The sequence below is a fragment of the Lactuca serriola genome, chromosome 2 (assembly GCF_051521515.1).
Source record: "Lactuca serriola cultivar US96UC23 chromosome 2, Lser_US96UC23_V15, whole genome shotgun sequence".
NCBI lineage: Eukaryota > Viridiplantae > Streptophyta > Magnoliopsida > Asterales > Asteraceae > Lactuca > Lactuca serriola.
In genome coordinates, this window is record NC_136409.1 from 36,867,112 (window position 1) to 36,939,200 (window position 72,089).

Here is a 72,089-nt window from a genome sequence, read left to right on the forward strand (position 1 = left end):
AGAGTTGTGAGAGAATTGTGTGTGTGTGTGTGTTTGAAATCGGCCGAGAATGGGAGAGAGAGGAAGAAGTAGACCTTGAGGTGATATATGCATGGGTATCTGAGATATGTTGCATGGATAACCAAGAGGTAATAGTGAGGTGGCACTTGAAAGTCAACCCTCTTCCATGTTGGGTTGTTTGGGCCGAGAAGTGAAGAAGGAAAGGGAGAATATTGGGATTCTTTTGTTCAAGCCCATATTATGACTTAATTATGTAATTTTTCGGCCCAATTACATCAAGGTATAATTATTATGATCCATTAGGGCTAAATGAGTTTGTTGTGACCCAATAAGGTCCATTAGGGTGTTATATTTCATTCTAGGCCCATTATGGCCCAAAATATTGGATTAAATGGAATTGGGTCCAATTAGAGCCCATTTAAAGGTTCTAATCCCATGATAGTCAAATTGGGAGCTTATTGGCCCATTGAGTCCAATAAGGAAGTCCTAGTCCAAAATGGACCTAAACAAGAACTTCTAGAGTTTCCAATTGCTTATTGACTATTAGTAGTATTTGTATGGTGTATTGGATTGAAATTTTGTTGTCATAGAGTAAGTATCATACATGCTCTTAAGTTTTTGATTCTACATTTTTGCTTGAGTGTAGTGATTACAAGGCACAAAATTCCTAGTTGTGACATCATCCCCCCGTTAGAGGGAATTTCGTCCCGAAATTCTGTTTGAAAGCTAGATTTGAGAATGCTAGAATAAGTGAGGGTACTTTTGCTTCATTTGGTCCTCGCGTTCCCATGTGAATTCTGGCCCATGCTTCGCGTTCCACCGTACTTTCACGATCGGGATGCGACTTTGCTTAGTACGCTTCACCTCCCTGTCCATGATTTTGACTGGTTCTTCAACGAACAGGAGATTCTCGTTGATTTCGATCTCGTCAAGGGGAATGACGAGTGTTTCATCCGATAGGCACTTCTTTAGATTAGAGACATGGAACACGGGGTGTACACTGTTTAGCTCTGCGGGTAACTGCAGTTTATACGCCACTGGACCTATTCGGGCGACGATCTCGAAAGGTCCAATGTATCGTGGGTTCAGTTTTCCCCGTTTTCCGAAACGAATAACTCCCTTCCAGGGTGAGACTTTCAACAGTACTCGATCCCCGACCTGAAATTCTAAGGGCTTTCGTCGTTTATCGGCGTAGTTCTTTTGTCGGTCGCGCGGTGCTTGTAATCGAGCTCTGATTTGAATAATGTTTTCCGTGGTTTCACGAATGATCTCCGGTCCTGTTAGTGCCTTGTCCGATGTATGCGTTTTTGCTAGTTGGGTATCACCCACCTCGGCCCAACACTACGGTGATCTACACTTACGCCCGTATAGTGCTTCGAAGGGAGCGACCTTGATGCTCGAATGGTAACTGTTGTTATATGAGAATTCTACTAAGGGTAAGTGGGTATCCCAAGACTTCCCAAAGTCTTTCACACATGTGCGGAGCATGTCTTCGAGCGTTTGAATGGTTCGTTCACTTTGACCATCCGTCTGTGGATGATAAGCGGTGCTCATGTCGAGATGAGTTCCTAGTGCCTTCTGGAGAGATTGCCAAAAACGTGAAGTGAACCTATTGTCCCTATCCGAGATAATAGACACCGGTACTCCGTGGAGTCTCACGATTTATCGAATGTATAAACGTGTCAATCTTTTCATCTTGTAGGATTCCTTTATGGGCAGGAAATGGGCAGATTTCATCAGTCGGTCGACTATTACCCATATGGTGTCCAGTCCATCCGACGTCTTGGGTAGCTTGGTCACGAAATCCATAGAAATCGCCTCCCATTTCCACTCAGGGATTACCGGTTGCTGTAATAATCCTGAGGGCTTCTGGTATTCCACCTTTACCTTGGCACACGTAAGACACTTACTAACATAGGTGGCAATTTCCACCTTCATGTTGGGCCACCAATAGTGTTGTTTAATATCCAAATACATCTTGTCTGAGCCAAGATGAACGGAGTATCGCGTCTTATGGGCTTCCTTCATAACTACCTCCCTAAATCCTCCGAGCTTAGGGACCCAAATACGGTTCATGAAATAGTATACTCCATTCTCCTTTGCCTCTAGGTTCTTCTCCATTCCGTGCAATGCTTCGCTTGCTCTATTTTCCATCTTCATGGCCTCTGACTGGGCTACTACAATTTGAGTGGCTAGGTGAGATTGAATGGTTATTGAGAGAGTTTTCGTACGACGATTAGAGTACTCCTTCCGACTTAATGCGTCAACTACCACGTTGGCCTTGCCTGGGTGGTACTTGATCTCACACTCGTAATCATTTAGTAATTCAACCCATCTTCGTTGCCTCATGTTCAACTCCTTCTGGTTCAAGATGTGCTGGAGACTCTTGTGGTCCGTGAAGATGGTGCACTTTGTACCATAAAGGTAATGCCTCCAAATTTTTAGGGCAAAGACCACGGCTCCTAATTCTAGGTCATGGGTCGTATAATTCGCTTCGTGCGTCTTTAGTTGGCAGGATGCGTAAGCTATCACCCTTCCACGCTGCATGAGAACACAACCTAAGCCCTGATTTGACGCGTCACAGTAGACCACGAAATCTTTTGTTCCCTCCGGTAGTGATAGTACCGGGGCACTACAGAGAGCTTGTTTCAGGGTTCGGAATGCCACTTCTTGTTTGTTCGTCCATTTGAATGGTACACCCTTTTGTGTAAGCGAGGTAAGTGGTTTGGCGATCTTAGAGAAGTTTTGAATGAATCTCCTATAGTAGCCTGCTAGACCCAAGAATTGACGGATTTCCATGGGTGTTGTCGGGATCGCCCATCCTTCAACAGCTTTGACCTTAGAGGGATCCACATGAATTCCATCTTGGCTAACTACATGACCTAGGAAGTTCACACTCCGGAGCCAGAACTCACACTTGGAGAGTTTTGCGTATAGCTTTTCCGATCGTAGAGTTTCTAGAATTTGTCGGAGATGTTGGCCATGCTCTTCTTCGCTTCGGGAATAGACGAGAATGTCGTCAATGAAGACGATGACAAAGTTGTCGAGGAAGGGTTGACAGATTCGGTTCATCAGATCCATAAATGCAGCAGGGGCATTTGTTAGACCGAAGGGCATTACGACAAATTCGTAATGTCCGTAGCGAGTTCGGAAAGCGGTTTTTGGAATATCCTCTTCCCGGACTTTGAGTTGATGGTATCCGGACCGTAGATCTATTTTAGAAAAATAACTAGCTCCTTGGAGCTGGTCAAATAGATCATCGATTCGTGGGAGTGGGTAGCGATTTTTAACAGTGAGTTTATTTTAACTCTCTGTAATCGATGCACATTCTAAAAGATCCGTCCTTCTTTTTGACAAAGAGGACTGGAGCTCCCCATGGCGAGTAACTAGGGCGGATGAATCCCTTGTCCAAGAGTTCACTGAGTTGGCTGGACAATTCCTGCATTTCAGCAGGAGCTAGCCGACAGGGTGATTTAGCGAGAGGAGTTGCTCCTGGAACGAGGTCAATTCGAAACTCCACTTGTCTCTCTGGGGGCACTCTTGGAAGATCTTCAGGAAACACGTCTGGGAACTCACATGCTACGGGAATGTCTTGAACGTTAACCTCTTCCTTGGTTTTATCAACTATGTGAGCCAGGAACGCCAAGTTGTTCTTTCGTAGATGTTTTTGTGCCTTGATGCACGAGATGAGGCGAAGGTTCATGCTAGGTTTGTCTTCGTAAATTACTAGGGTTTCGTGATTGGGAAGGTGAAGGCGAAAGGCCTTCTCGTGACACATGATTTCAGCATGGTGGGGGCTTAACCAGTCCATGCCGATAATCACATCGAAACTCCTAATTGATACAGGCATCAAGTCTATTCGAAAGACGTGTTGATTGAGGGTTAGGGTACATCCGATGTAGATTTCCCCGGTAGATTCGGTTTTCCCATTGGCCATTTCCACCGTAAAGGTTTCATTTAGCTTCTGGGGCTGTTGTTTTAATAAATGTTTAAACTTATTGCTTACGAAACTTCGCTCTGCTCCGGTGTCAAATAGGATGCATGCATAAGTGTGGTTTAGGGGAAACGTACCGGTAACAACAGCGGGGTCCTGAATCGCCTCTCCCTGACCCATGGTCAGCATCCTTCCTGTTCCTCCGTTTCCTAGATTGTTGTTGTTAGGGCAGTCTCGGCAGAAATGCCCAGTCCTTCCACACCCATAGCAGGTGTGGCTAGGCCCTGCATTGTTGCCGCCGGTGGTGACGTTGTTGTTGTTGCGATTGTTGTTGTTGTTGTTGTTTCCCTGTTGTTGGTTCTGAGGAGGGTAGGTCCTGCAGTACTTCGCCGTGTGTCCCCTTCAGTTGCAACTGGTGCACTTTAACTCCTTGCATTCTCCATTGTGATGGAAACCGCACTTGTTGCACTTGGGAAGATTACCAGAATAAGGTCTTGAAGCATTTGAAGCAGTTGAGGCTGGAGCATGTGATGTGGCTGGAACCGGTGCGGTGACAGCGTTAACTGCCACTGTCTGCTGCTTTTTAGAGGTCTCGGGGCCCTGACGCCCCTTCCTCTTATTGTTCTTCCCCTTCTTGCCATCACCTTCCTTCTTTCCTTCAGCCTCCGCTGGCTTCTCACCCTTCTTGTTGTTATGGTCATACAGCTTCTTTGCCAATCTTTTTGCACTGTCAAATGTCTCGGGGTTTGCAGCTATCACATTTCCTTGAATTGGTGATGTTAGTCCCCAGATGAATCGCTTAATCTTCTTTCCTTCCGAGGTGATCATACCCGGGCACAACAAAGACAGTTCACTAAATCTCGATATGTAGGCATCGATATTCGCATTCTGCACAGTGAGGTTCCACAGCTCTTGCTCCATTTTTTGAATCTCACCTCGTGGGCAGTATTCAGCCATCAACATTTCTTTCATCTCCGCCCACGGCATAGAGTTGGCTACAAGAAGTGTCATGGCTTCCACATGTCCGTTCCACCAGGTGAGCGCTTGGTCGATAAAAGTGCAGGCCGCAAACTTCACTTTCATCTGCTTTGGACAGTCGCATATCTCGAATACCGATTCCACCTTCTCGATCCATCGCTTCAGAGTGATCACTCCTCCAGTGCCGTTGAAAGTTCGTGGTTTGGCGTTTGTAAAGTCCTTGTAGGTACATGTTTTGGTGGGTCCTTGATTCATCCCGTTGTTCGAACTCCCGGCCCCTTGCCCGTTGCCTCCTCCGTTATTCCCTTGGTGGAGTTGTGCCATAGCTGCGGTGACCGCAGCAGACACGGCCGCCTGGAATGCAGTGGAGTCAACTTCGGGTGGGGTTGGTCCAGGGTTTCCGCGAGTAGGTCGGCGAGGCATCTTTCTGTCATTAAACGGAAAGATGTTGAGTGTTAGGGGTTTCTGGAAGGTTGTGACCCTACTGACTAGGTGCAATGTACGTACTAAAACACTCCTACTATTCAACATACAATCATAGATTCTCAACACATAGCAATTTGTAATATCATAGCAAAGCACGTAAAAGTTTACTAATATTATCCGCATTTGATATATGAAAAATTTGCTCGTAAGAGCATACATGGGTGACACTAGTTCGACATCATAACGGCTCTATGAGTAGTGTAGTCACTTAAACATAGAGTCGGGGTACATAGCATAGTTCCTAACGACCTACTAAGATAAGTCTATCCCTAACCGCGACGATCTGCGTCCTACGTAGTGGCGGGGTCATATGCCGAAATGTTGTGCCAGTAACTGTGCCATCTCCGTCATGTCTCCAATAACCTCATCCCTCTCATGCTCAGCTCGCACTGCCCGAGCCTCCATAGCATACAACTGTTGTCGCAGTGCGGCGATCTCAGCTTCGGGGGAAAGGTTCTCCCTTGGGGGGTTCACTGGTGGAGCGGGGTGGTCTGGTTGCGCCTCGTTCTCACACGACGGATGTGGTCCTTGTCCTCGTCTTGACCTTGCTCGACGTCGTCGTCGGTCTCTCCAAATTCGTAGTCGGTATCTATGTATTCGTCAGGACGGACGTCGTGTGCTCCTTCTGGATTCCCTTCTGGTTCATCTTCAAGCATCCCGTGAGCCACTAGGACTTGATGGAACTGGATACCTGGCTGATCTCCCTCCATGACGACTGGGGGAAAGTATAAACTATCGTCACTCCCATGACTATGGTATATACTAAACAGACGTTCTCTTTTTGGTGATAAAGGGGTATAGTTTTAGGTTCCCTAGCTATCACGATCTCATCAGAACGTGTGTTAGTTATACTTTGGAGAGAATGTATTTGATCAGGCTACATCCACTCCTTGGTACCACTAAGAACAGTCCTGAATTAACCGAGATACTAGCATTATTTTGTTTGGTTCGGCGTTATGTTCCTTGTTCCTAATGCAAGCAAAGGTGTTTTATTGTTGTATTTTTACTTGTTTTGTTCAGAGTTAAGTTAGTCCCTCTTTTGGTTTATAGTTGCATATCAATGTATGGTTCGATATGCTAGTTCACTATAAACAGAGCTCTGATACCAACCTGTCACACCCCCGAACCAGACGGCGGAAACGTCCGAGGGTTGTTGTGACTTAATTGAATACCATCACAATGAATATACATGAAACATAACATCATACAATACCAAGCATTGGAATATTACAACTGGTAGCATTTACATTCGGTACATAGTTTCAAAACATTACATTCTCAAAAGTAGATTGTTCAATACTAGTTAAACAAACAACAAGTCATCACTGAGTACATGTTTCCCTTCAATTTACCTGTTACCTGAGAATACAAGTATTTTGAAAAACGTCAACATATGAAATGTTGGTGAGTTCATAAGTAATGTATGAAATATAGTGGTTTGTATTGTTTTGAAAATCACCAGAAAATTCGATATTTTCTGAAAAGAACTTAGTATAAAAAGTGTGAAGATCCGTAAGTATGCTTGTTTGTTTCTATAAATGTAAAAGAACGATTTGTAAAACTTGGTATGCAACTTGTAGATGCATTAATTGAAAACCCTAGGAAAACCCGATGTTTTCCTAATACTTTGCATCAAATAATTTATATCTTGTTATATAGTTACGATAGGTGTATTCGTTGAGTCCCGGTGACGTTGGATTAATTGTGGATTGTGAATTGTTATAAACACACATTAATGAAAATGACTAGTTTACAACCATACAAACGAGCCCTTAGGCGTCGCTCGCACTATTCACTTAATCCAAACACCCGGAATTCATGTACTCCCACGACCAAGGAGGAAAAGAGGGTGCGAAGCCCCGATATTTTCCGTAAGTCGTTGCGAGACTATCGTGAATGCGAAGGGCCCTTAGCCCGGCTCGCATTTGGTGAGTTCTCGACTTTACTAGCAGCACCAGGAGGCCCTTGGGGTCCAACAGCACAAAGCCTGTAAAAGTCCTTTTACACGAAATTAGGTCATATAAGACCCAACTACATGTAAGCGAGTTTCCTTCGGGCCTAAAGATCATGCCATTGGGCTAGCTAGGCCCAACAAACATGATTTGAAACTTTTGGGCCCAAAGACGGTGTATCGACGTCTGGTGTATTCTCGCGTGTGTATTGACTTCCCGAATTTTCCGCGTGTGTATTGAAGTTTCGTCGTGTTAGTAATTTCGGATTCATTATTGATTCGAGACTGAATCAATTCGTTTGATAACGATTGTTGGTGTTGAAGGTGTATTATGATTTGCCGATAGTCGAGATGCTAGAATTTCATCATGACGGATTTATTATTTAAAACTTTAGGATATTTCATTATTGCAGCCCCTTTTCTCTTGGATAGTTTACACATTTAACCCTTTATATAAAATAATTTCTATTTTAGTCCTCAAACTATTTTTCTTGACACTTTAGTATCAAAACTTGTAGAAAAGTTATTTTTCAGCCCAAAGTTATTTGAAAAACAGTTTTAGTCCATCACATGAAATTATTCTCGGCTAGAACCCTCAATTTCGCAGTTTTTACACTTTTGGCCCAAAATAGAAAATTTTTGCATTTTTGGTCCCTTTTAAATATGAAAAGCATTTTTAACCCTTGAAATGGACTTGGAGCACTAGTAGTCCCCTGTTTTACAGAAAATCACAGTTTCAGCCCCTCTAATTTGAAAATCTCGCATATTGGGCTTTATTGGGCCGAAAATTTCATTTTTGGCCCATTATGCTTAAAAATTTCACATTTAATCCTCCAAAGAGAATATTTCCAGAAAAATACCTTAATGAAACTGTTTTGACTCATTTCATCCATCAGAATTTGTATTTTTACATTTTGGCCCCTTTAACTTCATATTTTTAGCATTTTGAGCCCAAAAATGGGTTTTTTAGCCCAAAGAGTTCAATTTAACCAACTTGGTTATTTCTCTAGAAATGATTTGTGTATAATAATATGTTTGACACTTGTTTCATACATCCTAATGCAAATCTCGATTTTAAGGACTTTTTGACTAGTTTCAACACCATAATCACATATAAACATGTAAATAAGCATAAAAATCATACAAAGCATACATATACTCATAGATCTACACATTTGCTTGTATTCCCCCCCCCCCACAAAACTTATAAAAACCGAAAAATAGGGGGTATGAAGCTCACCTTTGGGTGTGGTTTTGGTTTTGGAGAAAAGATGGAAGAAAATGATGTGATTTTCGGCCCGAGCACACTTTGATGAAGATCTCGGCCTTGAGGTGATTCTAGGATGCAAGATCATGATTTTTGCATGGATTAGGAAGAGATTTTTGGTAAAACAAAGAATCTAGATCATAGATCCAAGCATAATCTTACCTTAGATGAAGAATTTGTGGAAATATCTTCTTGAAAAATCTTCTAAGATTCGAGATCTTGATGAAGAGTGGATGGAGTTTTCTTGAGAGAGTTGTGAGAGAATTGTGTGTGTGTGTGTTTGAAATCGGCCGAGAATGGGAGAGAGAGGAAGAAGTAGACCTTGAGGTGATATATGCATGGGTATATGAGATATGTTGCATGGATAACCAAGAGGTAATAGTGAGGTGGCACTTGAAAGTCAACCCTCTTCCATGTTGGGTTGTTTGGGCCGAGAAGTGAAGAAGGAAAGGGAGAATATTGGGCTTCTTTTGTTCAAGCCCATATTATGACTTAATTATGTAATTTTTCGGCCCAATTACATCAAGGTATAATTATTATGATCCATTAGGGCTAAATGAGTTTGTTGTGACCCAATAAGGTCCATTAGGGTGTTATATTTCATTCTAGGCCCATTATGGCCCAAAATATTGGATTAAATGGAATTGGGTCCAATTAGAGCCCATTTAAAGGTTCTAATCCCATGATAGTCAAATTGGGAGCTTATTGGCCCATTGAGTCCAATAAGGAAGTCCTAGTCCAAAATGGACCTAAACAAGAACTTCTAGAGTTTCCAATTGCTTATTGACTATTAGTAGTATTTGTATGGTGTATTGGATTGAAATTTTGTTGTCATAGAGTAAGTATCATACATGCTCTTAAGTTTTTGATTCTACATTTTTGCTTGAGTGTAGTGATTACAAGGCACAAAATTCCTAGTTGTGACATCATCCCCCCGTTAGAGGGAATTTCGTCCCGAAATTCTGTTTGAAAGCTAGATTTGAGAATGCTAGAATAAGTGAGGGTACTTTTGCTTAATTTGAGAACTCATAGTTTCCCGAGAACCCGAGAACTAAAAGTGGAACGTTAGATCATAATTTTTAATGGTTTAGATCAAATATGGCACATTTGTAAATATCAACCATTTAAATGGTAACTATGACTTTTTTAAACAAATAACGAGGGTATTTACGGTATAAAAAGTTAAGATGCCTATTAATTACTAATTAATCAAAATAAATTTATAAACACAGATTTCTATTTCTCCCCACATCAATGTTCTATATTTCTCTCTCTAACAACTTGATCCAGATCTAGATTTTCAATCGCCGGATCTCACATCTTGCAATCGTCGGAATGGAATCGATCCTCTAAGTAGAAGCCACCCTTAATCTCTTTCTGTTGTCACCATTAAAGTTTAACTCGTAATCAAATTGAAGACTGCAAAATTGCCTTGTTTATCTTCCATAAGACTATAGATCTTCGAATGCATATATCGTTCGTTGGTGGATCCTCGATAGACTAAGTATTCACCTCCTAAAGAACCAGATCGCGATTGAAGATTTCATGAGACTATCATTCAAACGATCGATATATTAGGCATAATTGAGATTAATTCATATTGAGAAAGGTCAATAGAGTGGATAGATCGACAAATCCTAGTGTTCAATCTCCATCTCGACTCGGGGTTTCATCTTATTGTGAAAGGTACCGTAAACCTCTGATTTATCTTTTTTTAGTCAATGATAATCCTACCTGGTTGGAAATTTTAGAGAAAATGCTCAGTGCTCTTATGATGGTTTTTTTTTTTTTTTTTTTTTTTTTGTATTTCATTAACAATTGTTTTTTTTTCATTCAGTATGATTCATTTCATTCATGTAATACATTTGTTTGACTGAATTTGCGTAAGAGTTTTTTTAATGTACATATTATTACAAATCAATGTTTATAACTTATGATATCTGGTATGTATTAACTGTATCATTTCACACTTGTTTATTATCCGAAAATCCATTTGTGTGTGCTGTGCAAATTAAGGCATCTTGAAAAATTCATGCTTCTAAATGTAGTTAATGTTGTACTTTATATGATTTAAAGCATCCTGAAAAATCCTCATTTTGAAAACATAGTTAATGGATTTCCCTGTTCAGGTACTGCTTTTCTATATTAATTAATAAAGTATTACCCACGACAAACAGGGAGTTGAAACTTGAAAGTAAAGTTAACATTATCATTTTTGATTCTATTTGCAGAGTGCAATATGCTCCTGAATATGAATAACTCAAAATAACAAGTGTTTTTATCTGATGTGTTTGCAAGTGCAATGGCTGAAGATTCACCTGTAATGAGTGTATTACCACAAGATGGAATGAATTTGAGCATGAACATTGCAAATCATGAACCTAAAAACTGGATACAGCAAATCATGTCTGTAGAGTAAGCTTTTCCCTAATTTCAATATAAATTCACAAAATTATCTAGTTTCAATCATGCGATTCATATGAATTACATGTAATTCACATGTAAATCACATATGAATTACATGTGATTCACATATAAATTACATGTGCTTCACATGTAAATCACATATGAATTACATGTGCTTCACATGTAAAAAACATGTAATTCACATATGAATTACATGTGCTTCACATGTAAATCGCATGTATTCACATATGAATTACATTTAATTCACATGTAAATCGCATGTAATTCACATGTAAATCGCATGTAATTCACATATGCATCACATGTAATTCATATGTGAATCGTCTATGATTCAAATGTTAATCACATGTAAATCAAATATGTATTTTTGTAAGTGTTTTTGCATCAATCAAATTTTTTTTTTTTTAATTTTCTTGTAGAGTTGGATGAAATTGTGATCAATATTGAAGAGGCGAAGATGATAAATTGAAGAAAATATGAAAATATTGACACAAATACATGAAAACGCTTTGGAATTTTATAGCATTTTTTTGTTTTTTATATTTTATTTTGTATCGAATAAAATACTTATTCTATTGTAGATGAGGACTATACACGTTACCTTGGGATGAATTTGCATCAAAAAATCTTCAAGACCTAAATAAAAATGAGTTTTTATTTTTTATGATTTACTTATGAATATTATACTACAAAGAATATGAATATATGCATTTGAAAAAAATATAAATATATGCACCTATAATATATATATATATATATATATATATATATATATATATATATATATATATATATATATACAATGCAGATTTTTTTTGAAAAAAATTTGACTTTCTTTAAAAAACTTGCAGTTTTCTTTAAAAAAAATTATAGTATTTTGAAAAAAAAAATGCAGTTTTTTTTTTTTTTTTTTTTTTTTTTTTTTTTTTTTTTTAAATTCTGCTTTTTAAAAGAATTTTTTTTTTCAAAAATACATGTTTTCTATAAAAAATTAAAAAATCTGCATTAAAAAAACGAAAAATACTATTTTTTTTAAAAATCTGAAAATTTGATTTATTATTTAAATTTTTAGACATTTATATTAATATGTTAAATAACGCAAAAAAATTAAACATTAAATGAGATTGGTAAGATGACAATCATGTCCTTAATGATTTACTTTTGTTCCAACGCTCATTTTTAGTTCTCGGCTTCTCGGAAAACTATGAGTTCTTAGCCGATCTCAACCATATATATATATCCCCTTTTCTTTACCAGTGGTACCATACCTCAATACATAAATTCATAGGCAAAGAATTGATTGCTGAGGAAGAAATCACATCAAGTAAAAAGTTTATCACACCGTTCAGCCTTATAGAAAAACTAGACGAATGCCCGCGCGTTGCGCAGAAACACCTATATAGTTGGTACTTTTTCTTTTTCACACAAACAATTAATGGCTTTAAATTTAATAATTTCTTTAGTATTCATGGGGAAAAGGACAATAGGTTTTTGTAATTTATATCACAACCTTAAAATTGATTTTATTTTAAAAAAATTCAAACACAAAGCTCATATATAATATCTAAGGTGTCGTTTGATAGTTGTTGTTTAGAAAAATGTTGTCTGGGTGACAAAGAAATAAAGTTGTTTGATTGTAGATGTGATTGATTGTGTTTAAAGATTAAAAATGACTATATTACCCTGGTGTTGTTCTATACTGTGATGAATGAAGTTGTTGAACAATTATAAAAAAAATATAAATTGCCATATAAAATCAAAATACACAATAATCATTTAGAAGTCCAATTACAAATTGTCATACAAAAAAATTAAATATAAAAAAAATTAAAATAAAAATACAATATCGATTATGATATTTTTAGCTTAGTGTTTTTCAATTAATGTTACCTTGTTATTATTTCTTAGCCATTTTAGTTTTTTTATAACCAATATGTGATTATTGATCTGGTTTATGTCCAATAATAGTGGGATGGATGAGACTTTTTAAAATAAATTTGGATTGTGGTGGTGTTGTAAAAAAAATTAATCAAATAAAAATGAATTTTAAAAAATTAACTAAAATAAATTATTAATCCAATAAAGTAAGATTTATTAATATATAAACATTATATATTATAGATAATATTTATTAATATATAATAATCCAGTAAAAAAGTAATAATCCAATAAAAAATATTTAAAAAAAAAAACTAATACTCCAAGAAAGAAATAGACGAAGTTCCAGACATATTGTCTTTGAGGTCTATTCAACCAGAAATATATAGTTTTGTAGCTTTCTAGGAAATACATATCTTATTGGGAAAAACCTATTTTTTTTTTATGCAAATCAAACAGTTTTTCCTGTCCATTCAGGCAGAAATATTTGTTTGGATCTGAAAAGACGTCTATCAAACGGGTCTAACTCTTACATATATATATATATATATATATATATATATATATATATATATATATATATATATATATATATATATATATATATATATATATATATTGGAATTCCTTTCTTTTTCCTTCTCGTGAGAGTCTAAAATGTCCAAGTTTGGTGATTGCTTTGAAAGTGCTCTAAACAACGAAAGAGATGAATATTTAAAGTGGATTAGTTCGATCAAAGTTTTGGTTGTTGACCACAAAGTAGACTTCCTTGCCTATGTTGCAGATATGCTACATTCTTGTTCATTTGAAGGTAACATTCTTCACAAACATTTTCTTTATCAACTTGAGTTAAAAAAATTAAAAAAAAAAACTTTCAACAATAGATTTCGAGCTCTTTTTTATATATGTTCATCGTTTCCTTGGTTGAAATAATGGCTTTCTGCATTTATTTATTTACAAACTTCATTTTATAATATTAGTTTTTGGTGTTTTTACACGTTAAATATTTTATGTTCATGTAACTAATAATAATGTGTCTTTATTTGTTTGTTGTAAGTTATGAACAATAAGTCGACCCTAAAATAACTATGTTGCGAATATAAGAAACATTACATATATGATATATATAGGAACTGTAACATAGTTTCTCATTCCTAATAAGGCCATGAATATAGTACGGGAATGGTTGTAGTATAGTTAAGGGGGAGGGGGAGGGGGAGGGGGGGGGGGGGGGGGGGGGGGGGGGACCTTTCTATGATGAAGTGAATGATGTATCGTTGCTTCTTTATAATCTTTGTTGATTAAGATCATTGATTCAAGGTTTCTATCTAGCAAACAATAAGTATATTCTACAATTATGAGAATCATGCATAAAAATATGAATACTCAAATAGAAAGCACTATGTATTACTTTATGAAACTAAAGATTAATCCGTTGTAAACGCATAGCTTGAGGCTTGAGCATTCTGTGAAAACTAGAGCATAAGCTTCACACTATGTAAAAGAATAGCAAAAAGAAAAAATATATATATGTTAAAAAAATAATAAAAGTAAATAAAAACTGAAAGTTTTATAGAAATATAACATATTAAAACTATACCTATTTTGTTAAATATTTTTTAAACTACATCTGTTTTATAAATATTTTTAAAAGTACACGTATTTAATAAATAGAATTTTAAAAAACACCGTCAAAAACTCCATCAACAACACAATATATTGCATCAAATACGTGGGCCCTCAATTATGTGGCATTGGTTTGGCTTTATTAGCTCGGTGTACTCATTTCACAAAAAAAAAAATAATAATAAAAATAAAAAAAAAATAAAAAAATAAAAAATAAAATAAAAAAACAGTGGTAAGATCCATTTATTAGCTCGGTGGTTCTTTGCAAGCGGTAAGATCCATTTATTCCTTATTTATAAAAAATGATCAATTTAATGAATACAATTTATTATTTTTATTATGGAACACTTTAACATTTCGTCAGTTCATATTACATCAAACACAAAATATATAGTAAAAATGTTTATCAATTACATATTCTCTAAGAATATGTTCATATTTTTAACAGTTGTATGCCATTTTAGATTGAGAATTAACCGTTATTAATAATTAATTTTGAGCTCATGAAAGGTCTTTATTTGGAAAGTATAGATTTTTGTATGGAATGTTTATAATTTCTTTGACATATATGTTTAAATAGAAATTAAATACTCTCATATTTTTCTTCCTACTTTATCTTGGTATCAATTTGAAATGATAACAAATGTTTTCAAATATTATTAATTTTATCAAAATATAACATTTATTATCATTTGATATGGAAGAAAAGTGTTGGAATATATTTAATTTCTCATGTTCAAATATTACAATTCAACCCAAAAATATGTCTCCCACAATCTTCTCATTTTATTCCCAAAGACCCTCTTATGACCCTCCTATTTACTTATCCCGTTTATTATTCTTATTCTCCCTACTCTCTCCCTTTCATATTCATATACACAGGGCCGGTCCAAAGATATTATGAGCCTAGGGCGAAAAGAAAAAATGGACCCCTAAAACTTATAAATTTAATAAAAATAATTCAAAATAGACAAATTGTTATAGAATTCACAAAATTCATTATTAATATTAAAAAAAACACAAATATGTCCACAACATTACAAAAACAAATAATTTAAAGAAAAATACTTCTTCTAGCTTTTTTAGATGCAAAATCACTAATAATACTATCAAGATCAATTGTATCTAGCATATCTTTCTCTATACATAATATTGTCAAACCTTTTAACCTTTCTTGCGACATCATCGATCTTAAATAATTGTTCAATAAAATCAACTTTGAAAAACTTCTCTCTGTAGATGCAACAGTGACAGATATGGTTAACAAAATACTATATGCAATAAATATATTTGGGTAACAATCAACAACTTTAACAAAATCCAAAATTTCAATAGCAAAAACTACATTATTAGGTAAAGTCATTTTCAACATTTTTAATTCTACAAAAAGTTCATTTGAATCCAAAATTGTGGAAACCTTATTGGTTATCATACTCAAATCAAATTGTAAAAAACAATTAACAAAAATTATAAATATAATAACTAAAAAAATCGCAAATTTAATAACCAATAAATCAGATACAATGTTACTTTCGAAATAGTGGAAGCCTTATCAGTTATTAAGCTCAAAACAAAATGTAAAAACAAGTAACAAAAATTATAAATATAATAACTAAAAAAATCGCAAATCTAATAACCAATAAATCAGATACAATGTTACTTTGTAGTGAGATATCTAATACTCTAGTAATACTTTGAAGGTTTGAACTTTGAAGCTAAAATTTTGTTATTCTAAAAGAAATAAGTCAGAACTCAGAATCAAAACATTATAAATCTAATATACATTCAAAGAAAAGAAACAAAAATCTGACATACAAAGCAATTTCTTACACAGAATTAGAATATACAAAATACCTAATTGAGTGAATTTTCTTTTTTCTGCAACAAAGAGCATTGATTTTCACTAACTCAAAACATACAACTTCAGAAATATGATATACAAAGAAAAGAAACAAAAATCAGAAACTAAAAATCTAATATAACCTAGAAGTCTAGAAATTAGAACGAGAAATAAAAATCAGAAACTAAAAATTGTATGCCTGATGTTGATTTATGTGTGCCTATGTCACAACATGCAAGTACCAGTGGCTGGCCCAATCTGTTTGCTTGACAATCGCCCATATGTGTCTACACTCCAGACTCAGAGACTCTCCACGTGGAAATTGTCCATCGTTCGAGACTAGAAACGAGACAACTCAGTGATATAGAGATTTGGATTTTGGAATCGTCAAATCGAGAAAGAAGCAGTCAAGCAGAAGAGGAACTTGTAATTACTAATTAGCTGTTAGCGATTAGGTAAAGTGTTGATTGTGAGACGAGAAAGAAGGACTAATAGAGATGATTATGTCGATGCAATTCTCAAGGCGTCAATTGATTATCTGGCGCCCTAATAGGATATTTCCCACATTCCCGCTTCCTTTCCTTAGACTTTTGTACTACACGTTCAACAATAGCAAACAAAGCATCCCATTATGTTAGTTTTTTGGGCTAATATGAGTTTATAACTTGGACTAATTTTGGGTCTTACACAGATATGCAGATAAATAAAAATTATATGTATATATATACTACATATTCTAAAAAATTTGGGCCCCCTAGAGTTGTAGGTCCTGGGCGGTCGCCCGGGTTGCCCACCGTCAGGACCGGCCCTGCATATACATCCCCATCTATTTCTCTCTAAGTCTAACACCATCTATATCTTTTTTATTAGAATCAAAACTTAAGAGTGATTCTAACAACATTTTTAAAGGTGGTTATTATCATATAAGGGAAGATAATATTGACTTGGATAAATAAAAACACTTCAAAATTTAGAAAACTAGTAAGATTTCTCGTTTTTATAAAATTTTGAGTATTTGGCCTCAACCTTCGGTCATGGCTCTCCACGGGGTTATATATGAATACTTTCATATCTTCGTTTCTAAGTCTTCCAAGGATTATGGGCACATTCCTTTAAAATTCCTCAACTCTTGGGTCAAGGATTATAATATTTCAAAGTTAATTCAACAATATACTAGAAAAATATTATGATCTTTCATTTTTTAACCCTATCATGGCCCTTAAAACTACTATTAATGAATAGAGATCCAATGGAAAATCTTATGAATCAGTCTTTAACAATTCCTTTTATAAATTTATCTCCATGAGAAACCCGATAGAGATTCCTCTTGTATGAATGATATCAATGATAGGTTTGCAACCTTAAAATTATATATCTATTTGGAAAGAGAAACTCGTATGGACCTAGACAAAAAGAAAAGATCAAATAGGCAGTAAAATTGGAGGAATGCATCTAAATTATTTCATGAAGTTCTTATGGGCAAGTAACATCGTTATAATTTCATGGTGTATCCTCAAACAAGAATTGAGTTCTTGATTATGTTTTAGTTAAAAATCACCCATTTCCTAAAAAAAATAAGGAATCCTTGATCATGAGACATACTCAACATAACCCCTTATGTAAGAAAGGATTAGTGATTCATTTTTTTCTCCTAGGTAGATTGTTTATAGTTTATAATATTAAACATGTGATTTGGCACTATAGGGTGAAAACCATATGTGGATCTATGGGTTTACATTTAAATTCCTTAAATACTATTGTGACATCATTGGACAAGATATCATTAGTTTTATTAAATCTTTTTAAGATTTATCTTTGTTTCCCAACACCCCGCTCCCGAGTTGTAACAAAGAAAAGAAGAGAAGAGAAAAGAAAGTAAGGAGAGAAAAGAAGAGAAAATAAAGGAAAACAAATTTGTCTTTTGTGTTCCCGAGTTGGAGAGAAATAGAAGGAAAGTTAAACATTTTGTTCTTTCTTTTCAATTCCTCCCAAATCGGAAGGAAAGTTACGAGGGAAAGTGATCCTTCCATTTCCTTCCACTTCTTTCCTTTAATGAAACTCGGAGCACTAAGCTCTCTTACTTTCCTCTCATTTCCACATATTTCATTTCTTTTCTCTCCTTAAGTTGAACTTGAGAGCGGAGTGCAAATGTATAACTAGTCTTTTATAGTTCTTACTTGTTAGGAAAATGATCCTATATATTCGTCATACTTAAAACCCATCAACATAATTAGATATCAATATAAAATCATTACAAATTTTATTTAGAATATGCATAGGTTTTTATAAGTATGTTGTTAGTAAAGGAAAACAAGCTTACCTTGTAATTAAAACTCTAGAAATGGCTTATACAACGAGACCATCTATCTATTTTTTTCATTATTATTGTGACAATAAGATACAACATTTCTCTTATAGAGGCTAAATATTAAAATACTTTCAAGGGATTCATGGGGGTTTGCGACCAAACCATTTATCTATTTTTCTCATTACTATTGTGACAATAAAACACAACATTTCTCTTATAGAGGCTAAATCTAAAAAAAATCAAGGGATTCATGGGGGTTGTGACAAGATTCATGTGTCTCATCCCCAATTCATGTATGATGCTCTAACTCTTGGTGATTGAGCTACTATGAATGTTTAAAATCACATCTACATTTTCATGTTCTTCTACAATAAAAGGAACGTCTCTCGAGAAAATAACTTTTTAATGTGAGTGTTGATTCTTTTAAGATTTGACGAGATGGCTTCCACCCTTTGTTATGAACGTGCCAAGCTTCCTTGTTTGTATATTCACAACTTGACATCCTCATCAGTTTGGTTTCCTGTTATTTTTTGATAAATTCCGTAATAAAGTATATTCTTAGAAAGACGAGTCAATGACAATGTATAAATATAAATAATAATATATTACAATAAAGAATAAGTAGATAAGGAATAAAACTCCCAAACACACGATCTTTCTGTATTATGATTACGTGATGGAGGCACTCACATACAAATGACCTAAACTCACTTACTATTTATAGAAGTAAATGAAATATGGTTTACATAAAAGGAATATTCTAACATAATATCACCCAACCACTTGGGTTGTGGTGACTTGGTAAGGCATGTGGAAAATCTATTGACCCATGTTCAAATCCTGACACCACTCAGCCCTTATGGTCATGGGTCAATATGATGGATAACCTATTGACCCATGTTCAAATCCTGACACCACTCAGTTCTTGTGGCCATGGAGGTTCGTTAGAGAAATTCCCTGTCCAAAAAAACATAATATCACCCGTTATTATATAACATTTCCTTAAACATTTGGAAAGACAATCCTCTGTCTTATAAGGGGCGACTCACTTTTATAAATTTAATTCTCGATGGTCTTAATATATGTTTTTCCTAATTAATCAAAGCTCGTCTTTTATTATAAACTAGGTTATAACCCGTTGAAACCACTTTTATAAATTTAATTCTCGATGGTCTTAATATATGTTTTTCCTAATTAATCAAAGCTCGTCTTTTATTATAAACTAGGTTATAACCCGTGGAAACCACGAGTTATATTAAAATTATTATATAGATAAAAAAAAGTTAATTGTTAAAAAAATATAGCATATTATAGATTGTAAGTAATCATGAATTAATGTGTTAAGTAAAATAAACATAATAAGTTATATTGTGAAATACTTTTTTTGTTTACAACATTTGAAGTTTTATTGATCAAATTATCATCTTTATCTAAATGGATATATACATAAAATTTCAACCAATTATTTATGTATATGTAGAAAAACTCTTATATTGTTTTTATATTCAGAAAAACCCTTATATTAGTAATTATCATCCAAAAAAAGACCAAAATACGGCTTTTTATGAGAAATTAATGACTAAAAATATTATGTTGTTTGAATTTTGTTTTTAATACGATATTAATGTTAATTTGGATAAAAACGATTATTTAAGGATAATAAAATCCACCGTGTAGTTCCATATAGAGAACACAATCGAGTAAAAATAATCGAAATAGATGTAGGTTTCGATATGTTTTCGCATACAATCGAGGAAATATAAAGGATATGTATGTCATATCATATTTTTAGCCGGTCATTCCTTTTAAAAATTTACAATTTAGTTTTATTTGAAACATAAAAAATAATATAAAAGTTTTTCTGAACATAAAAATAATATAATGACTTTTCTGTGTATACATAAATAATTGATTGTTTTTTTTTTTTTTTTTTTTTTTTTTTTTTTTTTTTTTTAATTTTCTAAAATTCATAACTTCAGACCTTTTATGTTATTATGTAAGTTTATGTAATAAAAAATGAAATGTAATAAAAAAAAATTATTGATGTGCTTATGTAAGTTTATGTAGTATTTTCTTTTCAATAAGATTATTTGCTTTCTATTTCTCTTGATAGCAAGTTAGTATTGATCATGTCCTCTAATTTCAATTCTTAATTTAATGTTTTAGCTAATGTCATATGACATTTGTTAAATTTTATATTTTGATGTCTGCATCCATTGATTCTAACTTCTAATTAAATATCAAGGAAATTGTGTTTTGTTGTGCACTTATTTACATAAATACCCATGTTAATTATTATATTGGTTTCTTTTCATAATTTGATATGTTCGTATAAGGTTCTGTCAAATTGATTGACTAAAATAGCATTTTGAGGGAATACAGTTTTATGCAATTTACATCTGTGTTAATGTTTTTCTAGAATTGGTTCTTTTCATAAGATTGATATAAAAAATTGTGCTATCATCACAATTGATGAAATTGCAAAATGTTAAAAAGTTATAGAAATTAAAAAATCGGATTGAATATTTAATAATCCCGATTTATATTGGTAAATTTTATATTTGGCAAACATATATGAAAATTTTAAATTAATAATTTTAATAATTAGTAATATATAAAAAAATTCTTTCCTAATGTTAGAAAAATATGGAAATAATATAATCTTTAAATGTTTTTCTTCAAATTGTAACCAATAATTCCGACCTAATTTTAGGATATAATATTTTATTACTATATATATAATGCAAAACCGTAATTATGGCTATATATACCGAATGAAATAAAAATGAAAAAATTTAAAATTGAAAAATACTAATAAAATGACATGTGGCAACTTGGTGTTTAAAATAATGACAAGTGTTATTTTTAGGTTTTGTTTATGAGAAGAGGTAGATAACTTAAAGAGTTTTAGAACACACATTTTAGGAAGACATGATTGATTACAATACTTATCTTAAATATTGTGGTATATGTGTACTTTCTCCCTTGTGTAGGGCATTTAAAGCTTGTTGGATCTTAATCAAATCCTCTTACCGAAATGGTGGTGCATATTTCATATAGGAAATTGAATTGTTTCTAGGTTTAGGTAATCAAAATTTTTCATCATCCTTATGCTTTTATAAGTTCTATCTCAAAAGATCATTTTGTTTTAATCATTTATTAAAATATGGTTAAGACCCACATTTCTTTTAAACTGATTCATAACATTATCTTATGCTTATGGTAGAGAAAAATGGAAACATCTCTCTTACATATATTTGAAGGGATTTATAGTTTTTTGCTGAGTAATTTGGTACTCATTTCTCTTGTCTTTTTTCACTTGATATCAACCAAAACTATAATTTTATGATGGATATAAATTGATGGAGACGGTTCAATACTTAAAAGATGTCTAACTTTCTATAGCTAATGACTCTTAATTGTAGTAATACCATGTATACATCTAGTTATTTTATGGATAAATATATTATGCTATGTATCAACTTAAATTCTCTTGGCATAATAAAAAGTAAGTTGTGGTAGCTAGAGTTATCTTGTTAGCATTACAAACAATATTTTATTTTTGAGAACCACCAATAATTGGCTATCCACCAGAATAAATATTGATGTTCGTGAAAATGAATTTTCTTCAACTAGGATAGTGAGATTGAATCAAACAATAGTTACACATCATGTATCTCACATATATCTCCTTCTAGGATAATAATCCTTCATACATTAATTATCTTTGAAGTTTGGTTAAATTACAAGAATCACTTCCTCTTATTATTCATCAATATGGTTATGCAAGTTTCATTAAGAAACATTTAGAGTTACCAAAAAACATAATGTTTCAAGCTAAAAGACCTCGGAACGACAACTTAAATGATGACGTAAAATAGTTCTTATTTTTATGTAGATATATTAGAAAGTACTAAAAGTCATACTTAAATTGCTTTGTTTGATCATTGATGCCTTTTATGGTGTCTTCCTCCACCCATTAGCTTTTTATCATGTTTTGCTTTCTAGCTTCTTTCTAGTTGTATAATATTTCCATACACACATACACACACATATATATATATATATATATATATATATATATATATATATATATATGTGTGTGTGTGTTTGTAGAAAAATGAATATAAGACTGTTATATACCAAGCTTGGGTGGAGAACATCTAAAACAACGTTGTTTTGTATCAAAATATATCTACCATCCTCTAATTTGATTAACGTTTTGCCAAACATTTGATTCTGTGGATTGTTTCTTTACTCATTTAATTCCCTTCTTTGATAAATCATCTTTATCAATATGTGTTTTCAATTTATTTTCAGAGAGGTTAGTATTCATTAATTTTTAAGTAGATATTATATTTATTCTAATAAGGAAATTATAACAACCTATTTACAATGCCTTTTTAGTGATATGGTATTAAGATCATTTCCCGACGTTAAGTCATGTTTTATTAAAAACTAGGTGTGAGACTCATGTATTACATGAATTTATTTAAAAAAAAGAATAAATATAAAATTTTAACAATTTGAAAATTTTGAATTTATAAGAAAAATGAGAATTTTTTTGAATTATTAAAATTAATGAGGCTTTAATGTATTGAATACATTACATATATAAACTCTTTCTAATAAATACCTTACATATATATTACCATATATATTAAATGTGGAATTTTAATTTAATAAAATGAAAAATACAATAAAATGACAAGTGAAAAATAGAAAAATTAAAAATTCTAGAAAATAACATGTGTCTAAATGAATGAGAAGATGACATGTGGCAAAAAAACATTCATTTATTATAGTAGATTAGACCAAGAAAAACCATTTTTAAAATGTTTACATGGTGACTATTGTCAAATTCATATCACAAAAAAACTATAAAAATTACCAAAGTTCATAAGTAGAAGTCTATACGAGCTTCATCCCATCTATCTTTCAAAAACATTTCTCACAAATCCATTATTCTAAGTCCTTACTTTCGAAGATGAGATACATGACATTTTAAAACATATAATATGTAAATCAAAGTGTTTTGTGAGCTATATGGGTTTCTAGACACAACAAGACAATAAAAAAAACTTGATAATTCTTTGACATATTTTTAAATACCTATATTGAAATATAAGTACAAAATCTTCTTCAAAACTTATGAATTGTTCTGCAAACTAACTTTATGCAAAGGTAAACAAAGTTCCATACAAAATCGAAACTTCCAATATAACTTTACTCAAATAAAACTTGATGCAAAGACAACAAAATATGATGCATAATCACAAAACCAAAACAACTACAATTTTATGGGTTTTCCCGTAACTATCTCCATATAAATATGCAATCTATAAGTCAAAGACCTAATCTAATGAACTTATGGATTTTTCCGTATTCAGCTTAACAAAGTTAATAGAACAAATTAAGTCACTATGGTATCAATAGTCAAGGCATCTACTTTGCGACGTGATGTACTATCCTAGTAAAACCTTATTGATTATTCTGCTATAGGGATATTTATTATATAATTTTAAACAATGAATGCATTCATGTAACACAACTTTATCATACTTTATCAAGATACCAATTCATGAAACTTGATGCAAATAAACTAGCATGATATGTACTTGAAATAATAGTTCATAGTAACGCTTATGAATATAATACCAAACCAACATGTTTCAAAGTTGCAAATAATCATTTATCACGATTCCAAGAATCATCCATAATAATAAATACACTCACACTATAGTTCACATTAATATCAAAACTTTGATCTATAAAGGTAAGTCTTGTTTTAAATATCAACTAACATGTTATGCCTCTTATATCTTTATACTTATAACAAGCTTTTGTTTATACTTATAATATGATATGTCAATATCCATTTGAACACTTAGTAATTTTCATCAAGTCTTTTGTCGTTCTTTTCTTTAAAATTTAAATATACATAAATCTTTCATATAAACTTAGTTTTTAGTGATACTTTTTATCTACATAAATCTTGTCACAAGCACTACAAATTTCATGGATTGAGACTTCGGTAAATCTTTCTAGATTTTGAGTTATATAGTTGTCAACATAGCGGTTCACTCCATTTCATCATTTTATATGTGTTGAACATGATGGATTTGTCTATCCAACTGAGCTAAAAAAAATTACTATATACAATTTTTTTTGTATAAACTACAACTTTTATTAATGAATTTATCTTTTATTCATGAAATATTTTCCCATCAGCTTGGCACAACTTTTCTTCCAACTTTGAAGGTCATAACTTAGCCATCTTTGTTTAGAATTGATTGATTTTTTCATTTTTTTGTCACATATGTCTTCTAGACATTCTAATTCTCTCTTTTAACATAACGGATGTATATATCTTTTTTATCACCTCAAAGATGGTACTTCCATCATTTTAAGTTAATTTCAAATTTTCCTATCTTTTTTTTCCTTATAAATGGTACACTTGTAACATATACGCTTAAAATTAATTATAGTTTATATATATGGTATTTTTATTATTAACTTTTTTATTGGTTATATAAAATGACTAGTTTACCTTTTTGATCGTTTTATGTTTTTTCTATGCCTTAAAGTTTCTCATGGACTTTTCTCTCTCTCTCTCTCTCTCTCTCTCTCTCTCTATATATATATATATATATATATATATATATATATATATATATATATATATATATATATATATATATATATATACTAGCTGTTTACCCGCGCAAAGCGGCAGACGACAAATAGTTTGTTTCGACAATTAATTTCTTTTTTATGGAGAATGATTATTTTCAATTCAGTCATTAGTTTGTTTTAGGAAACATGTCATATTAAAAATAAAGAAAATTCATAAAATGACTAAATTATAGGGTGTTAAGTATTTATTTGGATGAAAAAAAATCTGGTCAAAACCTTGGAAGAGAAGATTTATAGGAGTTTGTTTAAATTTTAATATTATTTTATTAGTGATTAGTTGTACAATTAGCTTAATGATTTGGACGTCTTAAAAAAATATTATTATTTTATTCAATCTATTTTTAAAAATAGTGGGATTTGTTTTATAAGATAGTAAATATATATATATATATATATATATATATATATATATATATATATATATATATATATATATATATATATACTAGTTTATAACCCGTGAGAACTATGGTTATAAAATTAATTAAACTTTCATATTAAAAAAATCAAAATAAATAATAAATTATTGTTTAACATATATTTTTTAGTTATATAAAATTATAATCGTTGATTTAAATAAACATGTGACGTTATATCACCTTATCATCTGTATTAATTTTATTTTAGTTTTTTAATCTAATGTTATTAATTTAATATAATTAAAATAAAAAATTTTAAAATTTGAAACTTAAAATGGAAAATCAATTATTAATTTAAGGAAATTAGAATGGGAAATTTAAATTTTAAAAAATTAAAATGAATAATTGATAGGTTGACAAGTGACATAATAGGTGAAATATAATATTAATGAGAAGTTCTAATATTATGACATTTGTCAATAGAAAAATAGATCTATTTATTTATTAAAATAGGAAGATATAAGGAAAATATTCAGAAAATCCCAATCTTTTGGTCAAGTTTATGAAAAAGTTCTAAATTTTATTTTGTGAACAAAAAGGTCCTCATTACCAGATAAAAAAATTCAGATTAGTGTTTTTTTACCGGTAAAATATTTTTTTACCTGGTTATCTCCATAAAAGTCTCATTATTTAGCATACTTTATAAAAATGTCTCATTTTCTACTTCAACTATTTTACCTTTTCACTAAAAATCTAGGAATTTCTTGTTTGAAATTATGAATAGAAATAAACGTCATTAAGATCCATAAAACTAAGTATCAAAGTCCTTTATAACCAATTATTTACGAGAAAACAATGATGTTAGCATTATTTTGAACTCATCATCGTCCGTATAATCCATTACCCACACAAATTTATGTTACAAGTATTATAAGATATTCAAATTATATGTTGAACACCTTATTGATTGCAATACACCTGAAAATAGGTTAAAGGAAAACCAACTCTTATGTTCATATAAAAAACCATTGACTAATGACAAACCAATTAATATAATAGTAGGTTAGGTGAGCTTGTATAGATTCTAACGAGTAATAAGCCTTAAATCTTAAGCACAACTTTATTTTAAGCATTTATGTATCAAACTAAAAGTGATCATAGAAGTGAATCTTTAGAAGATCCAACACCACATTTTATTACGGTCTTGGTGTTTTGGAGCTCTATAATTTAAATTTATTAACATGTGAAGTACTTGATCCATGGATGAATTGTTCATATATCCTTAAGATTTAAAAATAAACTTATATTGTTCTTTAGAATCATTACAACTTCATCTAACCTTCTATGATTGGTTTGTCATCAGTTATTAGTTTCTTATATGAACATAACAATTGGTTTTCTTTAACATACTTTTAAATGGATTGTAATAAAGTGTTTAACGTATAATTTGAATATCTTATAATACTTGTAAAATAAATTTGTGTGAGAAATAGATTATATGGATGATGATGAGTTCAAAATGATGCTAACATAATTGTTTTGTGGCAAATAATTAATTATAAAAGACTTTGATCTTTAGTTTTATAGAGGTTAATGATGTTAATTTATTCTTATTCATAATTTCAACCAAGGAATTTCTAAACTTTTAGTAAAATACAAAAAGTGTTGAAGTAAAAGAAAATTGAGATTTTTTCAAATATTAGGCCAAATAATAAGACTTTTTTTTGGAGGTAAACGGATAAAAAATAATATACCGAAAAAAATGGTTAATTTTTTTTTTATCTTGTAATCGACATTTTTTGTTAACAAAATAACATTTATGACTTCTTAATAAACTTGACCAAAATATTAAAACTTTCATGAATATTTTTCTATATATAATGCTAATTTAAACAAATTAAGATACTATAATTTATATTTCTAACTATTTAATTCCTAAAAAATGGATGCACATAAACAACTTATTATTGATTATTTTAATTGAATAAAGGGTAAATTATACAAATCGTCCCTTGTGCAGGTGCCAAAAAGCGTCTTTAGTCCTTATTTCAAAAAATTAACTTGGACCGTCCCTAATTTGCTTAAAACTTGCACACTTCGTCCTTGATATGTGTTTTTGTTGCAAATGTAGTCCACACCATATTTGAAATGACCATTATACCCTTGGATATTTATTTTTAATTAATCTAATATTATTTACTAATAAAAAATAAAATAAAAACAAATCTCTCAAATCTCTATCTCTCTCATACGCCAGAAAATACCACAACCACTGATCTCTCTCTCTCCCTCTCTCTCTCTCTCTCTCTCTCTCCTACACTCATCCTCCTCCATAATTTCACTCTCTTCTCCATTTTCACACGAAGGTAGTGATGGGTATTTCATTCTGGAATCTCGACCTTCTCTTCCATGATGAACAACCTCCCGTCGTCTGTGTAATATCGTTTCATCACCATCGACGTTTGAACTGGTGACGATAGACGAAGTTCCTTTGTTTATTTCCGGTCACTGATGATCTAGTACTTACCCCCAATCGTTTTTGATTCTCTGATTGGTGATCACCGCCTGATGACAGTGCCGCAGTCTTCGTCTCCAAATCAACACAACTCTCCACGACTAGGTTTTTGACATATCCCATCAACGGCGGCTAGGGTTTCGACATATGTGTCGAGCTCCATAACTGCCACCGACGGCGGCTAGGGTTTCAATCTTTTTCTGCATCATTGCAAATTGGCAGAGATATGGAGATCATCAAGCTCCACAATTGCAATCGAATCTAGCGTGAAGGTGACCGGTGGATCGATCGCAGATGTATGTTTTTCTATCACCCACCTTTCGCCCATGTATCTCTCAATCAGAGATTCTTATTCACCATTCTTCTTTCTTTTGAGTTACAAGTTTGATCATGTAAAGATCAACAGATAAAGTAAGGTAGGTGATGGTCCCGATGGTAGTTTTTATGGAGATTAGTGGCTGTGATTGGTGATAATGGTGGTTTTCTGTGAAATCGATGGTCGTTTTTGTAAGATTAGGGTTATGGATAAGGCGCTAAACAGGGGAATAGCTAGCGATGATAGGTGGTGGTGTCGGAAGAGCTGGTGGTGATAGGTGGTGGTGGGTCCGGAGAATCTTGTTGTAGGAAATGAAAAGGAGAGGGGCGGGGATATTTGCAGTGTTCTAAAAGGCGCGCCATGGCGTGAGGCGCGGCGTCGCCGTTACGAAAAGCTTCATAACGTTGCTGTTAGGCGTGGCGCGTGGCAAGGCGCGATATGGCGTGACATGGCGCGTTATGGCGTGTTATGGCGCGTGTTTTTTCGTTTGAGACACGTTTTTTTGCTCTTTTTTATACCTTTTCTAATCGGACATACAAGTATTGTGTTTTTTATTAACTTTCTGTTATTAGTTGTTGATATAACACTTCTAAAAACTAGATATATTTGATATAAATTTATATTTATGCGGTAATATAATTATAAATTAATACAAAATCGCCGCCTTACATCACGCCTTGAAAAACGCCATGGCTCGCCATAACTCGTTAAGCTTGAGGCTTGGCCTTGCCGCCACGCCACGCCTCACGTCTTTTAAAACCTTGGATATTTGTTTTCTTATTTTTTATATTTAAAACTAATAAATAAATAAAACAAAATAAAAAAAGAAATTATTAAGGGTAAAATAGTCATTTTATGGTAATAGGGACTAAACATGCAAGTTTTAAACAAACGAGGGACTATTCGAGTTAATTATTTAAAATAGGGACTAAACACGCTTTTTGGCACCTCCACGAGGGACGACTGGTGTAATTTACCCTTGAATAAATTATGAAGTACGCAAATGTTTACAATGGGGACATGATTAACTCAATCATATATCTTGGGTAATATATTGAAAAGACAAAACTGCACAAATGGTCCCTGTGGTTAGCTGAAAATTATCACTTTGGTTCAAAAAAGTTTGGAGTAGCACCAGAGGTCCAAACTTTTTATTTTGTTGCGAGTTTGGTCCAGTTTTCTATAAACTTTTTCATAATGACTATTTTTCCCTTATTTTTTTCTTTTTCATTTTTTTTATTATTTAAATACTTTTTTTTGATCAAAACAAAAAATAAAATTTGCATTTTCTATTTTCTATTTATATTTTTTATAACAAAATAAAAAAATAAAAATGAAATATCTCTCCCCCCCTCTCTCTCTCTCTCTCTCTCTCTCTCTCTTATTTCCAACACTACACAACCCTCCAACCTGCTGCCTTACCTCTTCCCTCTTGCCCTCCGATGACCGCTGCCGACATAAGCAAAAAAGAATCAGCCACTAGGCTGTCAGGCAGCCTCCTGCCACCGTAGAGTTGCTCTTGGTCACCATCATCGACCATCTATGTTATGTTGTTGCTGCTACTACGTAAGTCCTCATTGCCATTTTTTTGTGTGAATCGCAAAGGGCCATACCGAGGAATCAAATGACCCGTCTTTTTTTTTTTCTTTCATCATCTTCACCGAAGAGGATGTTCAGTGGCGATGATAGCGAAGAAGGGCAGGTTGCAGGTACGCTATCATTGTTGCTCCAATTGAGGGTTTTTGAGCCCTAATCACACCTAAATCAAAGTTTTCGGGGGCAAGCTTCAATATCTGGTAAAATCACACCACAAAGAGAGAGTAATTCGAACCCTAGAATGTAGAATGCTTTAATGGAGAAACTCGGAGGGCACGTTGCTTCTATATGTTTGTTGAATATAGTCCTAAACCCTGAAGATTCTTGCGGTAGGAGTGGAATTAGAGAAAATCAAAAGAATAGAAGCTGGAGATGGTGGTTGTGACTGGTGATGGCGGAGTTGAATTGGAGAAAATCAAAAGAACAGAAGCTGGAAAATCAAACCCTGAAGATTCTATATGTCCGACCGTTTACGACGAGTGGGAAGGTAGCATATCAATACAAGCTTCATTTGATAGAAGAAGAGAGAGAGAACGAGGGTGGTGATGGAGTTGTGGTGGCCACACAGTCGACGGTTTTTAGTGGAGTGTGATGGCAGGTGAATGTTGGAATGGAGGCAACAGGTGGAAGGCAGCAACAATGTTGGGGTGTTTGATAGCAATGGGTCACGATATATATATATATATATATATATATATATATATATATATATATATATATATATATATATATATATATATATATATATTCTTTGTTATTTTTCTTTTAATCATAAAAAACATTTAAATAAATAAAAAGAAAAAAAAATACCAAGGATAATTCCATCATTTAAAAATATTTCTAAATCAAATTGGACCAAAGTCGCAACAAAATGAAAACTTTGACCGGTGGTGCTAGTCAAAACTTTTTTTGACCAAAGTGACATTTTTGAGCAAACCACAGAGACCATTTGTAAAGTTTAGTTTATTGAAAATTATTCATCCTCCCGCCCTTTTGTTTCTCCTTTATTACAATTTACAATCAATGCGATTTTTATTTCTTAGTTGGTTTTTTGCTTTTTTGACCCGAGCATTTAATAGCTTTAAATTTAATAATCTGTTTAGAATTTAGTGAAAAAACGATAACTGACTTTTGTAATTTATCTCGGTACCTTAAAGCAGATTTTTTTATTTTGGATATAAGACTTGGAGCTTCTAACTCTTATTTATATCGCGCTCGTAGCTTATATTAGATTTTCTTTCTTTTATTAATCTCTCCTCCATCTGTATGTTCAAAATGTTGAAGCTTGGTGATTGTTTCCAAAATGCTTTAAACACCGAAATGAATGAACATTTAAATTTGGTTACTTCAATCAAAGTTTTGGTTGTTGATCGTAAGATGGACTTCCTTGGTTATGTTGCGGACATGCTACATTCATGTTCATTTGAAGGTAACATTCCTCATAAAAAAATTTAGTTATCAACTTGAGTTTTATTAAAAATCATTCAACTTGAAATTGCGATATTATAATGTTTATTTCAGTTGCTTAATTGAAATTAATTATATTTTATAATAAAATAAGTTTGTTTTGGTTGAATTTATTTGTTGTCAATTTATTTACGAGACTGAATTAATTAACACTACATTCTTTGTTAGTGTGTTCATGATATAAATATTTTCTTACTAAGATACTAGTCATATTTTGCTTTTATTTGTTTATTGTATCTCATGTCCAATAAATCAATGCCTTGTATAATAAAGCTGATCTGACTATACCATACTAAATCGGTTTAAATGTTCATGTCAAAATATAAGAAATATTGAGATTATAACGTAGTTAATGACTTAATGGCTCCTGAGTATGGGACATTGGTTTAGCTTTGTTAGTTTGGACTGCTACTTTTGCGAGTAACGGTTAGTGGTACGTGGTGATATCTATATATTTGTTGTTATAAAAAATTATTATGAAGTACGTAAAAAGAAGATATTACTTTTATTGTGAACCATTCATAATTTACAATTTTTAATCTTCTATTTATTTATATTTGAAAAGATTTCACTGTATAACAATAATTTAATTTGTTTTCATTTACAAATTACATATCGTGCTTAGATATTAAAGTAACTAGGTGTGAAACCCATGTGATTCATGAGTTTGGTTTTGAAAAAATAAAAATAAATATAAAGGTCTAAATATTTGAAAAAGTTTGAATTTATAAAAAATTTGAAAAAAAATATTAAATTAAAGTGTTTTTTTTTCTATTTTAAATTTAAACAAATAATTTAGATAAATAAACAAAACAAATAATGAGGTTTTAATTTAAGAATTTTGAAACTACAAGGTAAGTTCTTTAATGAAATATATATTCATTAATTTAATGATATATATATATATATATATATATATATATATATATATATATATATATATATATATATATATATATTGCACTTATTAGTTTTAAATATTATATGAAATTCAATAAAATAAAAAAAACCATAAAATTACATGTAGAAAAAATAATAATTTAAAATAACCACAAAATTACATGGAGCAAATTAAATAAAATTATGACATGTGACAAAAAGATCTTTATTTATTAAAGTAGATTAATTTTATATATTTTTTATTTATTTAGTAATTCTAGTAAGGTAGTTTTAAAAATTTATAAAAAATGACATAATAAAGACAAATAATATTAAACAATTAGTTTTTGTATTAAATAAATCTATTTCCATACAAATAATAGACATTATATATATATATATATATATATATATATATATATATATATATATATATATATATATATATATATATATATATATATATATCATAGTTTCAAAAACTGCTAATCGTTAGCTAGTCGGTGGACAGAGGATTATCAATTAATCGGTTAGGCGTGGATTCATCGGCTGATTAATTCGGAACCATTAATTATTAAGAAAATTAGTTAAAATTTTATAAATCTAACTTTAATCCCAAGTAAACAAACATAAAAGTTTAATAATAACTTAATAAGTTTAACAAACACACAACATCATCATCCAACAAGTCTACTATAAGATTAAATATCTCAATAATAAACGCACGGACTTAAAATGTTTTGAATGTTCTTTGACCAAGTTTGACCGATTAGGATCGATTAGCTCCGATTAGGCCTGTCTTTGACCTGCGTTGATCAAACCCGATTATTGTGACCAAATAGCAAAAAAATCTCATCAGGTTTATCATGTAACATCATTTATCGAATACCATCATAAAGGTGATGAAGTCATGCTAGCAGCAATTGGTATGTTTTGAAATATGTATTTGTGTTTAAGAGTTATGAGTGGTATGGTCTTTGTGAAAGTGGTGACAACAATTGTGGTGTTGCGGTGGTGGTGACTAGTGATGATAATGGTGGTTGGAGATGGTGGTGTTTGGTGATGCTGGTGTAGTTGATGGTAATTGATTGTGGTGGGGCTAATGGTGGTAGGTGGGTGGTGGTGGTAGTGGAAGAAATGGTAGAATGACTTTTTTGTATTTTTAAAATGTTTAAGAGTCCATACATGAGGCCGGGTAGAAGGGAAGGTCTCTGGTGTTATCAAAACCCTCCATAGGTCATTACTCATATATATATATATATATATATATATATATATATATATAGAGAGAGAGAGAGAGAGAGAGAGAGAGAGAGAGAGAGAGAGAGAGAGAGAGAGAGAGAGAGAGAGAGAGAGAGAGAGAGAGAGAGAGAGAGAGAGAGAGAGAGAGAGAGAGAGAGAGAGAGAGACTTGTATTCGTTTTGGATTTGATTATTTTCAATTCAAATCTCGATTGTTTGATTTGTGAATTGAATAAAATATCAAACAAAGGAACCTTAACAAAAGCCCTTCAACAGAATTGATGAATCATGTTTTAAATTGTATAAAATATTTTGCATTCCCACATTTCTTGTTATTACTACTCTATTCTTTTATAATTAAATATTTTGTGTTTCTCTTATATAGTTACATGTGTTGATCATTCTGGTGCGGCTTTGAAATTGCTCGCCAAAAAGAAGATCAAATTTGATCTCCTTCTGATAGACAGCGAGATGACTGATGTTGACGTCCATACATTTCTTAGTTTAACAAAGAACATGGACGTACTACCCATTGGTGAGTTCTAAATCCCACTACGTTGCCTTAATATTCTCTTACAACATAATTGATTACCATTGTAATCTTTTTTCATCTTTAATATTCATTCATCCCTAATTTGTTATACTCAAGTGATGTCTGAGCAAGAGGATGATGCATTCCTATTTGAAGCTTTAAAGAATGGTGCTTTTCTTGTCCTCAAGAGGCCACTTACTATCGATGCAGTTAGGCATATGCGTCAAGACATTATCAGAGAGAGAATTCATAAGCATGAAAAATGTAAAAAAAAGAATATGGTTGTTAAGGCGACAACACAAGCAACACCGATACAGGAAAATATAAGATCTGGTCGTAAAAGGAAGGAAACATGTGGCCCAATGAAGCAAGTGATCAACAAAACTAATATCGACAATAATCTACTCTACCAATCATCCGAAGAAGAAGAAGAAGAAGAAGAAGAAGATGATGATGATGATGATGATGATGATAGCACGCAGAAAAGGGTATGCTTGGAGTGGACCCCAGAGCTTCACAAGAAATTCCTTGATGCTATCAGTGAGCTTGGTGAAGGAAGTATAAATTCATCTTTCACCTTTTTTATTTTGTATTGATTTATTTTTTTTTTCTATTTGTGTAAGATAAAAGAAAGTTTGGGTATTTCCATATCAGGATGTTTTCCAAAGGAGATACTTAATCTTATGGATGTCCCTGGTCTTACGAGAATGCAGGTTGCTAGTCATCTCCAGGTTAGTTTTTCACACTTAATATTGCATCGATTTAATATATATATTTTTTATATGTCTTCTTGTAAGAAGTACAAGAGTCCATCTTCTTATTATTAAGTGAGATGATGCATTGCATTTGCAGACTTTCCTTTTATATTATGTTTTTATTTAACTTGCGACAGATTCAAACACCCCTACTAGGATGTCAAAAAGTCCCGTGGGACCCCGTTCCCGTGGGGGCCCCGTCCCGTTTGGGGGATTTTTTTTAAAAAAGTCGGGGGCGGGGGCAAGGTTAACCCCCGTTTTAATTTCGGGGGCGGGGGCGGGGGTAGGCAATCCCGTCCCGAAATTCCCATGGGGACCCCGTTAAAAAATTACACATATATTTTCATATATTAATTATATAAATATAATAAACAATAACATGATTTTGAGTTTCCAAAATTCATCAAAAAATATGTTTTTAAGTTGTTAGTATAATTTTTTTAAATGACATAACTTTTTTTATTTTTAACATATAAAATTCTACTATAAATAATTATTTATTACCTAAAAAATAGCTTTTTTTAGTATAAATAACAACTTCTTATAGCCCAAAAAAAAAGTAGCCCAAAGTCAATCGGGGGCGGGGGCAGGGGTAATAAAGGGGATTCGGGGGCAGGGGTGGGGGTAGGAAGGTTGAACATTCCGGGGGCGGGGGCAGGGGTGGGGGAACGGGAAAACTTCGGGGGCGGGGGCGGGAGATGCACTCCCCGTCCCGTTTACCCCCGTTGACATCCCTAACCCCTACCTCTCTTGGGATAACTTTGGATAGACGTCATGTTGTAATAACAGAACAACCAAAATACAATTTTTAACTTTGAATGATTTAATTAATATGGAATGAAAATCATCATCATTATCCTCCTTAATAAATGAAAGTTTTTTTTTTCTATATGTGAATCTCTCATGAGTTTTGACACTTGTCATTTTATGGTATTTTGAAATAAATATTATCTACTTGTCAATTTTTGGTTTATTTCAATTTTTAAAATTAAAGTCATATAATTATATGTAAAGTATTAAATATCATATATATGATATTAAGTTGTAATAAATATGTTTCTTTTTTTTTTTCTTATTTTAAAGTTGTATATTAAAAAATATTTTTTGTTTACACTTTAATGTTTAATATTTTTTTAAATCAATCCCTGTAATACACGGGTTTCACACCTAGTTGCTAATAAATAAAGAACTTTTTGCCAAATGTCATTTTCTCTTTCATTTAGACACATAACATTTTCTAGAATTTTTGAATTTTTTATTTTCACTTGTCATTTTATTGTATTTTTATTTTATTAAATTAAAATTTCACATTTAATATGTATGGTAATATATATGTAAGGTATTTATTAGAAAATGTTTATATATGTGATGTATACAATACATTAAAGTCTCATTAGTTTTAATAATTCAATTTTTTTTATTTTTCTTATAAATTCAAAATTTTCATATATATATATATATATATATATATATATATATATATATATATATATATATTAAATAAAGTCATGTAATACATGAGTTTCACACCTAATATTCAAACATAGGAACACCGATATACAACTAAAATAATTAAAAAGAAGTAAAAAGATAAATATAGACACACTAACACCATAATTTAAAAGCAAAATATGATTTGGAAAAGAAGCCATGGACTAATGAGACCACTGAAGATATGCACTAGTCAATAGTGTAGTTAATAGTTGTTTACAACGAATTAATAGGAGATTGATGATGTAAGTATTGCTAAGTTATGTTTATCGTTACTTCTTAACCTCATTTATGCTACAAAGGGTATTGGAGTCCATCCCCCACCCGTACAGACCTTTTTTCCATATCAACTTTTCTTTCTCCATATATCCTACACCCCTACCGACCTTTTTTCCATATCAACTTTTCTTTCTCCACATATCCCACAGTATATGGAAACACATCCCTCCCAAACCACATAATTTTTAATTTTAATATAAATACTAACTAATTAAATCATACAAAATTAATATAAGTACTAACTAATAAAAGACATACAAAATTAACTCAAAAAATATAAAATTAATTCAAAGTGAAACAAAAGACTAATTAGGTTGATAGTAATTTATTACTTTTTTTGTTTTTTGTTTTTTGTTTTTTTTTTTAATTCAAACGGTTTTCAATACCACAATATTTTAATGAAACAAAAGACTAATTAGGTTGATAGTAATTTAATGATATAGATAAGACAATCCACCACATCATGTCGATTCTCACATATTGATCCAATACAATGATCTTATGAGAATTATGATGGATCACTGTAAGCAATAAGTTGACTATACAGCTTCGGGGATTCCTTGGCAATATGCATAAGTCAATAAAGGCAACCATGGGGGGAGGGATATAGTACCCGAATAAACATACAATCATGTTCTATGGATAAGTATAATTCATTAACACCTACAAACTATGAATCTGAAAACGTTCCACAAGACAATTAGTTTGTGGTTTTCATCTTACTCCAGCAGATGACCAGACATACCCACCGGTTGTCTGATACATACACGCCATTTCTGGTTGTCTAGAAAGAGGAGGAATACTAGTATATTACACCGATACGTAACCCGAATACTGACACATAATAATGTCATAGATTAGAGCTCTACTCTCAGCTCCGATCTCACACACACCTGGTATAAAACTACCCACTTATTCAACTTACTTTAAACTAGGTATCATTGACAAGCCTTAGTTCATAACTACACCAAGTTTCAATAACTGAAACTCAGTTTCAATATAGTCCACCTGTTCATGAAATACTATTGCAATACATGGTATAACTACACACTTAATCAACTTACTTGGCACTAAGCATCCTTTATATGTCTTAGTTTAAAATTAGACAAACTACAATCCATGTAATCAACTTCCAATTTAGTGCATATATTTAACACAAAGTATTAGGTATTTAATATACATTTATCTTTTAAGTGATATTACTTCCAATAGGATTGTCATGTAGTAATACCATATATACACTTAACACATACATAACTTTATCCGGCTCGCACAATGTATGTGAAACATCCCAAATAAATGGTCCAAAAATTGCATTTTTAAATCATTAAACAAACCACAATTGTCAAAACATTTCCTTCATAAAAATAAGCTGCTTTATCAAAACAGAGTATTAATTCAACATGCTTATTTTATCATAGTAAAACATCTCAGGCTAAACTTCTTGGTGTGTGTCATGTAGTCATCCCGAGATCTTCCCTCCGCTACTGGAAGTACCTGAAACCAAAACTGAAAACTGTAAGCACGAAGCTTAGTGAGTTCCCCATACTACCACATACCATACATATAACCACATATTGGGCCCCTGCCCTTTGCATCGAGACTTGCCCGACATTGGACTCACTCCGGCATCAGGTCCCGCCTAGCATCAAGCCCCGCTCGGTATACAAATCTATCTCTCTTAGGCCCCGCCTGTCTCTGGGCCTCGCTCGCTATACACATACAACCATATAACATACTAGCACATAAAGAAAACATACATTACTGTACTCCTATACCAAGGCCTCGCCTATCTTGGGCCCCGCCCCTGGTCTACTATTGATGAGCTATGGAATCCCGTCCACACTCCTATTGTTAGTAAGATACGACCCCCCGCCCACACTCACTTCTCTCCTATTACGGGCCTCGCCCTTACTCTGCTAATATTAAGATGAGGAACCCCATCCATAATCAACTACTGATGAGATACGAGACCTCGCCCACACTCACCTCCCTACCAGGCACATACAAGTATCACAAAGACAACAAGTATAATCAAACATGCACATATAAATCTTCCTCGGGCTTGCCCTGACATCAAACCTTGCTCTGGAACCTATCGTACCGACACATGAAAGAATCACAAAGACCTCTAGCATACTAACATTCCTCAGGCCTCGCCTGACATCAGATCGTGATCCAAAACATATAACATACAGTGCCTAGGGCTAACCCCCAGGTCTTCCTACTATACACAAACATAGTGGGCCGACATTGTGGCCTTACACCCATGCATACAGTGATGAGACTCACCATGCACTGTTGAAGTCCTGCTGATATCCCTCTGGCTGCTATTTGGCAATTCCCGAACTGCGGATCCTTTGGCTCCTCGAGCTACTAATATCAAATCAAAATATACTCATAAGTCTAACTAGGTCAACCTTGGCCAAAGTCAAAGTCAATGGTTAACGGTCAAAGTCAACACTCTAAGTTGACTCAACTCACCAAGTTGCTCCATCAACTCGTCGAGTTCTATGAATCAGAACCCTGAAATCGTGAACCAACTCGTCGAGTCAACCCCAGACTCGCCGAGTTACTTAGCTACTCAAACTCGTGATAAACCGAGTCAAATCGTCGAGTCATCCTCCGACTCGTCGAGTTCTACCTTAAAGAAACGGAACAATCCACCCTAACTCGTTGAGTCCCTCCCTGGACTCGCCGATTCCCTCAGTCTGTTGGGCTATCTTAATCGATTAGTTCCCTACACTCCAGATCCAAGCTTCAAACTTTGCATACCTTCTGGAAATGGCCTTATAAGGGTGAAGTTTCCAACTTTACCTATTAATACCCTCACTTAATGGTTTTCCACTCAAACCCTAAATCTTAAGGACATAGATCTTGGTCCACAAGTCACCATACACCTAACCAAAGCATCCATAAACAGATATGGACTCAAACGTCCCACCACCATGCAAAGCTCTCGCCTTTTTCCTTCTATATATGGCCTTTGAGCTAAAAAGGCAAAAAGAACACTCTAATGCTTGCATGGGGATTCCTATGGCATAAAGCTTTCACCTTTATGACATACAATCCTTAATGGTTCTAAATCAGAAAATATAAGCCTTTGGGACGCACATTCCTCCCATTTTAGGGTTCTTGGACCCTAAACCCCCAAAAAGTGACAAAGAAGGGATCTAAGTGCATAATGATCAAGGTTGAAGCTTTCTTACCAGAAAATGGAGAAAAATGCAAGAGGTTTCTTGATCTACTAGTCTCTTCTTGTATCTCCAAGGATTCACCTTCTTCTTCAAGCGCCGAAGCACTCAAGAATGCTCATAAATGGCTCACAAGCTCATGGAAGGCACTAGGGTTTCATTCTGGACTGGGGAGAGCATTAAGGAGGCTAAGGGAGGGTTATAATGTTCCTTAAATAGGGTACAAGGCCCGAATTTAGGGTTTCCCAAACCCTGGCCAACTCGCTGAGTAGGTCACTTAACCCACGTCCCAGAAACCGCTCCGACTCGTCGAGTTCCTCCCTGCACTCGACAAGTTGCCTTCATGATTTAGGGTTTTCTTTCCTTCATTGATTTTCTAGGTTTCGGGTGTTACAGTATGTTATGTAATATTACCAAATATACATTTAACACATATTCCAGATAATAAGCATTTAATTCGCATATAATATTTCAGCATATATTCAATATTTTAAGTAAAAGATACTTGTATTAAATCATGCTCATGAAAGTGACCATGCACTTACCTGATTGAAGGTGGAAGATTTTCGGGAAACTTAACTCCTCGTCTAACTTCTTCTCTTCCCTTTAAACGACCTAAATATGAATATTATTAAGTATCAATATTTGTTCGTATCTATAAGTTTATATTAACTATTTCTCATATTTTTCATTAATTCAAAGAAATATTGAGTTCTATCAAATAAGGAATGACCAGGTAAGATCATACTGGAGGTAGGATCTATCGACATTGAATGCTTCATTTTGTCGGGCCTTCTTTCATTGTAGCTCCTCGTTGTGAATACTCCGGAATTCAGAATGTAAGATTTATAGAGAAAGTAAAAGGTTTCTAGAGAGAGATACATGAAAATGGGCAAAAAAATATGGAGAAATGGCTTGCTATTTATAAAGAGCAATCTACTTGAAAAGCACGTCCCGCTTTTGTGTAGGGTACGTTGCGACTACACTTCATTCTTCTGCTAAATCCGTGTCAACTTCGGTTAGATGGGGGGGGAAGAGTCTTTGTCCAGTGCCACGTGTCACACGTTGAGAGGTGTCACGTCACTTTTATAGGTAAATCTTCACAATCTTCAAAAAATTGTATCTCTCGCATATAAGCTTCATTTTCGTTGTTCTTTATATTTCCATATTTATATCGACAAGTACTATAAGTTTCTTTAGATCTCAATATCTAATTCACATTCTGTTTTTATTTTAAAGCCTGTAAGGATTACATTGTAAAAAAATTTGCAAAATTCATAACTTCTTCATACGAGGACATCAAATTTCCATTAGAGTTCGACGTTCATTATATCGACGATTCGTATTTACAAGGACATCAACTCTTCTTTACATCATTTTTGCTAAGAAGCAACCTATTTTCGTTTCATATTTTATGACACACACACGATTATATTGTGATGAACGTGAAACTTCAAAAAATCATAACTTTTTTCATACGAAGTTAGATTTTTGTGTTCTTTATACTCACAACTATTGTTTATGCACTGTTCCCTCACAATAATAAATCAATCGACTCTTTTGTCTTATAATAAAATAATATCTTTGGTTCTTTTACGACAACTTATCAGCCTATCTACTTAGCCCCATTATCGAAGCTTCAACTCTGTTGATTAAAATTTCACTATCAGTATGTGACCTTATTAGGCTAAATTCCCCCACACTCTTATTTCATAAGGATTATATAACAAAGTTCACAAACTCTATTGTTTCATGTCCCTTTCAGGTTTTGACTTTGTCGGTCTACAACTATTTTCACATTATCAATAACATAAGTATTTTCAAGATAATCAGAGAATAATATTGAATAAAAAATCTTTACTTATTCATGATAATGAGTCTATGGAAACATTCTCTATAGACTAATTTTCTACATATGTGATGCCCAAAAAGGCACACTTTTACCAACTAGTCAACTATAACCCATAACACATCATGGTTTTATAAAATACTGGGAACCTTGATGATAAGATCGCCCCATTTACCCATAGGTGCATGTAAATGTTTCAAGTTTCCTTCACGATATCTGATGTCGTTTTTGCACTTGTCAATCAAAACACTCATTCTATCATCTACATAAAAAAAACTGAAAAAATTACCTTCCCGTAACTTCTTGTGCTACAACTCTCCTGGAACTTGTTGTTGAAACCGAAGTCGAGTTTTTCTTCACACTTTTTCCTTAATGGTTGGTTCTCCTCCATTTGGGTTTGAACCCTCACTAACTATTACTCACAAGTGATCAAAGCCCAAGATGGCTCTGCCTATGTGATTCGTAGCTACCTTTCTTCTTGGAAGAAAATCCTAATTGTCATATCAATGACTTTGACGTCCCCCAATGTAGTATTACTGCTTGTGCCCACAACGAGCGATCTTCATGCATAACATGACCACATACCGATCAAGGCCATGACAAGCGCAAAGTTGTCCACCAATGCATATGTATATGAAATGGTATAAGAGGATATTACTAATGTAATGGAAATTACTAGAAACAACGACGATTGCTGAACTTAATACTCTCTCTTCCTCTTCTTTTAGACAATTAAACTTGTCGTGCTCCAATTAATACTCTTGTAACGATCCTCCCGACCATATCTGATTAACTTGGGTGCAAGCGCACAAAATACACCCGCATGCACTTTTGTATACCAAATACAATGACCACCACTCCCCTTGCCTCCAGAATTATAATAATTAGGTGCGAACCTATTTTTTGATGGTGGTTCGTAAACCTGTAGATGTTCTTTCATCCATTGATGGACCTTCAATCCCCACTCTTGAGTTAAAAACTTGACTTTCATTGGAGACTCCCGTTCCTTCCTAAATTGGATAGTAGACTCTGCCTAAAATAAGGTCTTTTCTTTGGCTACAGTAACTGACTGAATAGTCATATTCTAAAAAACCTCTTATTCATGATGCAACAGATACATAACGAACTAGACACTTGCCTCCATGAGTCAAAAACTAACTTGCAAGACATTTTTCATCTTGTGCTAACAACATGATCCTTCCTCCTTTGAACATGGGAGGTCGACATACAACTGCATCACATCAGGTAGTAGCTCTAGGTACTAGTTGCTGAACCCCAACGAAGGCTATAATACTTTTATCATTCACCTCGATCACAACCTTATTAAATCTCACGACTAAAGCCGGCTACTACATCGAAAAAGGTTCTTAGACTCAATCAACTCACTTATGCATATCTACACTACCCAGACTCAATCCTTCATGTTCGCTTGGGCCTAAACCAGAACCACTCTCCTAGACATTACCATACCACATGTAATGTCAAAAATAGGAAAAACGAATTTGTAGTGCTATTTGCACTCCACTCAACTATCAATGTCTTAGTAACTTATGATGCCTCTTGATCCAAGTATGTATCCTATGCTTCCTGTAGTACATGTCTATACTACCTTTCACACCTATACATACTCGTTCCAAGAATTTTCTCAAAGTTTCCTAAGTCACTATACATAATAATCACAAAGCAATTTAACATATATGTATGTGTACAAAATAAGCACATAAAATAAATCTTCCTAGACTCCATTAGGGTTTTTGCGTCTCTATCAGGTGCCCTAACAGCAATTATATGCTTAGGGAAGCACATACTAAATTTCCTAGATTCTCCTTCTATGATCCAACCTACGTATATGCCTTTTCTAGCATATTCTCGTGCTTTTCCTAGGTTGTTAGGAATTCCATTTCAATTTATTTGTATAAATTCATTCCAATGTAGCATCCACTTTGTAGGGCACACTATACCTAACTTTACTCAATGGCCTGAATAATATGGATACAAGACTCTCCCTACATTATTTGTACCACCTTTTTGAAATATGCAAGTTCGATCATTCCATCCTTTCATAACATCGTCATTCCCGACATCATTATATCTCATCGTGCAACACTATAGATGTCTCACCGCTTTAACTAAGTATTCTAAGTTACTAAACACGTAAGTTACTCAATAATTTATTTTCTTCACAACACAATGAATATTTTCACCATCCAAGTCCTATATGTTTAAGCCAGCCTAACATACTATGGAATTCACACAAGGATATGATAGAAATCAATTATCACTTAGTGTTGACAGGCAATAACTTGGTTTATTGAGACTAGAACCTATGTCAACTTTATTCTTTTCTTCATTTCTTGAATTCCTCTAAATTATGCATATCATCTTCTGTAACTTTAATTTTGATATTGTTAAAGTATTTATCACCATCTTCAATACTTCTAAATCCGTAAGGAGTCACTGTTTCAATCTAAACATATCTACAACTTATGGACTTTTATGGTTCTCGGTTGTATATGATCACGACAATGGTCTGTTATCTCACCAAAAGTGAAAGTACTTCAAATGTACAACAACACTCCAAAGGTTTATTACATCATTAAGAAGTTACTGATGTTAAGTGTTAACTATCGTAAATCTCCTTATCACCCCAAAAAAGTTACATGTATGTTCTAATATAGTAATTATACATTTAGAATCATGTACACATAAAATTTCCTTTTCTAGATCAAGGTATACAATACATCTTAAATCTTTTCAGGTATTAGCAATATATTTATACAACCTAAGGCGACCTATAATACATATCATTTAGCACATATTAGCATATAAGGCATCTTTCCTAAAGTAGGTTACTGCACATTTTTAAAGAATAACAAGTAAAGTACACAACCGAAATCATATTATAAAATAAATCTATTAGCACGTAATAACGACTAAGGCTTATAACCTAAAGTATTCTATTGTTTTTGTTTATAATATATCAATTTAGGTATACAACCTAAAATATACTAGTCACACACCTCATCATTCTCACTTAGCCTCTCAATTTAAGTCTATAAATAATCATTATTTATAGTTCGCTTAAACTAATGTTTTGATACCAACTGTGACATCCCCTATTTTCCATAACCGAAAAAACTTTTCTTTACGTTTTCAAAATCATGTTATCTTTATCTACAGAAAATTCCAGTATATTAAAATTTTTTGCAAAAACTGTCCCACTCTATTTAAAATATCTTGGGTACAGATGTTGTTTCAAAATACAAAAAAACCCTAAGGATGTCATAATCAATACACAACATAAGTTACAATGTAAAGACTTAACGATCTTGAATACTATTGCTGGTTGCCTCTTTATCACTTAAGATCCTAATCAAGTTCTACCTACTTTAGTCCTGGTACATGTGATGCATATAGTTTGAGTAAGTGAGGTTTGGGAAAACCAAGTGAGAAACATATGGTTTTCAACCCCACAACATTTTTATGATAATAAATCATTTTTATTAATCCTTCAAAACCAACTTTTATCAAGCAATATATCATATGACATAGATATCTATAGGACAATATACCCCATCCCATCGATTCTCACAGACTGATGTGATATAATGATTTATGAGATCTATCGTTAGATCACTATAAGTAGAAACTTGACTATACTGCTTTGGGGATTCTTTGGCAGCAAATGTAAGTCAATAAAGTCAAACATATGTGATAGAGTACCTGAATGAACATACAATCTTTTAACCTGGATAAGTATAATTCATTAACACCTACATACTATGAGCTTGCAAGCGTTCCACAAGACAATTAGTTAATGGTTGTCATCTTACTCTAATAGATGACCGGACATACCCACTGGCGATGAGATACAAACACACCATTTCTAACTGTTTGGAAAGAGGAAGAATACTAGTACAGTACTCTGGTACATAACAAGTACACTAACACGTAATAGTGTCATAGAACTAAGATATACTATCCGTTACGATCTCACACACCCCCAATATAAAAATACCCATTTATTCAACTTACTTTAAAGTAGGTATCCTTGACAAGCCTTAGTTTATAGCAACACTATATTTCAGTACATGTAACTCACTTTCAAAACAGCCTTCCTGTTCATGCAATACTATCACAATAAAGGGTATAACTACACACTCATTCAACTTACTTGGTACTAAACATCCTTTATACGTCTTAATTTAAATGTAAACAAGACTACAATCCATGTAATCAACTTCCAATGCAAATCCTTGTATATGAAATACCATAGTATCACTAGCAGATCTACTTGGATGCCTGGGGTAACCAGGAATCCCTCAATTTTTTTGTATAATGTACGTTTTTTGAAATCTTTTTCCGCGTAGTGTAAATTTTATGATATGCTACCCTTGAGGTTTTTTCTTGGCTCTACCACTATATATATATATATATATATATATATATATATATATATATATATATATATATATATATAACACAAAGTATCGGGTATTTAGTTTACATTAATCCTTTAAGTGATAATACTTCCATTAAGATTGTCATGTAGTATATATACACTTAACACATTAATCTTTGAAGTGATAATACTTCAATTAAGATTGTCATGTAGTAATATCGTATATACACTTAACACATATATAACTATATATGGATCGCATAGTGTATGGTATGTAATATTACCAAATATACATTTAAAACATATTCCAGATAATAAGCATTTAATTCACAAATAAGCTTTCAAAATATATTCAATATTTTAAGTAAGAGATACTTTTATTAAATCATGCTCATGAAAGTGACCATGCACTCACTTGATTGAAGGTGGAAGATTTCTGGGAAAGTTAACTCCTCGCCTAACTCCTGTTTTTCCCATCAAACGACCTAAATACAAATATTACTAAGTCTTAGTATTCATTCATATTTATAAGGTTATATTAATAATTTATCAGATTCTTCATTAATCCCAAGAAATATCGTGTTCTATCAAATAAGGAATGATCAGGTAAGATAATATAAGATGTAGGATTCTTTTGGTATATAAATATATATAATGTTTGGAAATCCACTTGAAACACATCACCAAGATCTTTCCTAAACATCACTAAATTGTGTAGGCAGAACTTCGACGCTAAATGCTTCATTTCATCGGGCCTTCTGTCGCTGCACGCCTCACTGCGAACACTTTGGAACCCAGAATGTCAGATTTTTGGAGAGAGGGAAAGGTTTCTAGAGAGAGAAAATCGGAAATGGGCAATGAAATACGGAAAAATGACTTGCTATTTGTAGGGAGAAATATGTTAGAAAAGTGCGTCGTGCTTTTGTGTAGGGCACATTGGGCCGATACATCTTCCTTTTGTTGGATCCACTTCAGCTTCGCATATGAGCTCTGTTTTCGACGTCCTTTATATCTTCGGATTTATATCGACGAGTACTACAGGTTTCCTTTAGATCTCAACACCTAATTCACATCATATTTTTATTTTAGAAGCTCATAATATTTGTTCGTAAAACATGTACACAATAATTAAATATAATTACCTTTTATATAACCCATATCGTGTACAAAAGATTCTTATTTAGTTACGATTATCCTATTCGAGGATTTTAATTATTCAATAAAACGAATAGTCATGACTCTAATCCATTTAAATGTCTAGCCCGAATTCAAGGTTGTTACACAGTGACAAGAGTAACCCGTAAATTCTCGCCTCTGGGAGTACCTCATTTGCTCGAATATGTAATTTCGGGGGTACCCGTCAGTGATGCCCCCTGACTATGGTTGAAGTCGTTCAACTCCTTCTACCCTAAGACTTAGCAATCCGGTCGTAGGGATAAATTATGACTTAGTTTGTGAAGTATTCCAAATAATGATCTCTAGAAACCTAAATGATAAGAAGGTGGTCTCAAGAAGGAAGAATCCACAAGACATTTTTTAGAGATAATATATAGATTCAAGTCGGAGATGCTAGAATTACAAAATACAAAGTTTACGTGGAAAAATGTAATTGTAAGCGAATAGTCTAGAATATTTAATGTTTTAAGAAGGACTCTAGATGTATTTAACACCTTTTGGTAGAGATCATTTATGGGATGTTCATGGGCTTAGTATGGTTATAATATTGATGCCACATGTCTCCCTATATATTGTATTTGTTCACCATAAGAATTTATTGTTATCAAATCAACAAGAAACCTCTATTGTTTACATGTATATACATTACACGATTATCCCGATCATGTGAACCACATGAAATTCTTATGTCCGTTATTTTTTTTTTTGACATCTACACTAGTTGTTTGTCTATTCCCGAACATAACAAATATGAGAGAGAAATGGTAAAACAATTTTTGTTAAAATAAAATATAGAGTCGTCATTTGGGTTTAAAACACATGAAGCGCTATATGTTGGTAGAGAGAAAGGTGACATAAATATCACTTAGTTTTTCTCTTAATCAAAAGGACTTCACATATATGACTTTTAGCCTTCCTTTGACGTTTCATTCATGTATAGAAATATTTCCTAGTTCCATGATATGTTAGAAGTGAGATGCAAAGCAACGAGGGTGTCACATATGACAATGCATGTTTGAGACGTTTAATGTTGCGTTTTATCTAGGATTTGATGGAAACAGTTTACAAATATCCACATTTTCTTTAAAATACCATCACCAAAATAACATATATCAACAAAAAGATCATTTCACTAGCTAAAATATATTGTATCAAAACAAAATAAAAAACTAATCTAGTACCCTTCACAAAATATGAAACACTCCTCTGAAATTTAGAAATAACCATAAATTAAACCCTAAAATACCAAATCAATAATTAAAGGATAACGGAACATCCCAAAAATACTATATAAACAACAACACAAAACAATATTATGAATACCCAATCATAATACAATTCATACCACAACATTTTAAGCCATATGAACCTTTATTAGTTAGATAGGGTTATTTAGGATTATGTAGTTGTATATTCGAAAAAATTATTGGTAACCTTTCAATGAGAAATGTTAATTATTCAAACCCAACTTCTTACCATACAATCATGTATTAGGTTAAAGAGCCTAGTAAGATCATATCATAATTAGAAAGAAATACATAATTAAATATTTTGATGCAATGTATTAGCCACCCACCATAAGTAAAGATGTCATGCTCAAACTAGATATCGACTTTCTCTGTCTCAAAAGATGATTCAATAACCACATGATGAAACCCAAGACCACTCCAATGTGATACATACAAAATAATTCATTTGTGTTGGTATCCTTAAACTGTTCAAAGACGTGACACCTCACTTTTTGTACTAAAGCACCCATAATTTCCATGTTTATAAAAACCAAGGTTAACTAATGCATACTACCACTACCAAATAGGAAGAACACAAGTTTATATAAATACATGCTAAAATTATGAATACATAGAAAATAAACGTGGCATGATTTGGATCCTACACTAATAATTAACACAAATTATCTTCTAAACATGCTCTTTAATGTCGAGTTAATCCTCTAAATAGATACTACTTTATTTTAATTTATCATGAATACATGAACATAAAAAATAAGTCACAAAACAAGGTAACGTATACATCTTGTAAGTAACATATTCCCATGTCTTGCATATCAAGACACATACATATACATCTCAACATAAAAATTATATCCGGTAAAAAATATTTTATACAACATAAATAAGGAAACTAGTATGTATGTATTGCTACTTATCCATAAGCATTATATAATTATCCTAGGTATAATCCACTTATAGATAAAAGTACCCCATAAGTCTAATTTAACTTTAACTTGTACACGCCATGCATATATATCATTACCCATTTATATGTCATCCACTACACCATCTACCTTCTAATTACCTAGAAGTAAAATATGTTCATCACTAGATAGTAACTTTCCATGAACAACCAAGTTAATGCTAACTAAATTGTCCTCACCACTAGATAGTAACTTCACATTCACACACAAATTATCCCCAAGCGAACTATCCTCAACACTAGATAATCACTTCTACAAACACCCCATGTCACACAAGTCAACTAGCATCCACATTAGATAGTTACGTCTAATAAATATTCTAATTCATTTAAAATAAAATATTTGCATCACTATATAGTCACTTCTTATATGTAACAAATTAATTCCATGTAATCTTCACCATTAGATACTCATTTATTGAATTTAAATCAACACTGCCCTCATCAATAGGTAGTCTCTATTAACACCTTTAAACTAAACTATATAAATAGTCCATGTGAGCACTATCAATTTTACTATGTAGTCTATTTTAACTTTTACATAAGTAATACCCTCATCACTATATAGACTCTTTTTACAACCACTCTTTGAGTACCACTATCAACATTTGTACTTATAAAATTAAATATCTATAATACATTGATAGTTCTGCACCCATATTTTATATGTAACATCTATAAATGTAATGTTATAAGTATTAATATCTCATATACACTTCATAAAATACACACATATAAGTGCTACCTATTTTTATTGCTAGTTATCTTTCATTTTTCTCTTCTAAAATATTTTCATTATTAAACTACATTTATGTATATGACCTTTCTTTCACATTACACATGTGTAATAATGTATATTATATATGAGATCATACACATAAATGTTACTCACCTTGATTATATGAAGAAATCATTGTTAAATGCATTTAAAAATTATGTTTGTTCCTTACCCAAGGAATCATTCATATTAAACTATAATTCAATAAATTTATAAACACAGCTCTTAATCACAATCTACATATAAGGGGCGGGTCCCTTTTACTTGATTTACTATAAACATGGGTTATATCTCATCTAGTCATTACGTCCATACCCTTTTAAACTAATTGTTATCATCTCCAAGGTTACATTAATTCATCATGTATGTTCCATTATAAGCTAACCTTTATCAATTTAAAGTTATATATACTTCCTATGTGTTCCCCCAAAACACCACCTCCATAAACCCTAACCTTTTTAATTTCTCCTACATTTGAGATATAATGAATACAATATTAAATAGTATCATTTTAAAGTTAATTTAGACACATATTACCAAGTTATTCATTGTTAATCATCAAATTAGGTTTTTTCCATCAAGGGTTAAAAAAACTCGAACTCCAAACCACATAACCTATAACAAAATTTTCATAATTATAAAGAACATTAAAGAATTACCATTTTTGATGTTATCTTTCAATCAATAACTTTAATCCATTTTAATTGAGTGTTCGAACTCTTTCTTCCTTAAAACATCCTTTGAGAAGCTCTCCTTAAGTTTTCTATCAAAGCCTAGTGAAAGAAATATGAAACAGTCCTTAAATTGCAACCACATGTATATGAAAACGTAGGCGTTATAATGTACCCACTCGTGAAAGAATATTATGCCACTAGAATCATACATTTACAAGATAAGACCACACCACCTTACACTTTTCTTCCCATTTCTAATTATATCAATCCCCTAATGATATCATGAATGAGCTTTAATTATTGTTATTTCTTTATTTAAAATTTCTTAAATACTTTCATACATTACCCTTCATCATTAATATTTATGCTTGATTCTAATACATTGGATGCATTATTCTAAAAAAATATGATACATAAATCACATTTTATACTATTACCAATTCACATTTACAATTTCCATTTTATACATAATTTTCGTCATAACATATTCAATTCTTATAAACAGTTATATATCTCAAATCCTAAAAGCTCTGATTCATATTGTTAGATTCCTATCACATAAGTTATTACTAATAAATCATCTTCCCCTTTTGACTTTCAATAATTGACTAGAGTTGACTATCTAGTTTACAACAATTTATGCTAACTCACATATTGAAACATAATTTGCTAAGGACTACTGGTTTCCATGGTATTATATTTAACATTTCTATCAAAATTAATTTCGTCATGACCTATCTGAAATTTCAACTTATCCAAACTTTTACATGCCAATATTTCAAACTAAATCCCAACCACGACTATGGTAAATATCTATCTAACGTATAAACTCTTAGATGTACTTTACAAATGGAATACTAATTGTTGCCACCAACCATCTATCCTAGTACCTTCAAGATAACACGACATATCACATAATATAGTTCATACGATTTATCATATTGTATTATCTCTCAAGAACAAACTTGTAATATTCAACTCAACTAATATTTAAATGTGTAACTATAATAAATAGAGTAAATTACTAAAATGGTCCCTATGGTTTGGTCAAAATTACACATTTGGTCCCTAACTTTTTTTTTGCACTCGGATCGTCCCTGTGGTTTGATTTTGTTGTTTTTTCGTCCCTTACATACATAAAGTTAAGGACCACATGTGTAATCTCGACCAAACCATAGGGACGAAAAACACAATAAAATCAAACCACAGAGACGATCCAGAGTGCAAAAAAAAAAGTTAGGGACCAAACATGCAATTTTAACCGACGATTTCAGTAATTTACTCTAATAAATATCATCCGCAATGGCTAAGATTTATGCTTAGTGAGTATTGAGTAACTAGGTATCAACTCGTCCAACAATACACCAAGAAAATTAAATACATCATATAAGTATGAAACAATGTAAAGGTACTATGAAATTATAAACAATACATATGATGTAATGAAATTCAATGTAATGCTCATGAGGCGTCATATGCAACTATAGATAATTTCGTTCTAACTTTTTCCTAATATATGGACTCCACTCAAGTCACTAAGTAAAAACAAATGGTTCCACTTATGGTTTTTTTTTTTTCATTTCTCGAACTCCATTTAAGCTTGCGCTTGATCTAGAAGGACTTTAACCAAGCTTTCCTAACAACCTTGCTCCACTAAGTTCTACTCAAACTACTAAGTTTTACTCAAGCTATACCTAGAGGTCATAGCCTTATTAAACACATAATTCTAGTAAAATTATGGATGCCAATATGTATTAAGCTACTTAGATATACAAACATACATACATATACATACACATATAAACTCACAAACTTACTCACATTGATGGCCTTCGTGGATGACACCCATGTTTTGGAATTTCATACTATATTCTTGATATCTCCATCAATATCACCAAATAAATGAAGTTCGAATGTGTTTGTGTGACAATGAAAGCATCCAATAACCATAAAACCACCACCACTACTACCTCATGCCTTTGTAGCTCCTCTCAGTGCTAACATTAATGCTTCTCCCTCCTCATATTTAGATTCTTATTTAATACAATTTCAAGTGAGAAGACACATCAACACTAGAACTATATATAGAAAATTACATGAATGGCCCCTCTAGTTTTGGGTAACTTGCATGCTTGATCCCTAATTTTTAACTTAGACGGTTCTTATAGTGTGTTTGTTGCGTATTTAGTCCCCGATGAATGTAAAAAGGCTATTACCTTCAGTAGTTTCCTTTTTGATCAACTAATTAATTAAACATTAATTTGTTACTTATTTAAACAATAAAATAATTTTTTATTTACTAGAGAGCACCAACTAGACTTCGCTATATAGTAGGGTTAGCAATAGAAGGTCCCGATGCATCTACTTTGCGAACTTGTTCGGCAAGCATGCAACATCGATTGTAGTTCATCATTTTTTCTTGATTCAAGATGTCGATGGCATACTTTTGTTGAGAAAGAAAGAGATCGTTTGCAGACCGGACAACAGAGATGCCAAGGAAGTAATTTAGTACTCCAAGATTGGACATAAAAAATTTGTGGCTGAGCTGAGATATGATCTATCTGAGGAGGTTTGTGGTAGAAGTTGTTAAAATGATGTCATCAATATAGAGAAGAAGACATGTTGTGGTCATCGCAGCCTACAAAATAAAAAGATATGGATATGATATTGAGCAAATCAATGGTACCAACCTCTAGGATCCTGTTTAAGGCCATATAGAGATCTTTGCAATCAACAAACATGGTCGGTAAATTGAGAATCCCGAAAACCAGGTGGATGATGCATGTATACTGTCTATTAGAGATGGACATGAAGGAAAACATTTTTCACGTCAAGCTGATGTATGGGCCAATAACATGAAACCACTATGATGAGAACAATACAAATGGTTTCAAGTTTAACAATCGAAGTAAAAATCTCGTTACAACTCACCTCATGTTATTGACTCCTCCCATTTGCTACAAGTCTTGAGTTATAACGAGAGAGAATACCATTTACATGAAATTTGTGATGAAAGAGGCACATGGACCTAACAATGTTGAACCATTGAGGTCTTGGAACAAGCTTCGATGTTACATTAGTCATAAGAGTATTAAATTCATCATTCATAGCTCTTAGCCAGTTAGCGAACAGAGGTGGTATGAAGGTTGAGTTGGTTGAGGGTTGAGTGTTACAGATGGAGCTATATGAGAGGTAAGGGCCGATATGGATAAGTGAGATGAAGAGGAGGGGTGATCAGAGGTCAGAGAATCCTCAGGTAGAGGGGAGGCCAAGGAGTGAGATGAAGAGGTTGAAGGATTAATGATGTTGTGAAAGAGAGGGAGTGGTAAAACGAATCATCAAGAAAAATATATGAAGGTTGTTCGCTTGGTGTAACAGATTTTAATGGGATGTGGTCTCATCGAATATGACATGATGAGGCATAATTATTTTTCGAGATGACAAGTCTAAGCCATAATAATCTTTATGATTTGATGGATAACCCAAGAAAACACATAGGGAAGATCGAGGTGCGAGTTTGTGAGGAGTGGTGAGGTGAGGGTAGGATAAAGACCAAAATACGTGGGTATAGGCAGAGTGAGTTTGAAAGACACGGAAGTGAGGAGTGTCATTTTGAATTATGGTGGAGGGAAGATATTTAATAAATGAGTGGCCATGTGAAGGAATTTCACCTAATATGTGGGTGACATGTGATCTTTAAATAGGAGTGATCGAATGGATTTCTTAATTGTTCGTAATATGTGTTATGATTTTCCATTTTATTGAGAGGTGTGGAGGCAAGATAAACAAAATTGAATGTCATGGGTAGAAAAATGGTCATGAAATTGTTTATTATTATATTCACCCCCATTTTTACATTATAAATGTTTGATGATTTTGTTGAATTGGTTTTTGATGTAATCGAAGAAAATCAAAATTAAGAAAATACATCTTATTTTTGTTTGAGTAGGTTAACCCAAAGATAATGAGAGTAGTGGTTGAGAAACATAACGTAATATCATAAACCGCCAGTACTAGCAATTGGAGAAGTCCGTATATTCGAATGAATGATATCAAATACACGTGTAACATAAGTTGATGATAAACCAAAAGGAAGTTTAACGTATTTTCCAGGTTGACATGGTTGACAAATAGCACTCAACTTTGTCTTATTACAAGATATGGAATTATTACAAATTAAAGATTGCAAAATTTTATCTCCGGGATGGCGAAGACTTGGTTCAAGTCGAAGGACTTGTGGAAATGTGAGATTGAGGTGTGGAAGGTAGAACCAAGTAGAGAGGGCCATCATTATCACATCGAATTAGAGGTTGGTCTGTAATCCTTGACAATAAAACCAAACTCACCAAATTCAATAGAAAATTTATTTTGACATGTAAATCTATGAGCACAAATAAGGTTTTTTAATTACGGTGGGTGCGATAAGAATATTATGAAGGTGAAGGGGACGATGCAGTGTACATAATGGGCAAAAAGAGTGACCGGTCTTAGTTATAGGTATACGAGATCCGTTACCAACTAAAATAGAATGAGAAATTTTATTATGACTAATAGAGTCGAGGATACCTTCATTTGCATTGGCATGGTTGGTGGCGCCAGTGCCCATAATCCAATCATTGGTGCTCGGTTCTTGAAGAGACATAGAAAAAAAACATTTATGGGAAGGTTGTTGCTTGATTGTGTCCAAACCAATCCTGAGAGATTGCATTTTGTTTAATTGTCCAGAGGGTGAATCGGAGGTATCAACAAACATGGTTAGCCCCTCTTCTGTTTTGGCTTGTCAGTCTACTGATAAGTACTCTCTCTTCGGCATCAGCATGTGAAGAAAATAATGTGGAGGGGGATGGGGGTAGTGGCCTCGAAACTATCTCAGTTGCTTTAACTGTGTTATAATATTAAACATCAAAAATCTTTGTTATACATAATAGAAGAACAATGATATTTTGCATCGCTACACATTCGTTAAGATCACTCAAGGTAAAAGAAATATTGGTGCCTAAATTATGACAAAATTTTGTTTTCGGAACACTAGGAATTTGTACTCAACATCTTTAATTGGAGGAGATGGTTTTAAGAGAAAATAAATACGAACCTACGATAGTAACCAAGCATACAAATATTATTTGCTACGAAATTAATTTAATGTATATTGGTTATGACTTCCTTACCAATTTACTTTATTTCTTCGTCACAACATGAACTAGACACCAAACGTTCATTAAAACCAAAAAATAGCACATATTATTGTCATTAGTAATTATAATACGAACAATATATAAGTATATGTTCAACATGTCCCTAACCAAACGTCAAGTATATTAAAATATTTAGTTACTGCCACAGTCATTTACTCTCTTCTTAGTGGTGTCGTATATCTTTTATCAATGTGTAAAAAATGAATTATTAATAGTTTCCAGAGATGATACAACAGTTGTATATATATATATATATATATATATATATATATATATATATATATATATATATATATATATATATATATATATATATATATATATATATATATATATTTTCATCTAGTATTAATTTTTGCTATTGCTTTATTTATTTTAAATTGTTCACTTGCATACCAGAAATGTCGCAAGGAAAAATGGAAAGTTAATGAAAGAGGGAGAACGCCCACTTCATCAAATAGTTCTACGTTGTCTAGTAATGTTTCACCACTAGAGGTTAGCGGTAGAAAGTTTGGTTGTATGCCCTTGATACAAACCGATAAAAACGTTAAAGAAGATCATAGTAGTGTTATTGGCATTAACTTGTCAATCAATGGATGGCAGATAGATGAGAAACACAAGAATGAACAAACCCCCAGAGTTTTGCCAATAATGAACGAATTTATTCAAAAAAACATTGTCCAACCTACACCTGATATCCTATTTCCATTAGGAAATGGCTTTGATTCAAATCAAGATGAAGGCATTGGTAGTAAAATCACTAAATCAACCAATAATTATTTTCTACAAGCAATATCTGGTTCACATGATGTTGGTGAAGGAGTCTCGGATCCATATAACCTTTCATCAATCCCAAGACAAACATCTGATGATTTTCCTGATTACCTGAAAGACATGGATGGTAACGGTCCGAATGATGACTTGATATCCTAAATTTATATATTCTCTTGGCTAGAATCAAGTCATGCACAATAAGGTTAGTTTTTATCTTTATAAAAATATTAATTTACAAGCATAATTTTATCACTTACTCAAATGGTATTATGTTGTCTGATGTGGAGTTATATATTGTATATATGTAGCAGGATACTGGAGGATGGAAAGACTGCATCTAACATTGACTCAAGGCACTTTAATTTAATCTGCTTGTGATTCACATCTATATGCACACAAATTTTTATAGTAGAATAAAGCAAGGATTTAATGTTGTTCATAAGCGATGGGATAAGTTATTATTTGTGCCAAAGTACAATGTTGTATCCCAATGATTTAGATCCCAAAACAACCTTTATGGAACTTTTCTTTTGCGTGAATGGTCCCTTTGCAAAAATTTCTCACCATCAGTCCTCATGACTAAGACCGTTAGTTTTTATGTCAAATATAAATAAAAATACTATAATGCCCTTCTCTTATTTCATTTTTAGCCGGTGGGGCCCTCTCTCTCTCTCTCTCTCCCTCCTACATGAAGTCATGAACTGATGGGTTTTATAGGAAAAAATTGTACAATGCGGAAAACAATTAACAATTAATAGTAGTGTAATTTGAAATTACCAAGTATAGAGTTACATACTTTTTGATTTATTGTAGTAGGCATATCACTTCAATCTCCTTGTAGTGTTGGTCTTGGAAAGATTAGCACCAAAATGATGATGCCTCTAATGGCTCACACCAAAACCCTAGAACTAGAAGACAAGAGGAGAGAGGAGATTTTCGGCCAAGGTATCTTCCAAGGAAGAGTATGAACGAATTTGAGGTCCCAATGGATCCTATTTATAGTTTAAGTAACATAGGGACAAAACAAGATTTGAATGATTAAATAATACATTTAATCTCAATTCAAATCATTTCCTTATTTATAACCATGAAGCTTCTGGAAACCTTAAAAAAACTCGTAATTCCGTTCACCCCTATATGGGTTCTAGAATTTTCTTTCCTTGCTCAATTATGAAAAAATACAATTCAAGCATTGGACCTTTAATTAATTCCAGTTAGTCCCGAATTAATTCTAGATTAATTCTGATTAATAATTAATCAATTCTAATTGTCCACCAAGACAACCCCTACTTCATCTTATTTGGCCATATTACATCTTGGTGAACCATATGTTAGGTCTTGCATTTCGTAGGTGTTGTGTTCCAGTTTGTATGTGAAAGGTTTCACAATATTGTATTTTTAGTCTTCAACTTGTATCTGTAAAAGGATATTTTGTTTCATAGTTTTTGCACTAAGCTTTGTACTTTTTTTTAGTTAGTTTGGTGGGCTATCTTAACTTATGTGTCATGACCAGATTGGTCATTTCCTAATCGACTCCCTTGTTGTGTCTTATATATAAGGTATGTTAGTAAGATAGATAGAGTATATTTTGCAAGGTTCTTACTATCAACATTGTAATCGAACTTTTTACTCTCTAATTGAAAACAAACCATAGTTACCCTCTGGTGTTCATTTAATTTCTTGTTTACAAACATGACTTTTGTCTTCTAGAATATGATTGATCCTACAAGTGGTATCAGAGAAAGGATTTCTTTGATTTGTTTCTCAAATCATCAAAATTCATTCATTTTTTTCATGTTCATTATTTGTTACCTTGTTTTTTATATTTATTCCACATTTTACGATCTAATTACAATTTTGATTTGGAATTCCTTGTTTCATTATCCGTTTTGATTTGAATTCTAAATTTGCTCATTGATTTGATTCTTACTCAAATTTTTCATTTGAAATCATGTCAAAAGAAGATTTTCATGTTGTTTCTTTCAATTTGTCAAGTAGTATCAGATATCTACTCGTATTCCAATTTTGTTTTCTAAAGATTATGAAGTTTAAGTGTCACACTTTGAACATCACATCTCAGGAATTGAAAGATATGGATCATATATTTGTGTATCAATCAGTAAAGGTTCTCATAAATGTGCTAAGACAGTGGAATCTGCTAAAACAGTTGCTGATTATATTGATATTTGTGAGAGGTTTAAGGATCTGACAACTAAAGAAAAGGAAAAAGATCGAAGGTGATTTAAGAGATAAGAGAGATTTACGTTTTGCACTTCCACCATACACATTTATACTTGTAAGTTATTTTGATATGACTCATGTATTTTGGGGAGACTGAAGGAACTTTACTCCGATGATGCCAATCAAACTCATTTTGTGCAAAAAATATTACTTTCAAAGTTTGGATCTTTCCAATAGAAGATTGGTGAGACAATTGATCAAGTTAGGAGTAGGTTTAATCACTTAGCAGAATGTTGAAGTACAAATTAAAGAGAGAAACGATTAAAGAAAAGGTTGCTTTCATGAATAGTTTACATTCAGAATGGAAGATGATTAACTTAACTATGAAGACACATAAACAGTTTAAAAATTACTCATTAGCACAAGTTTTAAGTATTTTAAAATCTCATGAAGATGAGGTCATGGAAAATGCAAAATCAAGTGTAGATGCATGTCCTTTGTCTTTAGTCGTGAAAGGAGAAGTTGTAAAAGAAAGAAAATCCAAGGAAATGGTAGTTGTTAATGATTCTAAATCAGATGCGACAGATGATATATTTACTAGTGAAGAAAAAACGCTCATGTTCAGTAATCCAAAAAAAAATGTCACAACTAGCATCTTAGCTAGGAAATTCTATTCCTATGTAACCATTCAACTATTGTAAATCATATACTCTAAGTAAATCTCACTCAATACTCATTTAGATTCACCATTTATGTTCATCAAAGAGTCTGAAGCCCTAAGAACCATAGTTTAAGTCCATAAGGGACTAGGATTTCCTTATTGGGCCTAATGGACCAATAATCATCCAATTCAACCATTTTGGGCTTGGAAACCCTAATTGAAGTCTAATTGGACCCAATTCCATAAAACTTATCATTTTAGGCCATTTTGGGTCCATAATAAATTTGTTTACCCTTAATGGGCCTTATTGGGCCATTAATGAATTAATTTGCCCTAATGGGCCATAAACTCCCATTTTCTTTCAAAATAGGTCGTGAGTTATCCAATGAGCCCATTGGGCCGAAAAGTAATCATTGGGCCTCATGATCTCGAGTAAGGGTAAGATAAGGCCCAAACTGCTCCACCCTGCCCCCTAGCCCAAGAACCCTCGGCTCATCATCAATAAAAAAAAATGAAAATTGAAATGGAAGGGGGGAGGTGACTTGGAGGTGTCACCTCCAATTTGTTCAACAAATATCCATGCAAGGACCCCCATACATCCATGCTAGTCACCTCACTACCTCTCTCCCCTCTCTTCTTCTACTCTCAGCCGAGAGCCACACACACACACACACTACACCAAATTCTCTCTATTACTCTCAAGAATCATTCACCTTATTCCTCCAAAAATCTCAAAACTTTGCTTAGATTTCAAGAGGATTTTCACAAGAATATCATCATTTCTTGGTAAGTTGTACATATCCAAAGTATATAACTCCTTTCTCATATTAGATCACTTCTCTTAAACATTTTTGGTGATCATACTCTTAGAAAATCCCCATAAGCTCGAGATCTACATCAATGGTGTGCTAAGACCAAAAATCTCTTCCACTCCTTCTTCAAAAACCGAATCATCAAGCAAAGGTGAGTTCATAACCCCCATTGTTTTTTTGGTTTTCATATGATTTTTGGGGAAGAATGCAAGTAAAATGTGTAGATCTATGTGATATATGCATGTTTTGTGCGAATTCTTAGTTTATTTGGTAAAAATGTGCTAGATCTTAGCAAATCTCGAAATTTTAAGTACTATTTAGTAAAGATTTAAGAACTATGACATTAGATACATCAAACTAACAAGTTAAAAGTGTTACATGTTTAGGATACAAAAGATTTCTACAAAAACCTTGTTAAATGTCAAATATTGTCAAGAAAATAGAAGATAAGGGCAAAAAGTGACAATTATGTTTTTATAGGGACCAAACAGGTCCTACTTGTATAAAAAGGGATTTTTATGATAAACATACTTTCCAAAGGGCCAAAAATATAAATTTTAGCTTAATGGGCCAAAACTTTTGGGCCTCACGTTTTTTGGCCCAACTTGCAAAAAAAATGAGGTTTTGGGGATTAAAAATGTAAGTTGCCCAAAGTTCGAATCATAAATGTAAAAAAAACAAATTTAGGGGTGAAAATAACATTTATTTTCAAATTGGACAAAAAATGTAAATTTTTCCAAAATTGGGCCGAAAGTGTGACAATCCAAAAATTTCCGTTAGTTTTAACGTCAAAGTTAACGTCGCAGTTAACGTCGAAATTAGTTACGTCAAAAATTACCCAAATTTATCCTGAAAATATTGTTGACCAGATTTAAACCCGTTGGAATATTTTAAATAATATTCGTCAAGCGAACAAAAATTAAGGCGGTATACTTTTAAAATTTGCCGTGATTAAGGAAGTGGTGAAAACCCGTTCGCGGCTGGTGTCAGAAAACCCCAGCCAGGCCATAAGCTCCACCCTATATAAGGGAGGAGTGGGATTCACTCCCACCTTTTTACCACCTTAGACTCTCTCTCTCTCTACAAACGGGTTTTGGTCAAAAATCACCCATTCAAGCTCCAAATCGGTAAGTAAACCTTCCTAGCTTGTTATCTAACGTACCTAGCTTGAAAATTCATGACTTAATCATCCGGAAACCCCGAGAACATGAGTTTATAGCCCATGAACACCTTCATGGACCGTAAACACTCATAAAGAGGTTTTAAAGCTCAAAAACCCTTCCAAAACACTTCTCATGCTTAGCAATGGCTTAGAGACTTACACGAAAGGACTTAGAACACCAAAATCGGACCACATGGGGAGTAAACATGAGTTTACGGTCTAACAATGTTCTTGGACCGTAAACCCATGTTCATGGACCATAAACACCTTTTAAGGTGTCAAGCTACCCCTCAAACACCTCCAAGGGCTTCCATGAACTTCCTAGAGTGCATAGAACCTTATTTTCCTTCATTTTATGCACCAAAGCATACAAAATGATGTAAAACTTGAGTTTACGGTCCGAGAAGGTTCTTAGACCGTAAAATCCCATTCCTAGACCATAAACACCCCCAAAGGGTGTTAAAGTGCCCATAACACTTTGTATGGCTTGGAATTGGACCTAGAACTCCGTATGCTTAACCTACAACCACAAAAACGCATGATTCATGGGCTAACATGAGTTTACTGCCGTAAACTCATGTGTTTATGGTAGTAAACTTCCCAAGTGTATCTCCTTAGACCGTAAACACCTTTCCAAGGTGTTTAAGTGCCTTAAACACCTTCCTATGCCTCTAAAAGCCACTAGGACCTTACATACATGAGTTAGAACCACCAAACAACAAAGGAAACGGCCAAACATGAGTTTAAGACCGTAAACTCATGTGTTTACGGCCGTAAACTCCTCAAGTAGTAAACTCTGGACCGTAAACTCATGGGGGAAAGGGTCTTCAAACCGTAAACACCCATAAGGGACTTCAATTGAAGAGTAAACTCCAATGTGAGTCCATACACACCTTCTATGCTACCCGGGACACTTCTAGCACTTTTAGCAAAGTGTTTTTATGTCGTAAGACATCCTTACTTGCTTAATTAGTTGTTAAATGACTAATTAGATACTTAAATGTATCATTACATGTTAAATAGGATTTGCGTGTGTGGTCAAGTCCTCACTTGACACTTAGCATCCTATACCGGCACCTTCACCCAATCCACTTGCAACAGGTGAGTTCATACCCCTTAATGAACCTTTTCAACTGTTTTTACATGTTTTAGGGGGGGAATACAAGTTAAACATGTCAGTTATCATATCAATCACATGTGATTGATAACCCGCATGCACAAGGATTTATTACACTGATAACTGTTTTGCCAAGTATGATACTGTAAATAGTTTTCCAAAGCGACTTTACTTGTTCAAATCTTTACTTTTATTGTTTTATCAAAGCTATAACCAAAATGTGTTTATGAAAGGTTTTCAAAGGATTTCTAATGGCTTTCAAACTTATTTTACAAAATAATACCAAGTCGTGATTTTCTTAAGTATAAAGGTTTTCTAAAGTTTTCATCAAAGTTTTCTTCCATATTTTTATACTCTTACTTGGTTAAGATACTACTGCTTCACTTCTACTTAGTTAATGCTCCCACTTGATAACGCTTTTACTTCGTGATATGCTTCCACCTCATGATACGCTTATACTTGTTAACGCTTCTACTTCACTTATACTTATTAACGCTCCTACTTCACGATACGCTTCTACTTCACGATACGCTTTTACTTCACGATACGCTTCTACTTCACGATACGCTTTTACTTCACGATACGCTTCTACTTCACGATACACTTCTGCTTCACGATACGCTTCCACTTAGTTAAATGTATGCATGTACATGTATAGTTATATAAATAATGATTAAAGGACTTAGTAAGGCTAGTTCGCCCTATTTCCTTTTCTTCGTTGAGATGTGGTCTGGTGGGATCGGATATCCATCCGAAGGTCGTTTGATCATTAATTATATATCATGTATACATGTATAGACATATGGGTTTACATCGATCGGTTCAGTTATGAGTCTCTACTGCTAGTCCAACACTTACATCAGAATCCACTATTCGGGATACATCTTCAGGACACAGCCTTCTCCGTTGTCTAGTTGGTAACCAGAGTCTCTTGTAGGGAGAGCGGACATTGTGTGTATAGATCTATACGAGATTGACACCCCCGCACCCTGACTGCTAGCTACAGTCCACGACCTACCAAGCCAAGGGGTGACAAATGTCACATCTTTATTTTGACGCTTGCAGGGCGTCGAGTTCTCTAGTGTCTATCAGTATGGTTACGAGTATCTCGGGGTTACCTTATAATTCATGGCCTTAAGGTAACGATGTTTAACACTGCTGGGAATACACACTTGAAAATACACACCTCGGATATACACACCTAGAAAATGCACACCTCGAGTATACACACCTAGAATTATACTGTTTTAGACCTTGCTAGCTGTATCTTTCATTTGATACTGTCTGGGGTCTGTCTCCACTGTTTTAGACCTTGCTAGCTGTATCTTTCATTTGATACTGTCTGGGGTCTGTCTCCACTGTTTTAGACCTTGTTAGCTGTATCTTTCATTTGATACTGTCTGAGGTCTGTCTTCACTATTTTGGACCTTGTTAGTTGTATCTTTCATTTGATACTGACTAGGGTCTGTATCCACTGTTTTTAGACCTTACTAGATGAATCATTCAATTGATACTGTCTGGGGTCTGTGTCTCTCTGTTTTAGACCTTACTAGATGTATCATTCATTCAATACCGTCTGGGGTCTATATCTCCTCTTGTTAGACTGAGCCAGGCATGTCGTTCGTTCGATACTCTCCTGGAGTCTATGATCTCTTTCGCCTTAGTCAGCAGTACTCACTGCTGAGGCATATGTTATTTTCCCTGATATTCTCCTACTTTATTTAAAATCAAGCACCGTATTTTGTAATGATTGTGTTTAAGGGAAAAATTACTTTTACAACATAACTCAGTCGGGTCTTGGTAGAAGACTACTTTTATTTAAGAAAATATAGGATTTTCTGGAAAGGACTCTAATACACTGTAGACTCTAAAACTATCACTTTTATAAAGTTATTTTGAACTTACACAAATGACACTAAAGACTTATGAACTCACCAGCATTTATAAAAATGTTGATACTCGCTTTCAAAATAACTTGTATTCCCATGTCAGCAATAGACAGGTACATCGCAGGCGCTTTTGGTGAAGACCGTTTAGTACCGAGCTGCACGTACATTATTACTTGTATTATTTTAATGATTCTATACAATGTAAACAATGTAAAACTATTACTATTAATTCAATGGTTGTTGTACTTTGATTACTATATTGCATATGTTGTGATACTTGACATGACGTCATCCACCCCAGAACGTTTCCGCCGTTCCAGTTTTGGGGTGTGACAGATTGGTATCAGAGCATTGTTTATAGTGAGCTAAGTATATCAATTCATAAAAGATATACAGCCTATAAATACATAGGGATAAAACACTCTGAGCAAGTATTATACTTTAAAATATAACCATATTTTATCAAAGTATAAGAACATCCAGAATCTGAACACTCGGACACAAGTATCACAAGAAGAACAAGAATAAGTCTTCGGATGTTGAGCATTACCGTCAAACCTGGGCAGTTATGTAATCGTAAGCTGGAATAAATGTAACCTGATCAACTACATTTATTCAAGATGCGATGGACGTGTGCTTGGGAGTGGTAGTGGTGTTGCAACAGGTCTGAAACTTACCAACTAGGAATGATAGAGCCAAATAAGTTTAAAATACTATGGGAGTATTTTGGAATACTAAAAAGACTCACATTAATCCCAGAATCGCATTCAGAAGATAAGAACAAACAAGAAATTAAAATACCATAGGGGTATTTTAGGATACATAGACAACCATGTGTGAAGAACTAAAAAGATCCTTATTGATATACCTACAATTACAAAGGGTATACTCCCAAGGTTATATAATAAGGATCCCATAGGCTAAGAATGTGTGGTTTCTCTCTACTTCCTTTTCCTTGTTTGGATGTGGATACAGAGTAGTATCACATATTCGAAGGCCTATCGGATCTAAGCTATATATGATTTGTATACCCTATGTAATCGTAGCAAGACTCGATATGGATCACCCAGTGAAATGTTAATAATCTCTTAGGATTCTTTAGACATTTCCATTCTCGCACGAACCCTATAGAAAACCCTATCCACTTCAGTGCGCGACATAAGAGTTGATTCAGAGTCAGAAGAAGTTCATTGAGAAGATTTCCGGTTCAGAAATAAATGAACTAGGTCGAGACTATTGAAATCACCAAGTGCCTATATCTTTTAGGGACATCGGTGAGAAATTCGCCTAAAAACTTCCGAGATTCCCAGTCATCCATCATGAAGTGATGACACCCAGAGTCAGATTCGGAAGTAAGGCGGAGTAGAAATTCAATATGTCTTCACGAGAAAAGAACCCTAGGTAACTATCCGAAGAAAACCAACGCCGGTCCCAGTCAGGAATACGAGGTAGACAGAGGGAGCCAGTACATGGAACCCGAGAAGTGTCTTTTCCTCATGTTCGTCACGCTAATACACCCATAAAATAATACAATTTAGTGAGTTAGTGATCACACTACTCACGCTATGTGTTAGGTAAAACGCCTTTTCCCGTTGCAAGTAATACGATTAGAGCGGATCCCCACACCTCTATTGAGGATGTTTAGCCATAAGTCTTCATGAGCCTTTCTTCCTACGGTCTTCGTTCTGAACTGTTCTCAAATCTTTCCAGGTCGGAGAGTGAAACCTTTCCCAGTATAAAGGTAACTTAGTAGGAACGACTCCCATCTTATGGATTTTTCCGATACTCACACTCCTACCTTGCATACCAGGACTACGTCATAGGGATGTAGGTCGACACTCAGGCAACCAATATCCAAAGCACGGGAAAAATTTATGCCTAATACAGTAAGGACAGGTATGTCCAGGGTTAACCATCGTCTCTCATCTACTTGAGTTCTTTTCCGTAAAGAAAAATCATGCCTCCGAAGAAGCATAACCCATCCACTGACAAGAAACCGACTCTCCTACTCGATGAAGCTACGTTGCGGCTGCAGCCGTTGCGGCTGTCATGGCTCAGTTGAATGCTAACAATGCCAATGTTAGCAAGAGCCCTATCGGGAATTCCGATCCTAGTAGTGGACAGCAGCAGCCAACCTCTGTGTACCCAGCCACCCAAGAACCTCTGTCAACTCCACTAAAGAGAAACTTCCAGAATGAGGAAGGAAGTACCTCGGCTCAAGGACCTTCCGAAGGGCTACGAGCTTAGACAGTCAATACCCTTGCCAGGCTTCCCATCCATGCTTCAAGAAGACCATGCCTAGGAAGCCTTCAGCGCTGCGGCAAGTGTAGCTACCATCATTATGGTATGTGCCAGGAACTCTTATGTGCTAGGTGCAACATGAAGGGGTATACTGCTCGCGTCCGCAGAACCCCGGTTGAGGGTATTACATCAACCACCAATGTGACGACCAACCCAGTTTGTCGTCTATGTGGTGAGATTAGACACTTCAGAAGGGACTGGCCAACCGAAGGAAACAACAAAGACTCAGGAGGAGTCTAACCCTAATGCTTAGTGAGAAGCATCGAGGAACCCGGTAGATTTTGGTACGTCTCTCAATCTCAGATAACTAACCGAAAACATTAAAAGACTAATTCTAAATGTAATTACTTCCCCATTAAGGCGAAAGTCGCAGCACTGTTATAAAATTAAAAAAATGCATCAGGTAAAACTATAATGGATAGACATATACGTTACGGCCATGTATAATTAATATGGATAGACCTAGAGTGAGTGAATGTCGCCTCATTTCCTGTTCCTCGTTTAGTTGTGGATTTAGGGCGGATTCGGTCAGTCAACAGTCCTCCCCACCTTAATTATACATGACTAGTATATGTTAGGCGATTATAGAAATGCCTCGTGAGAATCCATTCATGAAAAGGTACTCTACTACATTCAGGACCCTTTATAGTTCCGCGTCGACTCTATCGGTCCAAGTATTCGCGGCAGTGATACACGGGACGAAACTCGAGATGCCTAGAACTTGTGTGCCCGTTCGGCACATGACTCTATCGACTCTCATTATGTATCATGTTGAAGTGTGCCAACTTCGACGCCTCTATCAATCATGGTTCGACTTAGTGCAACCATGTGTAAATCCCTAGTGTTGTGTAAAAAGAACTTTCTCCATAGCCATTTCGGCAATTAGAGGTTCTTCCGAACCTAAACATAATAAATATAATAAAACCTAATGCGATCCATCAGTCGTCTCTTATTTCAAACCTTCTGAAGTACCCAGGAGAAGGGTACCGCGCGCTGTTAACCAACCCTCGTTAGACAAAAAGAAACCGAAGCAAAGACACTACAGGCATTCCCGAAGACGCTAACATGCTCCGTAGATCCCCCAGAAAGACCCTTCGTACCTCGCAATCAAGTTCGTGAATCAAGAGAATAGAACGCAAGGGACTGACCACTGTAACTGAGTATATGTCTAAGGGTGATATATAATTGAGATCAAAGTTCCGAGTGATGGAACCCTATACCCACTAGATTTGACCTAGACTGTGAAGAACTCAGAATCTTCGGAAGAGTAGTTGCAGAAGATGTTCGCACTACTCAGGCACTTAGTCCACCCCCGTTACCGACAAGTAGTGCCTAGGACCCTCCGCCCTCTCGCATGGAGGAAGTCACCGTCGCCCCGTGGATGATAGACTGTATTCTCCGAAGTGAACACTAGAATGCCAAGAACCACAGGATAACCTCTGCAGCGAGGAATGTGTGAATAAAGTGCGAAAGTAGGCTGCGTTAAGCCTTATAACCCAGATCCCGGAGAGATTATAGACGTGACACCATTCTAGGTGTTAGTCGATGGGTTATACAAGAGCACGCGCTTTCTGCAACTGAAATAAACCAAAGCCTTAGAGATTAGGACATGTCTTTCAAAGATTCATTGGACTACTAGGTGTTCCACAAATACTATCTCGCGCAGAAATAGTAGAACCACCTCCCGAGATAGTCCAACACTCGTCTGGTGAAACCCTATCTCCCCGACCCTGAGGGTTTCCGTTAGAAATATCTCAAGAATCAGAAGTGCAGACCCATTTTGCACAATATCGAGATAGACACACTGCAGCAAACAGGTACCCGTAGACATGCAATCCATCCGATGATCCGGAAAACCTTTGAAAGTCAAACAGTAGAAACACGAATCCAAGGACAACTCGAGCTTTCTAAGAACCAACCAGAAGGACTACACTCCCAGTATGAGAGAACGTTTGGAACTTCGGAATGGCGATCACGCCAGTGATGATCTCGCCATAGAAGTACACTATGTTCTAAATACTGAAAAGCTCTACCCTTCCGAGAGCTAAGGACCATCCGAGAGTCTTTACAAAGATTGGTCCAACCCTCGTCAGACCACTACTACTTCCGGATATTCCACAAGTCTCTAGACTTGATAAGTGTTTGCCCGACACCACTCCTTGTACCCCACTCATCTTGATAGAAACCATCGGGAACCCTAACTTCGTAGACGAACCAAACAGGAAGTATCCTCATACCTCTACTCGATCATTCATACCTACTTCCTTGCCTAAACCTGAATTTCGAGACGAAATTCCCTCTAACGGGGGCTGATGTGACAACCCAAAAATTTCCGTTACTTTTAACGTCAAAGTTAACGTCGCAGTTAACGTCGAAATTAGTTACGTCAAAAACTACCCAAATTTATCCCGAAAATATTTTTGACTGGATTTAAACCCGTTGGAATATTTTAAATAATATTCGTCAAGCGAACAAAAATTAAGGCGGTATAATTTTAAAATTTGTTGTGATTAAGGAAGTGGTGAAAAACCCGTTCGCGACTAGTGTCTGGAAAACCCCAGCCAGGCCACAAGCTCCACCCTATATAAGGGAGGAGTGGGATTCACTCCCACCTTTTTACCACCTTAGACTCTCTCTCTCTCTCTACTTTCTCTCTCTACAAATGGTTTTTGGTCAAAAATCACCCATTCAAGCTCCAAATCGGTAAGTAAACCTTCCTAGCTTGTTATCTAACGTACCTAGCTTGAAAATTCATGACTTAATCATCCGGAAACCCCGAGAACATGAGTTTATAGCCCATGAACACCTTCATGGACCGTAAACACTCATAAAGAGGTTTTAAAGCTCAAAAACCCTTCCAAAACACTTCTCATGCTTAGCAATGGCTTAGAGACTTACACGAAAGGACTTAGAACACCAAAATCGGACCACATGGGGAGTAAACATGAGTTTACGGTCTAACAATGTTCTTGGACCGTAAACCCATGTTCATGGACCATAAACACCTTTTAAGGTGTCAAGCTACCCCTCAAACACCTCCAAGGGCTTCCATGAACTTCCTAGAGTGCATAGAACCTTATTTTCCTTCATTTTATGCACCAAAGCATACAAAATGATGTAAAACTTGAGTTTACGGTCCGAGAAGGTTCTTAGACCGTAAAATCCCATTCCTAGACCATAAACACCCCCAAAGGGTGTTAAAGTGCCCATAACACTTTGTATGGCTTGGAATTGGACCTAGAACTCCGTATGCTTAACCTACAACCACAAAAACGCATGATTCATGGGCTAACATGAGTTTACTGCCGTAAACTCATGTGTTTATGGTAGTAAACTTCCCAAGTGTATCTCCTTAGACCGTAAACACCTTTCCAAGGTGTTTAAGTGCCTTAAACACCTTCCTATGCCTCTAAAAGCCACTAGGACCTTACATACATGAGTTAGAACCACCAAACAACAAAGGAAACGGCCAAACATGAGTTTAAGACCGTAAACTCATGTGTTTACGGCCGTAAACTCCTCAAGTAGTAAACTCTGGACCGTAAACTCATGGGGGAAAGGGTCTTCAAACCGTAAACACCCATAAGGGCCTTCAATTGAAGAGTAAACTCCAATGTGAGTCCATACACACCTTCTATGCTACCCGGGACACTTCTAGCACTTTTAGCAAAGTGTTTTTATGTCGTAAGACATCCTTACTTGCTTAATTAGTTGTTAAATGACTAATTAGATACTTAAATGTATCATTACATGTTAAATAGGATTTGCGTGTGTGGTCAAGTCCTCACTTGACACTTAGCATCCTATACCGGCACCTTCACCCAATCCACTTGCAACAGGTGAGTTCATACCCCTTAATGAACCTTTTCAACTGTTTTTACATGTTTTAGGGGGGGAATACAAGTTAAACATGCCAGTTATCATATCAATCACATGTGATTGATAACCCGCATGCACAAGGATTTATTACACTGATAACTGTTTTGCCAAGTATGATACTGTAAATAGTTTTCCAAAGCGACTTTACTTGTTCAAATCTTTACTTTTATTGTTTTATCAAAGCTATAACCAAAATGTGTTTATGAAAGGTTTTCAAAGGATTTCTAATGGCTTTCAAACTTATTTTACAAAATAATACCAAGTCGTGATTTTCTTAAGTATAAAGGTTTTCTAAAGTTTTCATCAAAGTTTTCTTCCATATTTTTATACTCTTACTTGGTTAAGATACTACTGCTTCACTTCTACTTAGTTAATGCTCCCACTTGATAACGCTTTTACTTCGTGATATGCTTCCACCTCATGATACGCTTATACTTGTTAACGCTTCTACTTCACTTATACTTATTAACGCTCCTACTTCACGATACGCTTCTACTTCACGATACGCTTTTACTTCACGATACGCTTTTACTTCACGATACACTTCTACTTCACGATACACTTCTACTTCACGATACGATTTTACTTCACGATACGCTTCTACTTCATGATACGCTTCTACTTCACGATACGCTTCTACTTCACAATGTTTTCCATGACGTGTTTATTGGGCCTTGCGGCCTACTTACATGTTAATTTGGGCCTAAGTTATTGGGTTACAAGTTTATTGGGCTTTTGTGGCCCATTTACATGCCTATTGGGCCCAAATTACCCTCTTACATGTTATTGGGCCTTGTGGTCCATTTACATGCTAATTGGGCTTGGAATGGAATTCATATGCTAGTGGATTGTAACTTTACCTTTGCGTAATCATTAAACTTCGGAAACTTATATATATATATATATATATATATATATATATATATATATATACTATTTGAATTCGAAAAGATATAACATTTACGTAAACATTAGACATAGTAAAAAGGGGTTGAGAATCTAGTGAGACG

General features: G+C 33.8%; 1 protein-coding gene across 1 annotated transcript; it reads left to right on the forward strand.

Moving 5' to 3' along the window:
- The first annotated feature begins 33,569 nt into the window (after nucleotides 1-33,569).
- LOC145089163 (two-component response regulator ARR2-like) lies at nucleotides 33,570-57,578 on the forward strand. The gene is made up of 6 exons (XM_079027642.1): nucleotides 33,570-33,603; nucleotides 34,150-34,299; nucleotides 34,414-34,854; nucleotides 34,951-35,027; nucleotides 56,703-57,279; nucleotides 57,389-57,578. The coding sequence occupies exons 1-5, from the start codon at nucleotides 33,570-33,572 to the stop codon at nucleotides 57,234-57,236; spliced, it is 1,236 nt and encodes a 411-aa protein (XP_078883768.1). The 3' UTR covers nucleotides 57,237-57,279; nucleotides 57,389-57,578.
- Nucleotides 57,579-72,089: the final 14,511 nt, after the last annotated feature.

Excerpts from the sequence above, each read along its gene's own strand:
- LOC145089163 (XM_079027642.1), top strand. The coding sequence starts at position 33,570 with ATGGTGGTGTTTGGTGATGCTGGTGTAGTTGATG. Across the intron at positions 34,855-34,950 it reads CAGTGAGCTTGGTGAAGGAA|GATGTTTTCCAAAGGAGATA; the intron begins GTATAAATTCAT and ends TTTCCATATCAG. Across the intron at positions 35,028-56,702 it reads AGGTTGCTAGTCATCTCCAG|AAATGTCGCAAGGAAAAATG; the intron begins GTTAGTTTTTCA and ends CTTGCATACCAG.